Source organism: Melanerpes formicivorus, unplaced genomic scaffold, assembly GCF_026170545.1.
Source record: "Melanerpes formicivorus ecotype bairdi unplaced genomic scaffold, bMelFor1.0.p_v2 SCAF_11, whole genome shotgun sequence".
NCBI classification, from domain to species: domain Eukaryota; kingdom Metazoa; phylum Chordata; class Aves; order Piciformes; family Picidae; genus Melanerpes; species Melanerpes formicivorus.
In genome coordinates, this window is record NW_027142363.1 from 12526966 (window position 1) to 12592085 (window position 65120).

Below are 65120 nucleotides of genomic sequence, written 5' to 3' on the forward strand. Positions count from 1 at the left end.
TCATTGTAAAGAGCTTGCATCACACATGTGTTTCAAAACAGCTATATTCAAAGGGATCAGTGACAAGGAACACCATACTTTCACAATCTTTTCTTTTCCATTGCAACTGGAGCATTAGCTGGAAACGGAGTTTTCACTCAGCAAGATGCAATCACATTGCTTGATATTTAGCTCCACCTATGGGCACCTCCATGTACCTCTTTCAATTCACTGAAATTAACCAATTTAGTTACTCTTTAAGGCTCTAACTACACGTGTCCCCTACCTCCACTCTCAAAGAAAAAAAGCAGGTGCACAATTCTGTTGCAAACTGCACTGAAGCTAGGATGCAAGTTACCATTCAAATCACACAAATTGCTTAATGGAAAGGAGAAGGAATGAAGGGAGAAAAAAGAGAGGGAAGAAAAGAAAAATCAACCCAGACAATTGCATCTTAGAAGTGAAACAAAATGATTTAGGATCTCTTTTTAGAGAATACACAAGATTACTTCCTTATTTTCCAGAGCATTCCTATTGATTGAGCCCTTTAAAGTCATGAGAAAGGCAGACTATTTAATTTTCCCAAGAAGAGACAGACACTGGAAGGAAGCAACACTAAGATGACTTCACCAAAATCTATTTAAAAGCCTGTCAGGCTTTTAAAGCTTTAGAAGAAGCATTACAGAAAACGCTGGAAATAAAAATCTTAGGCATCAGGAGGCATAAGTTTATGACATAAGGAAGGGGGAAGTCACAATAGGAGTTTGGCAGAGGCATGGCAGCACAGACCTTCAACCACTGAAAGGCACAGAGGCAGAGAACTTGGAGGGCAGCACCAGAAGATGCCTAAACCTATGAGCATCCCTAGGCATCCCAAAAAGCACAACACATTCCTACAAAGGAAATTTCAATCAGACAATGGCAATGTCCACCTGAATGACACTAAAATGACTTCTTTAGGTTTTTTTTCCACTTTAGTGCTTTTATAGGCCTGATACTGGGTTTAACTCCAAATTTTCATTCAAGAGACATAATGCTCAGTGCAGAGAAAGACAATGTCTTTTCTCTCTCCAGATTTCTGCAGTACCGCGGTAGGCCTCATGTTGTAAAAGTTTTAACCTAAGTAGAGAGGCTCCAGCTACAAAACTGAACAAAATCTCTTTGCAAAACTGTAGTTGTGAGGGAAAACTCTGGCTGCCCACTGAAACCCTCAGTATCAAATGTAAATACTCTGAGAAGAGAGGAGTCCATGCTGACTAACAAGCCTAAGCAACACAAGATTGAAGACTACTGAAAATTTTCCCCTTGGTGCTCTCCCTGTGCTGTGCTACCCTTTGCAAAACCTTTGTAAAGCCTGTAACAAAGCTCTGAAACACTGAGCTGTGCCTATCCTTGGATAAAAGTGATTTCAGCAAGACCGAGGACGTGCTTGTAAACCTCAGAGGCTCTCAGTCGTTTGGAAATATGGAATAACACCTTGCAGAAGAAGGGCACAGGGTGGGAGCAGGAAGCAGAACTGGAGCTCCTAGAGCTGGTGCTCTTTGAGAGGCAGGAAGTTCAAACCAGTATGGGCAACATGATTAACAGAAGTGATAAAGTGCCAGCTGGAGCCTCCATCTCTTCTTTCAACAGTTCAGCCTTTCATGCTTAACCTCCCATCATTTTATTTCCACAGGTGGAGTGTACCACAGTAAATGACAACAGTGACAGTTACTAAGGGGGGTGGGGAAATGCAAGATGATAGAGATGCTGTAATTTCAGATATATAAACACACACCAAGAAAGTGACAAAAAAGTTTCAAGTGTGATAAGTCACTAATTTATCAATAGAAATTTCAGCAGCGAAGATAAATTCAGTTCTGCCAGATTGATCCTACTTGATGGAGTCACCTTTGTGGCCTTGCTTTATTCACTGTGATGTGCAGTATCTTGAAGGATGTCTTTGTTATTATTGGTTGTTTTGTTGCATAGTTTTGACACTTAAATATGAATCATGTAAAGCCTCAAGTGGATATAGTTTTCTACAAAATGTTTCTCAAATGTGTTGGGCAGACCAGAATAAAAGCAAACATGATGATAGAGGAATAACTGAATCCAAGACCTAGTGAGTGAGTTTCTGAACTTAGCCTATGCTTAGAGTGTATTTGGTTTGGCCGAGCTGGAGTTAATTCTCCCCAGAGCATCCTTCTAATGCTGTGTTTTGCAGAGCTGCAGATGGGTGTTGGTAACACAGCAGTGTTTTGGCTACTGCTGTGCCAGCCTGTGCTTTTCCAGCATTCTCCTCCAACAGGAGGCTGAACAATGGGCCAGATCCTGGGATGGGTCACAGCTGGGCCAGTTGACCCAAAGTGACCAAAGGGGTATTCCGTGCCATATGACATCAACTCAGATAGAAAAGCTAAGGGAAAGAAGGAAGTGAAGGGGCAGTCATTGATTGCATCTGTCCTCCAGCGCAGCCACCACATGTATTGAAGCCTTGCTTCCTGGGAAGTGACCATGTCCTTGTTTAATCTTGCTTCCATGTGTGGCCTTTGCTTTTGCTTTGCATTCTATTAAATTGCTTCTATTTTGATTCACAAGCCTTTTGTTATATCTTCCCCTTTCCCCTGTCCATCTAAGAAGGGGAGTGATAGAGTGGCTTTGGTGGGCATGCAGCCCCCAGCCAGGGCCAAACCACCACACTAGAGGAAAGGTATAATTTTGTACGTTTGGAGGTGGGAGAGGGTTTGGGACATACCATGACACACAAGCAAGCAAGCTTTATAGATACAAATCACAATTTAAGGTTAATGAACTTGTCTTCCCCAAGACATTCTTTCTAGTGCAACAAAGCAAAACTTGACTAGGCAGGTGATTATGCCCAGGGCAAAACCCATGTTGTAACTGTTAAAATGGTATGAGAGTTGCTGGAGTTCCTTCCCCACCCTTGACAAGTTTGGACTACACCAGAACAACTACTACACTTGTCCAGTATTTCAAATATCAAAGTTACTACACTTGTTGCTGCTCAAACCCAAACCAAACCCAAACCCCCCAAACCCAACCCTGATTAGAAAAACAAAGCAAACTTTACACTTGCAGGGTTTTTGAATTCACCTTGGTCAAGAGCAAAGTCCCTGATGCAGTAAATACAAGCACAAATGCATAATCCAGTGACAGGAATGTGTATCACTATGCTGACAAGTCTCACAAAGTGACAAATGCTAGGCATCTTATGGATTTATGAAGATTGTGTGCACTATCCTTATGCAGAGGGCAAATAATAACACATGAGCTATACTTCCAACAGGAAAAATGAGGTCTTCTCCCTCAGGCATGGCTCAGTTGCATTTGCTGCTTAGCTCTCTATTTTCTGCTGGTTCACTTAAGGACCAAGTTATTTCTGTTATGCTGTGCAGCAATGCTCCTGGATGGGCATGAGAGGTAGCAGCACTTCATTTCAGACCACTTCTATGTGCAGAACAGTTTCTTACAAACATCAATACTTCCCAGTCATTAGAGAAGAATGATGGGCATTGATGTCAATAACTCCTTTCTGCTGTGAGAGAACTATCCATATTGAGAGTGAAAGCTTCAACACATTTTTGCCTAACATGTTTTGAAACACAAAGAATATTCCAAGAGCTTCTGAAATAATTCATTTTGTGGAACAGAATAGAATAGAATTAACCAGGTTGGAAAAGACCTTTGAGATCATCAAGTCCAACCTATCATCCAGCACTTTGTTGATAGGTTGGACTCGATGATCCTCGAGGTCCTTTCCAACCTTACTTATACTGTGATACTATCTAATCAACTAAATCATGGCACCAAGTGCCCCATCCAGTCTCTTCCTAAACACCCCCAGTGATGGTGACTCCACCACTTCCCTGGGCAGCCCATTCCAATGGCCAATCACTCTTTCTGTGAAGAACTTCTTCCTAACATCCAGCCTAAAGAAACCGGAAGAAAACTTGTAAGGATATTATGAATGCACAGGAGTTATTGTAGAATAGTAAGATGCTGATACTTTTATTAAGAAGCATGGCAACTTCAGGCACAGAAGATTCAGTTTTTAACTGGAATATTCTGGACAGTATTTTACTCTGTAACAGATTCTCATAGTTAATTGAGATATGCAAGTGCCTTGGCTTGAGGGAGCAGACAGATGCTCTTTTACCCCTCCCCAAAGGAGTAAAAGAAAACACTCCACACAGGATTGGAAATTTAAGGGGAATTCACAAATATATACACAAATACAAAATACACAAATCCATAGTCAAACTCAGCCCAGTTCTTCAATCGGGGCTTACCAGAGAGCCTCATTAAGCCAAAGCTTTCCACAACCTCCCCCCGAACCAGGCCAAAATTCCAGCCTCAAATGCCCCCGGAGCCCACTCCCTCCCTACCCAGGCCAGGCAGGCACAGCAAGAAAATCAGCTTGCCTGCACCAGGGCCCACGTACCCCGCTGCAAGTACCAAAGAGGTAAGAGTCTATGCTGGGAGGAGAGAGAGGGAAAAGGGCAGAACAGATAGAAATGCTCATTTATAAAGGGCTTGCACAATTATGGGAATGGAATAACAAAGATTACACTTTTCTGGTGTCCACTTCCTGGGCGATCTAGCCCCTTCTGGAGGGCCTTAAGGAACTGTATAGGTCTTAAACCTACAACGGCAACTCTTTGAAGTAGAAGACTTGAAAGCTTTTCTCTGATGAATTCATTTGGTTGGTAAGAATGTGGCCTGGGACAATATTCTTACCTTTTTTGAAATCAGAGTTGTTTGGAAGCTGAAAGTCCAGCTTTTGGTGCGAAACCTTCAAGCAGTTTCAGGCATAAATACCACGACATTTACAAGAAGACAACAAAATATTTTAATTAAATATGCCCCATACTATACAGCTATATAAAATACCAACTAAGCATTCAGTTGAACATGAAAAAAAACAAAGAAAGAAAGAAAGAAAAGGAAGAATCCCACCCAAACAGGAAAAGCAAGCAATACACTGTAGTAATGATAACAGAAGGTGGCACAAGCCAGGATATACAACCAGAAACACAGGCAAGTTACCCTCTCGACCTGTTTACAATTACCATCAGAATGGGAAATACACTGTAACCATCCCAGGACTTCCATCTTCCTAGTGCCCATCTTAGTAGGCAGATGTCAGCATACTAAACATGACAAACACCATATTGATACTTAACATTCTGTTCTTTTTAGCTGAAAGGTAGCACTGCTTTCTGAGGATTGCTAGGAAAAATAGAAGAGCAGCTGCCTTGGTTTCTAATGCAAAAATAATGCTTTGATTGGTAATCATGGAAGAGATGGAAAAAAGGACAGAACAAAATGATTCCATCAACTTTGAAATGGAATGAAGTGAAACACTAAGTCCAGCAGTAATTGGAGACATGGGGGAAAAAAGGCTTGGAAAGGCTTAAAGATAATTGTGGCAAACCTACAAAGCTTCCATCCCTTTAACTTATGTTGTGTGTTAATCAGCAGTCCATGTATCCAGCTGACTGGTTACCTCAGTAACACAAATAACTGTATGCACTCCCCCGTCCATAAAACACAGCTCCAGCAATACATGGCATTAGCTCTTAACACTGTTAAGATGGAGAGAGTGCCACTTGTGCTAGGTCCAAGACAGATGGAAAGTACCAGTGTTTGTTTCGATTCACAGAGCATGCCAATCACAAAACAAGGTGGTTAACTGTGAGTATTACTGAAGTTCAATATGTTCCTGTTCTCTGCAGTGACAGGACATCAATTTCTATTTTGCTTCATACAATGACAGGCCTTCAGTAACACTGTGTTTACATTGCATCACACCTTGGAATCGGCTTCATTACAGACCTCACTTTTTCAACAGATACTATTTAATGAGAAACACCCATATGTGAACCTGTCAATGTTTGCTTCAAATGGCACAGAATGGATTTCTTTATACTACCTCCATCTACAAAACTCATTTTCAGACCAAGTGTGGCAGAAGCAAACCAAGGGAGAATCACGTTTTGCTTTTTAAAAACGTGGAGAGGCTTCAAATCTCCCCTTCCTAAAACTGGGATGTTTTCCCACAGAGAGTAGCATCTCTCAAAAAGGAAAATACTGAAGCTTATTTCAAAGTGAGGATCTCCATTTTCAAGGTCAATTAATAAAAAATACACTTCTGTCATCTTTATTCTTCTCAACTTGCATGCCAGAAGCTACTGCCTTTAAATACTAACATATAAAAACCCCCTAAAGTTTCCCCCACACACACCCATTTCTTAAATACGCATCATTAGCTGGCATTAAACATTTCTAAATGCCTGCTTGATTTGGAAGCAAAGCTAAGAAAGGTTATTTTTATGGACATACAAAGCCAGTAGAAAAAAAAGAAAGATACAAGTGTGCACCTTGTAGAACAGTTCAGGTTAGGAACGAAGGAGGAAAAGGCACTCCAGCTCTCTTCGCTGCTCTACACACTGCGTGCAACTGTTCCATCGCTGTTAAAACCTCTGCTCACAACAATGCAGATTCACATACCGAGTAGTCTGTCTGCCTATCATATCACCTTTTCTCAGTGAGAAATTACATTGCTGTGAACATGCAGAATTATCTTTTAGTCATGCATGTCAAAGTGGTTTGGGTTGGTTTTCTTTTTGGTTCTGCCTTTTTTTTGTTGTTGTTTCTTTTTCAAATGAGAAAGTCAAAACTACTGAACGAGTGTTATGGAAAGATATAAATTATTTCAGCTTCAATAATTTAAAAATCAACTCAACTTTCCTATTGCACATTATTTTCCTCCATTACTTTGCCAGATAAAACCCTATATAGGCATTTAAAAGGTTAAAATTGTTAAAAGCACAAGTTGCATGGCACCGAAAGAAGGTGCCAACGAAAGTGTATGCCTGCTGGACAATGAGTGCCAATAAAAACCAGATATAAATATATATATACATCTAGTAGTAATTCCAGGATGCTGAGATAATAAATACTTTAAACAATCTCCCAGATTCCCAGAAACATGTGAGAAACTATAGAAAATAATGCAGTTACTTGAGAAGACCAAGAATACACATGCACAAAATCTGTTATAAGAAAGAGGTTTACAGTTCCCATACTTGAATCTTTTAAACCACCTCTGTTATCACTATGTATTCCACAAAATGACTAACCTATGAGCTCGAGGATTTATGACAGTCAGAACAAAGAAAACCTCCCCCAGCTGCTGTATAAGAGAACGGCCTACAACACCCCCCCCAAAAATAAACCTAGCTTGTCCTGTTTTGTCTCAAAATGTTTTCTTCTGCCTATCTTTCATTCCCAGCGATCAGGGAATGCACTCATGACATCCATCAACCCGCAGCATCAAAAATAAGGATGAAGCTTCCTCTTATTTCTGAGCTAACGTGTACTGGAGTTTCTCTGACTTCTAACTGCTGCTGTTGCCACAAAACCTGTGACCCGCTGTTTCCACAGTAAATGTTTCCCTTGCATAGGTCTGCTTGTTACGTTGGAAAAACAACAGCAGTTCAACTTAAGTGGGCAGGAGTATAATCCGGCCTTCTCGTCTGGATAATTTTTGGTTTGGGTTTCTTTGTCTCTTCTTCAAGGTCGTTTTCCTGGTCGCTCTCGCATACATGGACGACAACGCTAGGTGTAGTGTCAGTTGCAGCATGTAGCTCATACTTTTCTCCTGAAAAATGAAAATATTAAGCAAAACTGGTTTAAAAGGATCCATTCCACAGAAAATAAGGGGAAAAAAATACTTAAAAGAAAGGGATACGTAAAAATGAATAAGCAATACACCGCTAACAAAAGCCTCCTAACACAATTCATTAGCTAGTGCAGGCAGGTGCACTGTCAGCAGTCCCATTTACACCATGCAGAAATATTTAAGCTCTGTTTCCAAATCAACAGAGCTCAGCTGCTCTCTTAAAAGCAAGTTTAAGTAAATTACCCTAGGCATTCAAAAAAGCCTTCTACACGAGCAGTCATAAGCCTTCTTGGTGGGTTTCAGTCATTTTAAACCATACAATCTCTCTCTCTCCTCTAACACATTCAGGAAGACTTTGTTTGGGTGTTTTGTTTTGTTTTTTAATAAAAGCAAAACCACAGGCTCTTTCTTCCCCCTAAAAGCTTTCAGTGTTAAGAAAGCTGGATGCAGCTCTTCCCACCTCACACACAGGCGCTTTACCACTGTTCTGGCATTCTGCAGAGCCATACAGCAGGCTCCATGCACATACACTGTGAAATGCTGATGTAATACAGCCTGTGTGTACAAGTGCTAAGATACATATATTATTGACCATTCATCTGTAACTCATTTTCTTTCCATAACAGAGAATTGCTTTAAAATCTAACCAGCTGCTAAATAATTTAAATCTTACATTAGATCATGGAAAGAGTAAACTCTTTATTTTCACTATTTCCCTGATGAATTCTCTAATTTCTCTTCTTATATGCATTGCTTCTCGGTGGAGGGTACAGTCTCCATTAAGATCATTATACCGATCTCCAAAGTGGTCTCTGCTGTTTCCTTGAGACCTTTAGGAAAGTGAGCTGGCACAAAGAGCAGTTCCACAGAGTAAAAGGCTCTTGCCTCAGAAACATACAGGCCATTTTGCTAGAGTAAGCCCTGCTTAGTCCATGTTACAATAAACATTACCCTCTCTTGAGCTTTACAGCTCTCAATACACATGATAAATGGAGAGGGGTCGCAGATCTGCCAAGTGAGCTGACTTTACTGCAGGGCATCTCAGTAACAGAACTTTCAGGGGAAAATGGACCAACTTCTACTGTTTAGTAAGCCTTTAAGTATTTCTTTTAAGGCCTACAGGTTTCTTTGTGCTACTGCTAAAACTTAAAAGGAAAGCTTGCAGTAAAATAGAAAGACTGTGGCACCCATGGAGCAAGCTCTGAACTCTAGTAAAATCAGCAAGCTGTAACATTATTTATTCATTCAAAGTGTTTCACCAAAAGCAACTTTCATTTTGACAAGCAGTCTTATGGGACTTGTATTTCAAAAATTAATTTCAGGGAAACAGAAATTCCCAATTCCCAAAGAGAATCTTTGACAAAAAAGTTTAGTATGTCAGCAGTGTTATTGATAGATGGTCTTAAAAGACCTCTGTGCAGGCTCATCTGTTCAGTTTACATGTTTCTGGATAAACAAATGATTTGTGACAGCATTTTATACCTCCACTTCTACCTGCTACATCTTTCCCATACACTGTTCTGGGCATTATAATTCATATGCCATGTAAAAGAGAGTACTTACTATAAACTTCTAATTATCTACCCTAATTTTTACGCCAGCATAAACATGAATTTTCTCTCTGTGTGTGTCCTCCCTAAAAGGTAAAGAGCTGGATTTTCACAGGTAAGAATTCCCTAGTGGCTTGTGAGATGCACATAATTTTCATTAGAGTTTTTGGCTCTCACCAACATACCATCAGCCATAAACTACTACACAGATAACTGATGCATGAAGAACTAGAAGTTCTGCCCTAACCTCTTTTCTACCCCTTAATATTGATGTGTTCCCTGAACTGGTAGGTAAACAGATGTATAAAAATACTTCAGTAAAATGATTCAGACCGCCGTTTCTCTGAGACTGCAAATAAATGTGGCCATTTCCCCCTCACACCTAAACTTAGCACGGTTGCAAACAAGTTAAATCAGACTTGCACATCTGAGGAAATACCATTTACATCAATCTGCATTAAGGAGGTTGTCTTAGGTGTAAAATTACATCAAAGGATGTGATCATTAATCACTGAAAACCCAGAACCACACTAAGTTCAATTTAGTGAAACTTTACATCTATTTCCCAAAGTAGAATTTGGTTTAAAACACAGCTAGCAAGTAGAGCTCTTTCTCTCACCTGTGGTACTGTTTTTCATAAGTAGCCCTGCAAACAGCATGGTCAGCTCAAATGACAGAAAGCCTATGGAATAGCACTAGGGCAAAGGGGGAAGTGTACATTCTTGGCATCTTCTTTAGTTCAAACAGTAGGGAAAACAGAGGAATCTGATAGAAACTTCTTTCCTTTCCAGGGTGAAGCTATCTCAGTTTTCACTAAAGGAATAAATTGCAGCAGATGAAAAGTAGAAGGAGCGACAGGTGGCAAAAAACTTTTAACTCCAGAAGAAAATTAGTTGCTACTGATAGTAGTATGCGTAGGAGGGAAACTAGATCTCAGCTGCAGAGATAATTCCAGCGCACAGTTACACAGCTGTTAACTGATTCGCTGTCTTAGTCTGAAACAGGACTTTGCCATCCCTTCAGAAGAAATTCAAGCACATAACTGTCTCTTATGGTTTTTTTGGAGGCTGCTTCTTGCATATTGTGATGAACCTGCTAATATATTATTGAAGCAATGTTCATACTCTCTTTGAATCACAGTTTCACAGAATACCAGGTTGGAAGGGACCTCAAAGATCATCTAGTCTAATCTTTAAATCACAAAAGCTCTACTTTGTGGAGGGCCCTCCAAGTGATCCTGTCAACTGATTATGTAAAGAAACCACTATTGATACTTTGTCTGATATTATGAATTTAATAAGTAGAGAGGAAATCATTTGAAAAAATCCAGAAATACAAGAAGTTTAAAAGGGGCTTTATTCCATGGAAATTCTTGCATTGTTAGTCCCTCTTACCTGGTCCTAACTTGGAGATAGCATATAAAAGGTCATAGTTAATCACTGGAGTAGCATCTTCTACTTGCTTCCAATCAACAGGCGGCGAGGCAGGAGGTGAAATCAAAAACTGTTTGTCTGGATTTGGTGGTGCCAAATGTGAGCTTCCAATGTGCAAAGTCTGAAAAAGTAATGAAAGCCACAGCTGTTTCACTACCATCAACCATTCCACCATGCATGAGGAATTTTAAGGTTTGGATAGATGTTATGTTGTAACAGACACTCAAGGTGGCAGCATGTAACTGTATCATTGAAGAGAGCTACATGAAAGACCCAATATACAATATACAGACGAGCCACCACATTGATTAACTCTGATGAAACATGCAATGAAGTATGCACATCTGCACCTTCTCATTATGGACTTTGACAAAAATTTCACCAGAAAAGTATCTGTCTTTGAAATACTGAAGTAGGAGGAAGCTGGATATGGGCTTTAAAGCCTAATGACAAATGGTGTTGAAACTCATTACCACAAGTGAGAGTGGTGAGAATTCTAGAAGGTATATAAATAAACTGGCTCCTTCAGGACTGTCCCTAGGGACATCTGAAACAGACACACATAGATTAATTCTCCCATTAAATTTGTGGAGGAAAATACAAAACAGATACTAAAAAGCACCCAGATTACCAGAACCTGTGAGTTTCACATCTTTAGCAGCAGATGCTAGCCTGCTACAGGGCTGCACAGGTGGCAGTCTCCAAGTACAAATATGTGCTAAATGAACAATTTACAGCAGTGAGAGCAGGACCAGCAGGTAAAACCCTGAATATACAGCTCTATGCTTTGGATCTCCTCAGTTACTAGTGTGTGCATGTGTGCAGTTGGAAGAGCACTCTTGGCTTCCCCCACCCTGTTAAAACTCTGTCTTGGACTGTGCTGATTACTATCATCTGCTCCCTTTCCCCAAGGTTATCAAAACAATACAGAGGGAAACATGAATCCATATATGCAACAGCCTTCAAATACTTGTAGCTTTGGAATAACCTGTATCTCTAGTCAAACTGAAAAGATTAGCAGTGTTCATTAACGGGACTGATAACCTACGGAAGCTCATCATGAGTAAGTTATGCTTCAGTAACTTGCTAGGATAACCATAAAGAGACTTACCTGAGCAAAATACAGTTTTATCTCCTTTCCAAGGAACTCTGTCTTATGCAACTGGATTCTAGCATCTGCTGCAGATAAAGGGTTACTGAAATTTATTCGTACTCTTTTGAAGCTCTTAAAATACTGGAAGGTGATATCTCTGTCGTACGTTCTGAACAGTGATTCAAATTTGGCCTGAAAAGAAAGGACCAGAGAAGAAAGTGAATAAGCAGCACTCTACCTTTTCTCTAAAGAAACAGAGAAATAACTTGCAGTTACTAGTAGGGGCATTCTACCACTCCTGAATACTGATGAATTTGTATCACCTGAGAATCAGTTTTCTTTCCCTCTCTTTTCTAGAATGCATTTTTCTAACCTATCATTTCTTTCCTCTGTAGCAGCTTCTGTTCCTTATTAAAAAATAGATTATCATCATTAATAAGCATTGGACATAATACTCTGATTTAGTGATGTAATAGTAGTACTGGTATGATACTGAAAAGAAAAGCTTGTCTTATAAAATTAGTATGCAAAGGCCTTGAAAAAAGTCTATCAAGCATGTCTCTGTCTAAATGAGCACTTTTCAGGGAAATGAACAAAACAGTACTAACAGGGAAAAAAAAAACAACACCAAAACCTCCAAAGATATTTGCAAGCTAAATGTGATTTTGTTCAATGACTCAGCAGGCATAGCAAAGTTCATGAACATCTCCTGTTTTAATAGCTGTGACTCTCATTGTAGAAAATGCACATACTCTTACTGACCTCTACTTGAGCAGCATCTTCTATTTCTGGAACCAAATTCTAGAAAGACTCTTGCTACCTTTCCTAAGAAGTCTTAAGTATTAACCATGGAGCTCCTGAAGGGCTTCTGGCACACTCTTTTGATGGCATAGCAAGAATAGGAACTGGACCAAACCAGCTTATCTTCACAGGTCCGCAGCTGAGTTACTTTGCTTTCCTACCTGCATGCAAAGACTGAAACATCTTTACCAACTTCAGGTTTCTGTTCCTAAGGCATCTAGGCAAACCTGACTTGGCTATTTTTCATATTATTTACATGGAGAGTGCTTCCACTCTCACTTCAGTATGTCAGACCAAAGGAGGGAAAAAACCCAAGAGGTTCTGAAGCTGCCATGCTCTTGCAAAATGTTTCAGGCTCATACCGAGAACACAGTAACCAACCACAAGCCTTATTTCAGGGATGGCAAGAGATCAAGCATTCAGATTTCAGCTATTTTCAGACATTTCTTCCTCATAAAAGCTTACTAGAAGTTCAAGACAAAGCCAAAATAAACAAGTATGTAAAAATCACATTGCCTCTTTTTTTACAGATACATTTTTGAATTAGAAGGGGAAAAAGCAGCAAAGATTATGTAAGAAGGGTGCAATTACTTCAAAATTTCATTTTCCTTCCTGAAAAGCTCTGCTCCACAAACTCTCCACAGCCGCATGGAGATATTTTAAAATCAGAACTGTCCTGCTTCTTGCTGAGCCACACTTAAGATTCCTCAAAATGAGTTCTGAAACAAGACCAGGACCCTCCACACACAAAGCCTGTGTATGTTAGCCTCCTGTTCTCCAGAGAGCTGGATGTAACCAGGAAAAGCAATCCAAACCCATGCTAACCTGCACCTTGAAGTTCACATTCAACATTTTAACTCAAGAGTACATGTAAGATTTGTGCTATATATATAGTCTTTCAAAACTGTGTTGTTATAGAGGTCATAAATACCATGCCAGCAATACTACACTAAACGATGTTATTTTTGTCTTTAAGGTAACTTAGTCAACAATTCACTGTAAAAGGACTAAATTACTTACATCAATTCTAATCAGTTAAAAATAAACCTGAGAGGACTACTTATAGTTTTAACTTTATGCTCTTAACTACAGCACCAGCCAGAAAAAAATCCCATGAAAAGGGTACTATAAATGATGTTAACCTTACTACTTAGATTATAACCTAAACATTTGCTGAAAATGCACATGCAAGTGAAGAATACATGACACAGAGAGCCAAGAAAATCTGTAAGCAAACTTCTGATCATATACAAACACACACATCTTAAGAATCTCCAGAGTCATTCACATCAGGGCAGACTGTTGCAGATTTCCCAGACCCTCACAAGCAAACTAAGTTTCCTTACAAGTCAAAAAAGCTCTTAGGGCACCCATCCGTACTTTAAACAATCAGAAACAGCGCCGACGTACTTTAGCAACCCAAGCAGCTCGCAGAAATCAACCACAAAAGATAAAGCATACCCTCGTTTCTGCTTGATTGAAGACATCACTATTTGCCACACAGGCAATCAGAGAGCTAAAACTGTAGTTAAAATTTCTAAAATGCATTTTGTGCTCTGCCAAAGTGACACTTGCTGTTCCACAGAAACCAATGACTTAAGGAAGCCGCAGGTCCCACAGGCAGCGTTTATAAGGGAGACAAGTCCAGCCCCTCCAGAGGAGAGGAAAAAAAAAAAGGAAAGAAAAAAAAAAAGAGGTTTCAGAGCATCCTGTATGTGACAGCAAATTCCTGAACAAAGTCCTGCATGCTTTGAGGCAGTCAGGAACAAAATGTAAGCTGCGACTGGAAAGAGGTGACGTCAGCACATTAGTCAGCTTCCCTATGCTAATTACCAGCATTCGGGAGGATGGAAAAAACAGCTGAGGTTTGCACAGCAGCTGCTTTATCAAGCCTCTTGCAGCATAGTTTCCACTGGTAGTAATTCCATTCAGCGCTTCAGACAACATGCTCTTCACTGGAATGGGACAGCCCATCTTAAGATGGAAAATGTTACTGCTAAAGGACCAAAGTCTAGAGTAATAGGCTGTAATTAGCCAGGAGGAAAATTTCAAGACTCCGGAATGGAAAACAAATCCCTCAGGTCAATAGCTTTTGGTGGTTTTGTGGAAAAAAATAATAATGCATGGGCTGAAGTTTAGAGATTAGGAGGAACTGATTTGGGAAAAATACTTTTTCCCCTCATTAGTGTGAGAAATTATTTTGAAGCTTTCTTCAAAGCAACTCTGTGGACTAATTACCACGCTCACTTTATGAAACAACTCGGACTAAGCCTCATGAGCAGTTGAATTTTTTGTTTTGTTTGGGATGGTTGGGGGCTGTTTGGTTTTTAAGGGGTCTTTTTGTTCTGTTTTTCTGGGTTTGAGTTGGGGTTTTGGTTTTGGTTGGTTGGGTTTGGGGGGGTGGGGTGGTAGTTGCTTTTAACAGCAACTTCATCAGCAAGCTGCTGGCAGGGTTTTGAGAGACAACCTGAACTATCAATAGCAGTGATGAGGTATGAAACCTACATTTCTGATTATTTTTTCTGGTTTAATTGTATCCCAGTTTCAGAACATTCCTCAAAAAGTAGCACAAGACAGATTTTTTTTTTTGGATGCAATTTTGGGGTGGGTTGGCTGGTTTGTCCTTGGGGTGGGTTGGGTTTCTTTTTTTGGGTTATGCTTTTGGGGTCTTTTGCTTGGTGGTTTTAGTGAAAAATAAGAACCATTAGAAAAAATAATTAGCATTTCAAGTAATTCATTAAGTTTAAGCTGTAGTTTTTGCAAGCCATTCAGACATCTCCTGTGCAGCTTTAGATCAAAATCTGTAAGGAAGTCAAAATTGTTAGTGTGTTTAACTCATTTTACTGTAACATGGGGCTATGACACAAGCACTGAATTGTATGTAATACCTGCAAACCACAGACTATCATCAGTTTAAAACCTTATTTAATAAATATTTAATTATGTATAATTCTTCACATGAATAGCCTTCTGTATTTCCACAGGCTCCACTTGCTTAAAGGGGGATTATTGTGCCAGAGGACAAAATCCCCATTTAGTAATCAAACCCTCTGCCATTGTAAAGCTACCTTAGCGTGAAAGACTACTCAGACCTGCTTCCTAGCATGTTTCCTTAGAAACCCTCACTTAAAAATGGCTCAGCTCAGGAAAAGGTGCTTTGAAGGACAACTCAGCAACTGGTGCAGATGCTGTCAGCAAACTCAACTCTGAAAGAAAGTAGAAATTTACAAGCCTCCAGTAGCCCCTAACATACTGTGTGTCTGAAAGACAGAAATAGCAGCTCCTTCCCTATCCCCAAGCTCAGAAACAGTGTGTCCAGAAAGAGCCAGTGTGTCCAGATCATGCCCCTGTACTCCACACTGGTGAGGCTGCTCCTTGAACACTGGGCTGCTCACCCCAAGAAAGACACTGAAGTGCTGAAGTGTCCAGAGAAGGGCAATGAAGCTGATGAAGGGTCTGGAGAACAGGTTTAATAAGGAGCAACTGGGGCAACTGTGATTGTTTAATCTGCAGAAGAGATGGCTGAGTGAAGACTTCATATGCTCTCTACAACTGTCTGAAGCTGTTGGACCTTGTAGTGAAGTGGGGGTCAGTCTCTTCTCCCTAGTATCAAGTGATAGAATGAGAAGAAATAACCTCAAGTTGCACTAGGAGAGGTTTAGGTTGGATATTAGGAAAAAATTGTTTACTGGAAGGGTGGTCAGCCATTGGAACAGGTTGCCCAGGGAAGTGGTTGAATCACCATTCCTGGAGGTGTTTGAAAAACCTGTAGGCATGGCCCTTCAGGATGTGGTTTAATGGCCATGGTGGTGTTAGGTTGACAGCTGGACTCAATGATCTTCTCCAAACAAAGCAATTCTCTGATTTTATGGCATACAGAGGCTATCCAGCCACTTAACACTGATGGGATCTGGACTGGACACGTGTACAGTGAGAATAGGTCTAAGTTCCCAAGCTCATGCCCCTTACCCAGAAGTGCAAGTAATTAAGAACAGGATCCTTAAACAGCCAAGCAGTGAACCACCTCAGCTCACACAAAATCATGTCAAGTATGTCTTGAATCCTGCCCCTGCCTTGGAATTAGGTCTTCAAGTGTCTTAAAGACTTTGGAAGTGCAAGCACCAAGCATGACTCCATAGACCAGTGGTCAGGATGCTCACCTGGAAAATATGGCTATGAATCACCTGAGCACAAAAGGAAAACAGGCTTTCCACATCCTAAGTGAATACTATAGCTACTGATAAGAAAGTAAAGAAGGTCCCCCTTTAACTTATTACTGAGTCAGAGCTATTTGGCATACTCTGAAACTACTAAGGTGATTGCATCTTTGTGTGGGACAGGTGGAAAGAATGTTTCTTTTGTAGAGCCTCACAGGCCCTACACAAGAGGCAGTTTGAGCTGCCCAACAGAATGGAACTTTTTGGCAACCTAGCTGCAGACCTTTATATAGCTAAGCATGTCAAAGCTTCCTAGCAGTCCAGTGATTGTGAACATCTCCAAAAGCCCTATTTTGGGCTTCACACTTTAAAGTAGGACAGGTAGATTCTAGGCACTTGCATCCCTTTGTTAGTCTAGACTGACATTTTTATGCCCAGATGCCATGAAGAGCAAGATATTAAACATACCTCTGACTGCTATCCTCAATGCTACCTACATGTTACTGAGACCCAAGGAAAATGGCTTTGCAAGTCTCAGTATAGTATCATAGTATCAGTCAGGGTTGGAAGAGACCACAAGGATCATCTAGTTCCAACCCCCCTGCCCTGGGCAAGGACACCCCACTCTAGATCAGGCTGGCCAAAGCCTCATCCAGTCTGGTCTTGCTACAACCATGAGAGTGGTGAAGCCCTGGAATGGGTTGTCCAGGGAGGTGGTTGAGGCCCCGTCCCTGGAGGTGTTCAAGACCAGGCTGGACGAGGCTCTGGCCAGCCTGATCTAGTGTGAGGTGTCCCTGCCCATGGCAGGGAGGTTGGAACTAGATGATCCTTGTGGTCCCTTCCAACCCTGACTGATACTATGATACTATGATTTTTCAAAGATAACTGTCATCTAAAACAAGACTAAAACCTGCTGTATTAATGTCTTCTCAAGACTTAAGACCTCCCATTGTGTTCTCCAGAGAAAACAGAGCCTTCCACTGATGCACACTAGCTTTTACACTTTGCCTGTTTAAAAGGACAAATAAAAGAACCCAGCCCTAGTCTGCTTCACATTATTGTTACAATCACTATTTTTTTGGTGAGGCTGTCTCAGCAGTCAGTCTTAAGAAAACAGTTCTAGGTGCTGCATACTAACACCATTCACAACAAAGAATAAACCAAGTAGTAGTATGCTCAGGGCAAAGGCATAGGGGAAAAAGAAAAAAGATTAAGGAAAAATCATCCCTTTGAAGTGTTCCTAATATCCTTATTGCTGTGGTTAATAGAACAAAGATGCAGTCTCCAACGTGGTGATTAGCAGATTAAATAAACTACCTCAAAGTATTAAAAAGCTAACAGAAGGCCTTATTTTATCAAAATCCATCAAAAAAAATATTCACTGCCCTCTGCTTCCTTTAATGAAGTGGTAAGGCAGCAACAGCATGTTGAGAGCCCTGACATACATTGTAGAAACCAAGAGCCAAAGTTACAAAACCACCATTACAAAATCCTGCCCGTGTTGCAATGTTTATTCTGCACTGTTCAGGTTCTGTAACATTTGTTAACCACATGCTAACAAACTGTCTGGAACAAGAACACAGCAAGGCTATCAGAACTTCTGGATTTCATGTTCTGATGCTATCAATGTGGGGTTTTTATTCTCCCTTGTCATCAGAGAGTTTTCTGCCGTCCTCTCTTTGAGACTCCTTAGTGACCTACAGAAAGAGAACAAGGCCAAGGAGATCACTGGCTTAAACGTGTATGATGTCGTCCACATACTAAATAATATCTGACACTGAAGGACACAAACTTCATCAGTGCAATGGGATGTTGCTGTACTTTGGGCAACAAGAATCAGGGAAATCAAACAAACAGATAAGGATAATACCACACGACCAGGCAGACAGTCCTGGGTTATCAGGTTTCGGTTTGCCATTGAAAGGCACAGATTCTGAGGCTCAGATTTTAAAAGTTGAGTTCCCAAAATTGCAGGCAAGATACTCAATGGAAATCTAGACTACTCCCTAACATCAACAGCACCCAACACATCCTCTGCTAGCAGCAATTCCCAGGCAGAGAAATTTAAGAGAGACCATTTTTTAATTAGTTTTGGGAGAGAAAGGAAAAACCAGAAGTTGAATGAGCAGAGTGGGAACACAAAATGACTGAATGCTGTAAGGTGTTCTGTAATTTAATCCTGACATGCAGCAAAACAGGTAAGGCACAGAAGAGGGAACGAGAACACAGAAGTAGAGGAATAAAGGCAAGTCTAAAAATGACTCTTCATTGTTAATAACTACATTAGCAAAGCTAATGATCTGAGGAAAAAAATCAATATGAAAATGATGTTTCTGTATGCTAATAAAATGATCACCTATGAGGTATTAATCAGAACAATAGAGTCCATTCTCATCCCTTTTACTACAGCCCTTGGATGGTGCTCCATGTAATCCCTGTATACCAACTGTGTATACTTCCTGATCTTATGTTATCAACATATAGTTTCTATTCCTGTCTTCATGCTAATTATCTTGTCTTAGTCCTTATGAGAGGGATAAACATCTTGAAATTATCTAGAATGAATAACCATACTTACTGGTTTCATTTTCCTAGTGGTTGGGAAAGGGGAGGGAGGGGCAGACAGTAAAGTATAAACAGCTTCCAGAGTTATTCATGCATGTCTAGGGTCAGTAAGCTCTGCTCCCTGTGCAGCAGCCCTCACCTGAATTCAGGTGACTTTGTAACCCGTGCTGTCCATCAGTGCAGGACCAGGGGCACTATGTGTCCACAAGGGAATGGCATGATGAAGGAGACAATGGGAAGAGCAAATACATGTTCCTTTCTAGAGCTTAATGCTTATCTAGAGCATGGCTTCAGCATGCATCCAGGCAAAAGTAAAAAACTCCACAGAACTCAGACCCATTGAAAAAGTAACAAAACTTAACACAAGAAAAGCGAATAAGCACATCTCCTTGACAGGGTGTTTTTCTCTACTGCCTTTAAGGGTGCCCTGCAAACCAACATTGCCATCAGGAAACAGTAACACTCTCCATCACTGGAAAACTTTTTTCCCCTGCCCTTGGGATTTTAAGAAGTGGTCTGGTTTTATGTGATGGTGTGTGTCGTGCGGTTTGGTTCGGTTTGCTTTGAAACTTGACTTGATCAGCAAGAGAAGTCACAACAGTGCCAGCTGGCTCAACTAAAGAGCTAGGACTGAGGGCAGTGGGTTAAGTCACTTGCCTTAAAATGCCTGCAGTTCTTTCTCTCATTTTAGTAGCCAAAAATTAATCAATACCACCACTACCATCATATCCCCTCCAAGAAAAAAATTCCCACCCGCCCAACAAAGATAGTGGAAAGAAAATTGAACAGGATTTGGGTTTGAAAGTCTGATTTAAGGATTTAAGAAGTAAAATTAACTGGCAGAGCTGTAACAGTTGAGTTTAGTTTTCTCCTCAAAATCCTTACAACAGCCTGACCACAGAGACAGGCAACCTTGATGGCTAATCCAGAACACTGGGATGGCTATACACCTACTCCTGCAGTCAGACAATCACACATAAGGTAGCTGTACACAGTCCTCCTGTGCCAGGCAAACCTAGATCAGAAACATAGGGAGTCAGAATTATCCCAATTGAAAATGTTAATGGATGGGTTCTTCTGCTTTCTGGTTATGAAAAACCTTAAGTTTTTCCAAAGTTGTATACTTGTTGGTTTTATCTTCTATGTATCCATTAGATCTTCAGAGAGTACTGGGCCCCTCAGTTTAAGTAGGACATTGAGACACTTGAACGTGTCCAGAGAAGGGCAACAAGGCTGGGGAGAGGCCTTGAGCACAAGCCCTATGAGGAGAGGCTGAGGGAGCTGGGATTGTTTAGCCTGGAGAAGAGGAGGCTCAGGGGTGACCTCATTGCTCTCTACAACTACCTGAAGGGTGGTTGTAGCCAGGAAGGGGTTGGTCTCTTCTCTCTAGCAACCAGCACCAGAACAAGGGGACACAGTCTCAAGCTGTGCCAGGGGAAGTTTAGGCTCAAGGTGAGGAGGACGTTCTTCACGGAGAGAGTCATTCATCATTGGAATGGGCTGCCCAGGGAGGTGGTGGAGTCACCATCCCTGGAGGTGTTCAAGAGGGGATTGGAAGTGGCACTTGGTGCCATGGTCTAGTCATGAGGTCTGTGGTGACAGGTCAGACTCGCTCTTTGAGGTCTCTCCCAACCTTAGTGATACTGTGATACACGATAAATAAATATATACACTGAGTTAGAAAAAAATCAGAGAAACAACCTGCAACAAAACACCTTTCTAACAACCTAAAATAAAACCCAAACCCCAAACCACCCAAATTCCAGTATTATGGAATGAACTGCACACATCCTATCTGCAAATTCATTTACCAGAAAGAAATCACATGGGGAACAGCAACACAAGTACACAAACTGGTTTTCCAAATTAAACAGAGCTACGTGCAGGGCATTAAGGTAACGCCTACACAATGACAAAATGGAAAAAGGGGCACTAAACATGGATTTAAGACTCATCATCAGCTCCTCTCATTAACTTTGTTTATAATGTGGAATAGCAAGCACATGACCCTTTACTGTATCATATGCTTACAAGTATTTTAATCACTGAATTTCCAGTCGCAGAGACAAAATGCAGCGCAGGTTAAAAACTTAAGCATCTGGTTCCAAATAATAGGGTACCCAAAATAAAAGCTTATCTGTCTGTACTACACCAAGTTATGTGAAAGTACTGTACAGGAGTGCCATTTGGGGGGGGTGGGAGAGGGGAAAGTATTCAATGGCTGTAAATTAAGCTATTGGACAATATTTTTTGTATCAACAAAAAGGGAACTTCCCAGCAATAAAGCTTGAATACTTGTCAGTAGTATTTATCAGAGCACTAGTTCAGCACAATCATCGCTACCATACTTTGCATGCTGGCACAGATGCTTATTGCAGACAGATACAGCTAGACTGAGTGGACAGTAAAAATTAATCCAGAGGGTGATGCCACCTCTATTTAAACTTCTAACAGTTCCAGTAAAACTTTTTCCTCTTCTAAACAGAAAGCCAAGCAGAGTGAACATTTTCTGAGATACCAGGCAAAACACGTAAAAGCAAGCAGAAAAGCTATGAAGATTCTGCACCTTTCCTAAGATGGTATAGATGTTTAAGACGACACTCAAATACTTTGGCATTTAGCCTTCCATAATTTCAGGCATGTAAATCAGAAGTCTTTCCCAAAAACCTTTACTTCCTTCTCCTTTATATAAATTGATTCACTCTATAAAATTATCTACAGGTAATGTATTTACAGTAGGAAGAGGATATCATGAAAGACTAAGCCTTCTTGCAGCAATTGGCTAGGGGGGACTGAAAAAGAGAAGGAGAAAGTTCTTGTAAGGTCAGATGTAAACATTCCCCTCGCCCACACCACAGATAGAGAATTTGGTTTAGAATAATCAAAACAACCTTAAAAAGCATCTGATCTTGAAAAGGATTTGAAAGCACCTGGAAAAGATTGTCCAGCTATACTAACAGCTCAATCCATTACATGTTAGGGGACTAGGGGTAGGGCAGCAAGAAAAAAAATATCCACAAAACTAAAAGCCAAAGACCGAGATGACAATCTTTATGCAAGACAAATGTAAACAAGATCACTCCCATGGCCAGATGCAGTTGCAGTGCAGGATTATTTATTTCTATTTAAGGCAGAAAGGAGAAAGAAAAGGTGATGGGGACAATAGCAGAGTCTATAACTCAGCACGGAAGCGGTGTACACGCCACACAAGAAAAGGCTAACTATGGAATGGGAAGGGCAGGAAATCCTTAAACAACTCAACTCTTCTAACCTAAACTTGTTAAAGGGCTTCTATAAATATAGATATCTATATAAATCCTTTCCTCAGAGTGGAGATTAAAAAGGGGAAAGAGAGGAAAATTCTCCAAAGATCATCTATATTTATTATGAACTAAAAAAGAACAAGGGCTTTGAAACCAAAATGTGTTAATAGGCCATTTTTTACAGATAGTTTTTCTCGAGCATGAAAACTATTTACAGCAGAATGGAAGGAAGCTATTTGTTAAAACCTTTTTCCACATCCCCCAAGATATAAAATAATCTCTCATGAGCACTGCATAAATATGAAATAAAGGAAGCATGAGGTATTCTTCCTACCACCATAATTTGGGGGGGGAGGGGGGGGGGGGGAATATCAGCAGCAGACTGACTTTTTCAAGGTTATTTATTTGAATGCCAGCATGGGGAAAAAATTAAAAATCTAGACAGTAAACAGAAGACAGGTGGGTTTGCAAGATAAAACAATTTCAGAAAGAAGGGACATACTATACACAACATCTTCTAAACCAGAAACAGTCCTTCACATAATTATTTCTTGAGTGAGGGGGCACCTTCTGAAGATGAAGAACACTGTTTTGTAAAGAAGGAAGAGCTGTACTGTTAAGTTAGATTCAGCAGAGGGCAAGGTGCAGGGGGTAAGACATGCTTAGAGTTGGATTCATGCACATCATACATGTTGTGACATTAGTACAGCTGGAGCACTGCAATCCTGTGCTGCCTGTGCACATTGCCCACTCCTTTGTGTGAAATAAGGGGCATTAAGGAAACATTGGTGCTGGGCTTGTACACTGGTATCTAAAAGATATCATGTTTGAAGACTGAACAGGGACCAAATTTCAGAGAAATGGGCCTTTAGTGTTATTTAAATATTGACAGTGATGCAAGTAAAACTATCCTCTGCTGCCAAAACAAGAAGCATTGAGGAATGGAAGTTCTTGCATAAAGATAATCATCATGTCGAGACAACAGTAGAACGATGTAGGGTTAAAGACAGAAAGTAAGTTCCCCAAATCTCTCTCGAGGCAAGAGGGAAAAAGACTGTAGTAAGTGATTGCACAGCGTATCACAAGCCAGTCCAACAACTGAGAATATTTCCTATCAAACTGAAGGCAGTGTGGTCAAAGCTCCCCAATATCCAGATGGTCCAGTAGCAAGCAGACACCTTCGAAATGCCTGCATTCCTCTCTGGAGCTTGAAGCAGCAGCCACAAGGCAAATGAAAAATACTAACCCAACACTGAACCTGCTTTATGACTTAAAAAGTCTCAAGCCAATAAGCCATGATCTGTTTTGAGTTTTATATATATATATATATATATATAAAAGTACAGAGATGAGAATATGATAACTTTTACAAAACATTTTTAAAAACTAGATTTTTAGAGGCTTGGGCAACATTCTCAGCCAGATTCAGATATTAAAGATGGCCTTCTAAATACACATATATGTCATGTTAGCCACAGAAAAAGCTTGATGTCTGCATCCTGGTCTTGAATAATGCCCGAGGAAACAACCCCCCAATATTTGGCCAGCTCTCTGGCTTTATGAAGCACACACTTATAATGGCAGGATTAAGAGGCAGGTGGCATTTTTGGTTCACTATGCTTCCACAGGCATTGAAACTTCTCTGAAAAGACCAAGAAAGTCAAGATATTTTTATCTCACTTTGTACATTCTGGATAATGAAGGAGACAATAATAAAAAGGTCAGTACAGAGGACAAAAAGCAGAAGGAATGAATCTGTGTCAGCTTGTCTTTATTCTCCACTCAACATTTAAATCAAGAATTACCCTTATAAAGCATGAATCATTGCATATTAAAGCTGCAGATAAACCAATTGAAGAAGCCTAACTACTTTTTGAGCAATCAAGATTTTGTTTTCTGTCTGAAACAGTCTATCAGTAACAGAGGGTATTTTGGTGGTTTCCAGACCTATGACCAAGGATCTCTGCTGGGCATTTCAGATCAATTAGTTAGACAAGGAGTTCCAAAGTTCTTTAATGCCAGAAAACTCTGAAGCCAGGGGTCCTTTTTACTGATGATTTTGGAAGCTGTAAGGGCACACCACCAACCTGTGCTTTGGTATGACTTGCACCATTACCTCTACTCTATTACAAAAGTCCTCTGCAATATGACATATCTACACTGTGTTCAATGAAAATTAAAAAGAAGTAAGTGACATCTGATGGTGGAAAAACAAAACTCAGTCTCTCCTATCTGATTGTACTCAGACAGAACCAGAGCTGCAATGAATCTTCCATGATCACATTTGGGAAATTAAATCAGTTCGCTATGGCAACTTAAACAAAACAATGGTTAAGTAGGGAAAGATGCAGCAGTATTCACTCCTCAGTTCCACCTGTATTTTTTAACTTCACAATTTCAAGACCTTCCAGCCTGGAATTTCACCAGAGCAGATACATACTCCTCAAGGCTAATGAAAATTTGATTGAAAAAAAAAGGCCATCTTGGGTCATCACTGCAATAAACATTAAAACACTATTTACTCCCTCAACATAAGAGCAAGGTGCTTGCTTTATTCAAACCAGCAGTCTTGGTGGTCCATACTCCCAAAAGCTGTTTCTCAGCATTACCCAGGTAGAATTTGGGTAGCCTTACATCTGAAGATAACACACAGGTATCATTCTGTGGACAACTTGTCCTAACATATAGAGCAGAGCTGAATTTTATATCTTCACAAGCTATTATTACTCTTTGATGACATTTGCTGAAGTAGCAAGTAGCTGGTTTGCCTGCAGTCTGATTAATTCACAGCAACTTTGGAACATTTTCTTTTAAAGAAAAAAAAAACCCTCAAACACCAAAAAAACCACAACAAAACACAAAAAAAAGTTGTGGCTAAAAGCTGACTGACTGTTCCAAACCATTCTCACAGGATCTCCAAAACACAAGACAATTTTGTTCACCTTGTAATCAGTGGTTCTTGAAAGTTACAACTTTATTTCCTCTCCCTTCACTTCAAATTCTCATCTGTTAAAGACACACAAATTGCAATCCTGGCTTGTTCCAATGAATGCCAGTTAACTTCCTAATTTTCTTGATCTTCATTTAAGGGGTATTCATATGGCAGAAGTGAAACTAAACAACACAAACAAAACCCCCCACCCACACAAACAATAAAACGCCACCACCCACGGGCGACAACAAAAAAAACCAACACTGAAACCAAAACCAACCCAAACCCCACCCCCAGAAAGTTTCCTGTATCTATTTACTATTCTTTCAAAAAGAAAAAATAAGGAAGAATTCCTACTCAAATTAGTTCTTAATGCAATTACAAACATTCACTTGAAGTCCAAAAACTACAGACTGTACCCTGAAGCTGTGTCTTTTCGGCAGACGGCCACAATGCTCAGGGAGCCAGAGTTTTGACCACAGAAGTCTGCATCACCTACGGACGTAAGCAAGGCTTCTGTGAAGCCATTCCTCTGCACACAGAAGCTATCCACAACTACTCTACTGAGGGATTAAAAAAAAAGATTCAAATAACTCCCTGATTTATGTTTTTTTTCTTAAACACAGATTCCAAAAGCACTGCCAAGAAGGAAAGTAGCTGTTTCTACTGAATAGGCTCTTACAAGGCTTCTTTTTAATAGGAGCTTAAAATATATGAACTGTTGTCATGCTTGCATTATGTAGCCTACATATGTTCAAACAGAATATAAAAAGCTGTGCTCTATCACAGGAGAGCTATTTACAGATTCAATGTGTGACAGTTTTCCAGCCAACCAGTTGAAAAATAAATACCTACACTGTGCTTATTCCTTCCTTGGAAAAATCCATGACTTACACTTCCATTTCCAAGCATTAAACACTAAATTCCTGTTCCCTGACTGGTAACATAAAAGTGTTAATTTGGAAATTCCACTACAGAATATTTGAGTAACCAACTGGACTCATTTAGAAAAACGCTTTAATATGGCCAATATATTCCAAAATGTAAAGTCTTTTTTCAGCATGTTTCCACTCCTGCAAAGAATTCACTCAAATGACCCACAGTAAATGGATGACAAATTTGCCCTCGTTCAAGTGTTCTGGAAGAAAATAGTTTTCTGTACAGTACATTTACTGGTAACTATTTTTTTTTCAGTAGTATGAAAAACGCTATTCCACCTAGAAAGGCGAGTTCTCTGTGCTATAAACTAGTAAGGAACCCAGAGTGGGGCAACAGCAGGACCCCAGGCCCCAGAGCATCTCTCAGTCTCCCCCAGATCCTCCTGCCCACCAGGGTCTCTAAGGGACATCAGCTGTGATGTGAGTCTGGGAACTCCCCAGCCTGCTGGGGGTCAGTTGTGTGCAGGAGGTAGTTTTTGGGGTTGGGATGTGGAGGGTGGTGGAAGAAGGTTGGAGGTGGTTTTGTGTTCCTTGGTCAGTGCTGCTGCCTCCATTGCATGAGCCAGGAAAGATCAATTGACAGGGCCTGGGCCAGGAATAGAATAAACCAAACCAAACCAGGTTGGAAGAGACCTTCAAGATCATTGCGTCCAACCCATCAACCAATCCAACCCACCTAAACAACTAACCCATGGCACCAAGCACCCCATCAAGCCTCCTCCTGAACACCTCCAATGACGGCGACTCCACCACCTCCTTGGGCAGCCCATTCCAATGGGCAATCACTCTCTCTGTATAGAACTTCTTCCTAACATCCAACCTGAACGTCCCCTGGTGCAGCCTGAGACTGTGTCCTCTTGTTCTGGTACTGGCTGCCTGGGAGAAGAGACCATATCTCCCTTCCTGGGAGAAGGAACCACCCTGCCAATGCTGCCAGGCTCGAGGAGAGTGGGACAGGACCACTTGTAAGCCCCAGGGTACCTCAGGCCATCCTAAACTTTTCCAAATGACAGTGACCTATTTAACTGATTAAAAAAAACCAACAGTACTGTAGGATTTTTTTTTTATGCTCAGAGCATTTTAGAAGAAATAAGCAACTTGTTTAATTAGGTTTGTTTCCTTGAGAAGAATATTCTAATGCTAGGCAAAACCAGAACAACTAAACAAGAACTGCACAGCATTCTGTCAGCCTGCATGGACAGATTATTTAAGCAGAGGCTATTTAAATACTCTAACACTTGTGCAAATCAGCTTCTTGATCATGAACAAGCCTGCTGAGGAAAGGACAGAACCCTCCACAGAAAACTCTAAGAAATCTCTCCACTTTTTTCAAGAGGGGACATTTTGGAACAAAGTTGTTCACCTGAACTGAGCAACCACAACACTTTGTTACCACCAATTCATGTAATGCCACCTGAAAGCCTCATCAGCTCTAGAACTCCCTCCTGATACCTCAAAACCACCCTGCACTTCAGAGCTGCAAGCCATCCAGTCCAGAGTAGCTGGTATCTCTTTGGAAAAACCAAGAATACAACAAAGAATATTTATGACTGCTGTACACCTAGGAATTATGTGAAAGCCTGTAAGTTTGTTTTCACTTAGGGGAAAAAAAAAGGAACAGAGTCACTAACAAACAGCATCTTAAAAGGTTAGGAATTTCTGAGGAGGACTCTTCCTTCACTTGGAGGATTACAAAGAGCCTATAACACTATATTCACACATCACTCAGAGATAATCTCCTCAAGACATTACTTAATCCTTTAAAGAATGATCTGGGGGGGGAAAAAAAAGGCATTGTTTATTGTGTTTTACTTCCAAAGAGCTCCTTCATAGGAGTTTAAATCCAAAGAGGAAAAAATGTCCCTTAAAGTGAGAGAGAGAATTTTCTCAAAGTCATCAGACAGCAAGCAAAAAATGGACTTATGTGAGCCTCTTGGCAAATGCCAATCAAATATGATACCAGAAGAAAGGTTTAAGGGGCAGATTTTGTGATGAAGAGTTGTGTGGGACTAAAAGGCAGCATACAAAACTCAGCTGTCAGCTATCTTGCTTGGCAGAAACAACTTATGTGGGTCACCAGACAAGCCAGAACAGGTATCAGCATACACTGCAGGATGTAAAGAAGGGAGAATCTGAACTTTGTAGAAGGTAATGGCCAAGGACACAAATGCAAAGATAGACATTTGTTCCATAGCCTGTGGAACGTGCTGAGTGTCCCAAGGAATTAAGTAAGGCCTCAAAGCTTGCAAATCTGCACACTATAATAAGATTGCAAAAATAAAAAGCCCTAACATTGCCTTAAGGGGAAAAAAAAAAAAAAAGCTTTGTGTTTTCCAGGAATTTTCCGGATTCAGAATGAGTGAAGGCTAAGAGTAATTTAGAAGGCCCACCTCCTAACTTGCACATTAAGACTGAAGTGCATACTGATGCAATTCTGAAAAGCATACTTGGCACAGTATGGATGCTTTTGGTTTAAAAAATGAGAGCACAAAGATCAGAAGTGACAGAAAGAATTATTTGTGGCTATCTGGGGCATGGTACATTGGATACAAATTAAGGAGAGAATATAATCCATATCACAGAATTGCTTGGCTGGAAAGACCTCCAAGATCATTGAGTCCAATCACCAAACCAATAGCACAGTGGCCATTAAACCATACCCCAAAGTGCCATGTTTATGCTTCTTGAACACCTCCAGGGATGGTGACTCCACCACCTCCCTAGACAGCTTACTCCAATGCCTGATCACTTCAGTAAGTGAAGTTTTCTTAACAGCCAATTTAAACATCCCCTGACACAATTTGATGCCATTTCCTCTAATTCTATCACTTGATACTAGGGAGAAGACACCATGTGGATGGAGAAGTGCAGTGACAGGTCCAAGCTTGGTTCTATATATATAATCAGAATCAGAAATCATTTTGGTTGGAAGAGACATTTAAGACCATTTGGTCAAACCATTACCTAACTCTACCAAATCTGGTGCTAAACCATGCCACTTAGCACCACAACTGTGTGTCTTTCATACACCACCAGAGATGGTGTTTCAACCCTAGGGAGTCTAAGCCAGTCTCTGACAACCCTTTTGGTGAAGGAGTTTCTCCCAAGATCCAATCTAAACCTGCTCTGGTACAGCTTGAGGCAATTTCTCCTCGTCCTAGCACTTGTTACTGGTGAGAAGAAACCAATAACCACCTTGATACAACCTTCTTTTGGAAAGTTGTATGGAGCAAAAAGTTCTTCCCTCAACCTCCTTTTTCTCCAGCCTGAGCCGCTCCTCGTAGGCTCTAGGCCCTTCAGCAGCTTTGTTGCCCTCATCCAGAACCTCTTTCTTGTAGTAAGGGCCTCAAAACTGAACACAGTACTCAAGGTGTTGCCTCGCCAGTGCTGAGTACAGGGGAACAATCGCTTACCTGGTCCTGCTTGTCACACTGTTTCTAATACAGGACAGGATGCTGTTGACCTTCTTAGCCACCTGGGCACATACTGGCTTATATTCAACCATCTGTCAATCGACACCCCCAGGGTTTTTTCCCTGCTGGGCAATCTTCCAGCCACTCTTTCCCAAGCCTGTAGCATTGCATGTGGTAGTTGTGATGGAAGTGCAGGTTCCAGCACCTGGCCTCATTTCATCATATACAACCAGGCTCAGCTCTTCAATCCAGCTTGTCCAGTTTCCTCTTTAGAGTCTTCCTACTCTCAAGCAGATCAACACTCCTGCACAACTTGGCATCATCTGCAAACTTACTGATGGTGCACTTGACAGAACAGGGTAGGACACTGTTTAGCTCTTGAATGGCTAAGAATTAACTTCGGAAAGCCCTTTCTTGCCATTAAATTTCTTCAGATGTATTTGACTGGAAATGAGACACCCATGCACTTTCCAACGAAACTCAAAGTTAAAGTTGCCTAAGCACCACTTGTTTACATTGGCACTACTTTGAAAACTAGCCCCCTAAGTTAGCAAGAGACAGTTCAGTACAGCTGAACTGCAAAAGGGAATGCAGCAGCTTTCCCTTACCAAATAGCAACATATTTAACCTATTCCACTAGACCTAACAGGTCTAATAAAGAATATATCCATGCACAAGCTGTTGGCTACAAAAAAAAAACCCCAAACACAACACAAACCAAACCAACAATCCCCACCCCTCCCCCAAAAAAAACCCAAACAACAAAAAAACCAAACAAAACCCAAAAAACCCCACAAAAAAAATCAAACACCCCACAATCACCAAATTAGAAGAAAACCAAAACATAAACCAGCTTCCTATGTAGTCCCCTAAAAGGGCTTGGATGCCATTCTTTGGCAGAGCCAGCCCTTATCATGAAAAAGGAAGCAGAAAAAAAGTAAGAATTCTCAGTAATCCAGTATTCACAGCTTCATATCTATGAAAGGATCCAGTGAAGTCCAAGCAACTCCCTTCCAAACACTGACAGCTCCCCTAGGCTTTTAGATTAACAGCCCATGCCACGAAAAATACTGCAAGATTCACTCCAAGACTGAAAGCTGTACTCCCTCATCCCACACACTTTTTCCCCCTGGCATTTCTGATATATCCTTTCAGTCTTGTAATGTCATCATCATTAACAACATTCAGATGACACTTGCCAGTGCAAAAAGCATTAAAGTTCACACACAGCAATTCATTTGCATAGTTGTGAAATACACAACAGATTGTAGAACTTGGCTGATAAATTACACTGATAATATGAAAAAAAATATATTCATTACCATCCAGTAAATATTTAGCCAATTTACTAAATATGAAGACACCATTTTCAGTCAGTTCTCTGAACAGCAGTAATCAATACTGCAGTGTACATACATCATCAAATACGTAAGGTGTAGGGTACCAGTGCAGAAGCCTTAATTTCTATAGTGAAGTTGTTTCAGTTGTGCAGTCTTTGACTTCAAGTTTCAACCTTGAAAGTAAAAGCCTGACATTCAAAGGAGAGAAGACAATTGTTTGAGAAGCGAGAATGAAAACACCGCTCACCCCTCTTTCAAGTTATCCCAGCAGGAAAACACATGTACAAGATGCAAGCTCAGGGAAGAAAGTAGATGCATTTCCTCAGCATCTTAAGCCTGAAGATTTCTGCTGGAGCACCCACATCTTTGATAGTAAAGTTCATATTTATTTCATAGTATCATAGTATCATTCAGGGTTGGAAGGACCACAAGGATCATCTAGTTCCAACCCCCCTGCCATGGGCAGGGACACCCCACACTACATCAGGCTGGCCACAGCCTCATCCAGCCTGGGCTTAAACACCTCCAGGGACGGGACCTCGACCACCTCCCTGGACAACCCATTCCAGGGTTTCACCACTCTCATGGGGAAGAACCTCCTCCTCACACCCAGCCTGAATCTCCCCACCTCCAGCTTCATTCCATTCCCCCTAGTCCTATCACTACCTGAGATCCTGAGAAGTCCTTCCCCAGCCTTCCTGTAGGCCCCCTTCAGATACTGGAAGGCCACAATTAGGTCACCTCGGAGCCTTCTCTTCTGCAGACTGAACAGCCCCAACTCCTTCAGTCTGTCCTCACAGGAGAGGTGCTCCAGCCCTCTGATCATCCTCCTGGCCCTTCTCTGGACACCTTCCAGCACCTCCACATCCCTCTTGTAATAGGGGCTCCAGAACTGGACACAGTACTCCAGGTGGGGTCTCACCAGGGCTGAGTAGAGGGGGAGGATCACCTCCCTTGACCTGCTAAGCCACACTTCTCCTGATGCAGCCCAGGATCTGATTGGCTTTGTGGGCTGCAAGTGCACACTGAGAGATCATGCTGAGCTTTTTGTCCACCAAATTATTTCCAAATAAGCATTTTTAGAAAGCTGTGAGAAAGACCAAGAGCTAGTCTAACTACAGCTTTTCTTATGCCACATGACTTGTACAAAATCATGGAAAGCTGCATTATTTCCTGATAGCAGAATGCAAAGGATGGGCACTGAAGTATTACTTTGACTAATTCATTCCACTGAGTTTTCCATAAGTGATTCATGGCTGTACTCAACTTTCCTGGAAAACATTTCACAAAGTCTGCACAGCATGGAAAGCAGTAGATTCTCATTGTCCAGCTTCTAGTTGTGAATCTTTGACACTCTTTAAAAGCAAACAGCATGTTTCAGCAACTTCATTCTATCAAAAAGTGATTTTAACTCAAGCACTCCTATAGCCTAAATAGCTGCCAGCACAGCAAACATGAGCACACTTATTTCCTTAAACAAGTTACTCCAGGCTTCACACAGTTCTACTTCAACATGTAACTAGACTTAGTACACCCTTTAATAGTGCATTTTATCCTCTCTTGCCTATCCTGAACCTGACATCACTATTTCATGTCTTGATGTGTTCCCAGTTAATGCCATAACATTACCACTTTTCTAAATGAAAGGAGGATCAAGTCCTTATCTGTAAGCTCCTCTAAGAAGGGATTTGTCACCATTTAGATGTTGCTGCCAAATGATACAACAGAACCTCCAGAACTATCAATAAATAACAGAGTTACTTGGTTGAAGTTACGTTCAAGAAGGTAAAACTATGAAGACAGGTTACAACAAATTTGACTTTATGGCAACCCCAAAAGCCAGAGGCTGTTAAGCTTTAGTGAAAACAGAACCAGTTCCTGAAAAAGAAGCCTCAAAGAGCAGAACTGTCAGCAGATCTAATGCCCTTTCCACTAACCCAGAAAGGCCCAGTATGTTTAAACAGCAGGATGCTTATCCTCTATCAAATGTGTATATGGGAAGAGAAAAGGAACAGTCAAGTATGTACCTTTGAATCCTGTATCTATAGACACAGTCATAAACTGATTTAGATGTTCCCAAACAATTCTATTTGCTTCTTTATAGAATGGCTTAATTAAAGAGTTAGGAGAAACTGATGGTCCAAATGGCAAGATATTTACTCAGCCTCTTAAGAGAAGCATCTCTGAAGAAACCTCTGCCAAATCCTCTGAGATGGAAGTCTCAAGAAAGTGGGAAAGAAGGTAGGTGGGGATAATTTTCAAAGAATTTTGAAACAAAATCTAGGGGTTTGTTCCAATGTTTATTCTCCCCTCAAATTGCAAAACAAACCATATGCATAGTTTTAAGTCCATTCTCCACACATCCTCATTTACTAGTGCTCCAGCCTCAGGAAGCAGGATTTGTTGTTGTTGTTTTTCCTTTGTTTGGTTTGGGTATTTTTGGTAAGAAAACATAGAAAGGCTCTCTCTGAATACTTTCATCTTCTATTAAAAGTTTGTTCTTTTCTTGGAAGTCGCAAGACTACAAAGAGTTTGTTTACATAGAAGGACTGCAGAATAATTACCAGTTCCCTGAAACTACTTGCCTGACTAGTTTCTAAAATCCCTTGTGGCATCAGCTCAACACAGCACACACCACTTAGGCTGACATCAGTACTTGAACGAAGTTCTGGTTACCCTCTGATCAAGGCCAAGTCAGGAGGGTACTACTTACACAAATTAGTCTTCAAAGTCGTTCCCAGGACCCTCATTTCCTCCTGTTTTCGTTAAGAAATTTAAGGGAATCTAATTCTGTTTAGTATGCAGATAAGCTCTGGCTTATAGCAAAACTATATATAACACCATTTGACATTATTTATATCTGGGTTGCTGCCTCTGTGCAACTCCAAGGGTAACAGGTTGAATTCTTTCACCATTGTTTCCTGCTTAAAAAGGCAAACACAATTCCTCCCTTCCCAGACAGTCTGACAAAGCACTGCTGACATTTCTCATGGTTTGAATATGACTTACATATTTTATTTTGATGAGAGCTTTCTAATCCTTGCTTCAGGGAAGATCTGCTGGACTTCTATTAAACCCACATTTGAAGCTACTTAGTGTTTACACTCTGTGTCATATTCATTTTTGCCAGTTTTAGAAACAGGTTATCGCACATATAAGCAAGACAGTGCTTTCAAAATAGGTTTCCAACGTTCCTATTTCCCAGTGAAGGTTAAAGAAAGAAATGTCAGTGGGATATTAAACACGGATGTAATTTCTCAGGTTTCCCTAGTGCTTTCAAATTTATTTACTTGCTCTTGTAGTCCCCCAAACCCTGTTTTGGAATACACAAACATGAAGCCTTTTCTCCAGTCAAGGAAGAAAGGCAGACAGATCGCTTCCGGGCATTGCCCCTGAGCTATTCTTAGTCTGTTTGCTATTAATGCCACTCTCCAAGGTATTTCTGAAGAACTTCATTAAGTTACTGCAACAATAATGTCCCAGTCAAAGGTAAGACTACTACTGTATACTTAGCCTTTAAGCAGACACATCTTTTGCATGTGAACAGTTAAGGCTTATCTTTTTTATATTCCAGATGAATTTGGGTTTGACTGCAATGCTTCTGCAAAAAGCTTGTAGATAAGAGTATTTTATTTCACAAATTTGGCTATGAGGAAAACACAGTAATGTGCTCAGATGTTCTTCATAAAAACAGGTTGTGCATGATTAACAGATACTCTTTTAGAAGTCAGAGCTCCATAAACTGTATTTTTAACAACCACAGACTGGTCAAGTCTTCTCAAAGTGACTTGATTCTGAAAGCCTCTGAGAAAAGCAATACCCTGGCTGTTCCTAAAGTCAGCTCAGAAAATTTTAGCTGACATTTCAAACCTGCCAAGCAGAGCAAAGAAGAGCTTACAACAAGCATTTCCAGTTCTGCATTATGCAACCTAAATGTTACAACAAAGGTTTTGCAGATTTAAATGCAAAAGAATTGCAGAGTATTCAAGAAAGTCAATATCCAATGCAAAGAATTAACCAGAACAGTCAGGGGGAAAAAAAACCACAACAATAAAAAAAAAACCAAAAAAGAATATTTACAACAAGCAGGGGTGAGAAGAGGTGTGCAAAGACATGAAAAGATTAAGAGTGTTGGGGAAAAAAGAAGTGTCTGTGCAGGAGGAAATAACTAAAAGAAACCAGGTCTTGTGAATTGGCACACGAAGCTACATTGTCAACTACCACAAAAGGTCATCTGCCCAGTTTGAAGCTTAGAAACTATCAGTTCCCCTAAAGATAAATCAGTTTGCAATAACAAAACTTCCCAGGGTATGATCTTCCTCATAGGGGAAAGGACATAATCTCCATCAAACCGCCCTACACCGCTGAACTAAATTGCATTACTGCACACACTTGTCTGCAGTTAAATGCAACTGCAGGATGTAGCAATTACAGTAATTTCTTTTCTGTCTGATATAGATAAGGCAGTAATACACTCTAAATGCAACCAGATGTTGCTGTTCAGTACTAAACTCTGGTGTCCCACAGCCAATCTATTTAAAAAACAAACACTAGTCACTTCAATATTTAAGATGACTTTTCAGCACTTATTTGGTTATGGTCATCCTTGGGTTTTAGATTTATAGGTCCAGATGGGTTTCTCCCCAAAACCTCATAGTCTGTCACACAGCTAACTTTTCAATCTTCCCAGCCTTTACTCTGACTATATATGTCCAACTTCACAAAGAACATGGCTGACCTACTAAGCTAACACCATCACTCAACTGTTCCAAGCACTATGCCAATTGCTCCATGCCACAAGTGGCAGGTTCTCCTGCCAGTGAAGTGCCCTACTACACAGGAGCCTGAAAGGGACCTCAGCTCCTCTGCTGACACTACCTCAGCTTTTGGACTACGCTAGCACAAACTGCTGATAGCTTATCTGTAAGTGGCTGTATTGCATTGCAGTTCTGAAGCACTGAAGTGCTGTAGCTGGCTTTTCTCCTACTACATGGCTTTCAGAGCATTCCTATGAGGAGAGGCTGAGTGAGGTGGGATTGCTTAGCCTGGAGAAGAGGAGGCTCAGGGGAGACCTTATTGCTCTCTACAACTACCTGAAGGGAGGTTGTAGCCAGGTGGGGGTGGGTCTCTTTTCCCAGGCAACCAGAACAAGAGGACACAGTCTCAAGCTGCGCCACAGGAGGTTTAGGCTGGATGTTAGGAAGAAGTTCTTCATAGAAAGAGTGATGGGCCATTGGAATGGGCTGCCTGGGGAAGTGGCAGAGTCACCATCACTGAAGGTGTTTAGGAAGAGACTGGATGGGGTGCTTGGTGCCATGGTTGAGTTGATTAGACAGTGTTGGATGATCGGTTGGACTCAATCTCAAAGGCCTCTTCCAAACTGGTTAATTCTATTCTATTCTTTTCTTTACCACATACTTAAAGCTTATACTTAGACAATTTTTATGGATAACTGCCCTCCTAATAATTATGGTTTAACTAGAGGTCCCTAACACTGAGCTGAAAGAATTTAAACCAAGTTTTGCCTTAGTAAGGGAAACATGGAAGCAAAGAAGGCAAAGATTTAAGTAGCTATTACTTTCCAGTTAATGATGAGCCATTAAGTGATGAGAATTTAATTCTTAGAATTCCATTTGGTTCTGTTATAATCTAGAATTTTAGGCTACTTTTTAAAGCATCACATGCCTTCTATTTCAAAACTCAATCATAGCATTTTAAAACAATGGATCTATTACAAATAATGTTAACAGCTGATTACTGTGGAGCACACTTCAAAAAATAGACACCATTGTCATCATCCATTTCCCTGACCAAAGGACTCTAAATAGCATCAACTGAAGTCCCAGATATGTCATACAAGACTCTTTGTCATCACCCCTGTATTGCAAATTACAACAGGGCTTGGCTGTTCAGTGTTTTGTTTACTTTCTGCACTGACTTCTACAGGAATCTATCAGGAGAGAGTCTCCAAAATAGTCTTAATTTGATGAAAGCCTGGTATTAAATAAAAAATCTGTTCAGAACACTTTCAGAGATAAAAGCTTCAATATGGGCATGGTGTTCTTTCACACCTGAACTTCTCTGCATTATGGAGGGAGGAAAAAACAACAGTGCCCTAAGAATTTAGCAGATACATATCATTTTATACTGGTTAATTCACTTTGACTAGCAAACACTTTGTACATCTTTTAGGCTTCAAACACCTTCAGGACTGCATTAACTATGGCATCAGAGATTTATTATAGTAGGTCATATACTAGGTATTATTCATTTCAGCTTGCAAAGTGAAGTTTTCTGTCATTTACAGTACCTGTAAGACAACTCTTGAGAGATTCCCAAGAAGCTGACAGTTTCAATTTCGTTCCCCTTGAACGTGCACAGGTCTCAGAACAGTCATCAACATTAAGAGTATGCTTGGCATTTTCCAAAGAGAAGGAACAAACCTAAGAGGCAAAGGGGCAAAGCTCTCACACAAATCCACTTTGTTCAGGCCAGCCTGTGATAACAGTTTGAGAACACTGGACAAGCTTTTGCCTACATATAACCTAATGCCAGGAACGTTGCAAAATGTGATGACAATTCCAAGGCGTGTTTCTTAGAAACCATGACCCTCACAACTCACAACCTGCAGCACCCACCCAGCTGAAGCCCTGTTATCTACTTATTGCATTTCAGAGCCTTCAAAAGCCATGAAATTTCCTGCCTTAGTGATAAGGGCACTAGAATGCAGGGCAGCTGCTCGGAAAGAATGGCCTCTTTCAAGATTGCAAGGCCGTGTTGCCAGGATGCGTCTGCAACAGCACACATCACCACTTCCCTCATCACATGACAATAGTAACCTCCTCCTCTCACTTTCAGTTCTGCTCCTTCTGGTTTCTAAAAGCAAAGTGGGAGCTTGAGGCAATTCTGCTGTGTACAACTAACTGAAGGGAGGTTGTAGCCAGGTGGGGGTTGGTCATTTCTCCCAGGCAACCAGGACCAGAACAAGAGGACACAGTCTCAAGCTGCACCAGGGGAGGTTTAGGCTGGATGTTAGGAAGAAGTTCTTCATAGAGTGACTGGCCATTGGGATGTGCTGCCCAGGGAGGTGGTGGAGTCACCATCACTGGAGGTGTTTAGGAAGAGACTGGATGGGGTGCTTGGTGCCATGGTTTAGTTGATTAGATAGTGTTGGATGATAGGTTGGACTCAATGATCTCAAACCTGGTCTCTTCCAACCTGGTTTATTCTATTCTATATGCTTTGCTGCAGGTTGTCACCTATCACTCTTGTGCATTTACTACAGATATTCTAAAATTCAGTCTTCTTATATGTGCCAAATTTTACCTAAAATACCTGGTGTATCCTTTAAATGATCAAGATGATTAACAGGAGAAATGAAATCTAGATTATTTTTTTTTAACCTTGCTCTCCCTTTTTTTTTTCCCTAAAACTTGCAGCAGGAATGTATATTTTAGAGGTTTCTTTTTTACTCCAAAAAAGCAAGGCTGAAATTGAATGGGTGGTTTATCAGCTATGACAAGTACATGAGTACATGAGGACAGACTGAAGGAGTTGGGGCTGTACAGTCTGCAGAAGAGAAGGCTCCGAGGAGACCTAATTGTCGCCTTCCAGTATCTGAAGGGGGCCTACAGGAAGGCTGGGGAAGGACTTCTCAGGATCTCAGGTAGTGATAGGACTAGGGGGAATGGAATGAAGCTGGAGGTGGGGAGATTCAGGCTAGATGTGAGGAGGAGGTTCTTCACCATGAGAGTGGTGAAACCCTGGAATGGGTTGTCCAGGGAGGTGGTCGAGGCCCCGACCCTGGGGGTGTTTAAGAGCAGGCTGGATGAGGCTCTGTCCAGCCTGATCTAGTGTGGGGTGTCCCTGCCCATGGCAGGGGGGTTGGAACTAGATGATCCTTGTGGTCCCTTCCAACCCTGAATGAAACTATGAAGCCGTCATGTTGCCTCAAGATAAGACCATAATCCTGATTAAATTTAATGAAAAATACTTCTGCAATTAAATATCTACTATCATTTTTAAAACCTGAGAAAGTGCAAAGTTCCAAGGAAGATGAGGACTAGACTGTATGCAAACACTATGTTTTGGGGCTCTCTAGGGTGTGACAACTTAATTTTTTTAAGTCCAAAAGAGACTATCATAGGCAAGTAAAAGTTAGTGTTCATTTTCTGAACACTCTTCTGATACATTCTTTTGACCAAGGGGAAAAAAAGAAACTTCAAGGAAAAAAAAAATCATCCTGTAACATAGAAGTCTTTAGAAAAACCACAGAAGTTGTTTCAAAGCAGGCTGGTATTTTTGTGAGCTCTAAAGAATGGCATTTTCCCCCTGGAGTCAGGGAAAGGAAGAATGAAAGATCGTTACAAAATGTTTCTGAAGAATGTTCTGGGTGGGTAGCAGAAGAACAATGCAACTGCAGTGAGTTATTGTATTTCTAAGAATATACAAAGCGCACCTAGACATTTCCAAAGCATGTAATAATATACTAATAAATATAACAGAAAGAGCTATGTAAGCGCCTGAAATTTATCCAAATCCCATGCATTTTTGGTAAAGGCAATGTCTACCATATATCTACTTTCTCAGGCATGTTAAGTTAGCTACACTAGACATTGTGATAAATTACAAGAGCAATATTTGCAAACATAGTGCAGTTACAGCTTTTAACAGTCAAAGAGCCCATCTGTGAAGCTTGTGAAGATTCTTACGTAACTAACCCTTTCATCGCAGTAGCCACACAACAGCAACACAAAGGCTGACTTACATCAATGGCTAGTGGAAATATCTTGGCATTAAGAAAACACCCAGCAAAAGAGACCTATGAGCATCGGACCTAATCAGAGGTGCCTCAGGGAAATTTGGCTGTTGAAGCTCTACTGGTAATAAAACCCACTGGCATTTAAAGCTTTGGAGGTACTTAACAGTAGATCTTTCAGGTTTTATTTACTTTCTCTTTATCTGACAAGAACACATCTGTTTTGGTTGAATGGGAAAGAAATAATTCAGCATCAGAAAAAATAACTCCTGAAACCACTATAATTTCTTGAACATTCAAGGCAATGTTGTTCATGAATTTACACTCCAACTAATATATGGCTGAAAAGCCTTGCTTGTATTTATTTCTATCTTCTGCTTTCTCCATCCCTCCTATGAAATTTTTGGGTTCCACCTTTTTTTTTCCCCTTCCAGCAGCAGAGTAAAAAACTTCATCATTGCAATCCAATATTTCTAAGAACATAGCTTTATATTGGCAACTTACAAAGGAAGAAACAAGAGACAGAGCTGTACCTCAAGCAGTTAATTAAGGAACAATCCCTCCTGAAATCACCTCTTGTGAGGAATTACTGCACATAATCTGCTATGGGTTACGTTACTAAAACTGCTTTTAACGTCTGCTTGCTGTATAGCAAAGCACAAAACTTTAAACCTGTTGAAAATTATTATACATCTCAGGCAAATGACCTTCTCCCCCTGTTCCCTTCTCAAGGGAAAAATATCTGACTCCTGACATGTAGGATTTATCAGTTCATGCCTAATAGGTGAGCTCTATTTAGCATCCTTAAATTATATGCTGTAATGAGGCGTGAACATGTGGGCTCATAATGTTTTTAACAGAAGTCACAATCATTTAACCTAGTCTCTGATTCGATTATTCTTTTGGTTATACAACCCCAGGCAAGAGTTATTCATACTTTCCACTGCCTGCAACAGCAGCTGTTTCACTATCACTCTGAAGCCTCAGGAAAATTCAAGCCCTTAATCACTGTTTCCATTAGCCAACTGATCTCTGCTCTCAACTTGATGAGATATGGCCAAAGTGCCAAGTAGCCTAACTACAGGAAAAACAACAAAAATCCATCCTTCAAAGAAGCATCCACATACCTCAGAAGATGGGACAAATACCACTCAAGAATTCCCACAAGGAACATACATGAGCTTTCTCCACAAGTATGTATGTTTTTCTTACCACAAGAAAATACCTCTTATTATTTAATATCACAACCAGTCATAAAAACCGTTAAATTGTAGGCAAAAGAAGATAAGAATTAAATTCTCCACCTAACTGTGCAAACCAGTCTGCAAGATGCATATCCCCACTTCTAGGCAAAAAAGGAGGACTAAAAGTAGCCTCAGCTTTATATAGTAATGGACATATTGGTACTGCAGCTTTCTAGCAAAGCCACCAGCCAAGATTATCAAAATTCTACAAAGACATCTCAGAGATGGGAGCTGTTCTTAACACAGTTCACAAAATATATTATCTACTTGGGATACACTCTCCAATTCATATTTTCAGTAGAAGCCCACTGACTTGTTTTCCTTACATACATGGAAATCTTTATGAAAAGCTTATTCATCTACAAAAAGAGTGGAAAGAGTTAAAAACCCAATTTATTATAACAATACAGCTCGCATCTTCTGGCAGTCTACCAGCTTGGTTTCCTGTCTCCATGGAGAAAGGAAACAGCACATCTAGGAAAAAAGAGGAACAATTCTCCATGGTTTTCAGCCAGTTTTTATTTGGAAAGCATCCTTATTTATGAAGCCTTTTCATCCAGACAGTCCTTGTTTTGAAAGCAGGCCTAAACCTTCAGGGAAGTTTCCAGAATGGAAGAAAGAAAAGGAAACAAAACAAACAAACAAACAAAAAGCGATTTTGACTCTTAGATGCTGTATAGGCAAGTAAATGAAGGATGGCTTTTTGTTTTGTTTTTTTTCCTAGGATGACAAGATTTTTTTTTCAAGAGTGTGATACAGACAGAGATAGGTATCAACCTATTTATTAAACAATCATACCATAATCTCCACTAAAAGCCAACATGCAATCCATCATATCTACAGCTAAAAGACTGAACATACGCCTGTTACAGCATTAAGTTTTTGCAGTTTCTCCATATGCCTCAAGAAAGCTCTCTGCAGCTCCTCAACAGGACAACAACTAGCTTGCAGGAAAGAAGTGCCCAAAGCCCTCCTTGCCAGTTGCCTGTCAAATGACTCAAACTTATCCCATCAAACATCCTAAAGCCAGGCTGAATACAGTCAGGAAAAAAATCAACTTAATCGCACTACTTTCAGCTCAGTCCTACTTCAGTCTCCTAATAGGGCAGTCCAGTCACATTTGCCACTCCTAAACTCACTGTTGCATCAAAGAGCTACACTGTCTCACAGTCAAGGTGGGGAGAAGGGGGGGTTGCATTTCGTAATACCTTTTGTCCTCCATGAACAAGAAGAAACTAAAATCCAACTCATTAGGTTTATAATGTACCCTTGTGCTCTCAGCTCAATAGCTACGATTGCATTTTCCTTCCAGGAAGTCAGCCAACATCAAAATAACTCCTAAAAAGATAAAACCTTGCAAAGAAAAAGCTATTCAAATCCAACTATTAACTTCTGAACTGTATCTGAAAATCTGGAAAGTGAAGAGGAAAGTTTATCTTGGACAACAAGGCTACCTTTCAATTAATGACATTCATTGCACAAACTGGATTGATAGCTCTGCTTTTATGAGTGGAGTCAGTAATAAATGATGGCTCACAGAGTTAATAAAAACAATCAAAGTCACTCCAGTTATCTCTGGCAGTAACAAATACTTGAAGGAAGAGATAAAAAGGTATAAAGCCAGGGGTGCAGACTACTCTTCTCCCATCCAAACCTGGCAGTAGCACTTCAAAAACTAAGTATAAAAGGTATATCATAAGCATGGTGCTTGATAGCTACCACTCACGAATCAGTTCTGCCCTTTTTTAATATTATGCTGCCAGACTCCCAAATATTCCAGGACAACGACTCCCACATTTTAGTTATGCATTGCACACATAAATAAAGAAAAACAAAATCATTTCAGACCTCCATCCCAACCTGGGGAAGGACTTCTCAGGATCTCAGGTAGTGATAGGACTAGGGGGAATGGAATGAAGCTGGAGGTGGGGAGATTCAGGCTGGACGTGAGGAGGAGGTTCTTCACCATGAGAGTGGTGAAGCCCTGGAATGGGTTGTCCAGGGAGGTGGTTGGGGCCCCGTCCCTGGAGGTGTTCAAGACCAGGCTGGACGAGGCTCTGTCCAGCCTGATCTAGTGTGGGGTGTCCCTGCCCATGGCAGGGGGGTTGGAACTAGATGATCCTTGTGGTCCCTTCCAACCCTGACTGATACTATGATTTCAGCTTCACTAACACATTTCTTCACGGAAAGGGTGATTGGCCATTGGAAGGTGCTGCCCAGGGAGGTGGTGGAGTCACCATGACTGGAGGTGTTTAGAAAGAGACTGAATGGTTGGTGCCATGGTTTAGTTCATTAGATAGTGTTGGATGATAGGTTGGACTTGATGATCTCAAAGGTCTTTTCCAACCTGGTTAATTCTGCTCTATTCCAGCATATTCTTGTAGTCTAAGAGAAAACTAAGAGTACAAACATTCCATACAGAGGCTCACTTCCACATCTACCCTTCTTACTGAAATGAAAATCCTTCACATTTCAAAGGGTTTTTTGGTAGAATTTGATGGAGCCCAAGTACTTATCCTTTTGGTTTGGTTGGGTTTTGTGTTGTTTTCATTGTTGTTGTTTGGATTGGGTGGTTTTTTTAGTTTATTTGAATAACAATCCTTTTATTTTATGAAAACTTTTTATAAATGCCAAGTTACAAACATTCCTATTGCATAAATGGTCTCTTCAAACTTAAATGACAGTTTCCTTTAGTAAATACAGAAAAATTCTGGTTATCAAAATGGAAAATAATTATAATTATAAAGTCATTCCTAGTTGCTTTTAAGCCACATCTAGAAATGTCTCATCATAAAGTGAAGTCCTTACAGTACTGACAAGATTCCCATTTGGGTTCATTCTTCAGGTACTTCTATAGTCAGCTGCATCAAGTCTTGAGGGGAAAAAAAACCCAACACCTCAAAACCCCACCCAGTCTCCATGTCACGGGCACAGGACTTCAGTTTCACCAAGCTGAAGTCTCGGTAAAAAGCAAGGTTTCTGAATTCTCTTGCATGCTTTATAAATTAGCTTACAGAAAACATGATCTAGCTTCACTAACCCTTCTTCTGTGTTCAGTTTTACCTGCCACTTTGGTGGCAAACAGGCCTTGTGTTATTTATCAGAAAACACAGCAACAATAAGAACAAAACAGAAGCATCTCTCTGAAAAGCCTGAAGTATATAACCATGCGTTAGACCTGGTCATACTTGAAGCAAGAGAGAAAATCCCACACCGACACCAATTAAAACTACCCAACATCTCAGTTGAGGAAGGTGGCACATCTTTATTAGAATACCATTAAAAACAACACTGAAATAAGTATTTCACCATTTTCTCCTGACCTAGGGAACCTATAAATGGATCAAAAGTGCTACAGACCTGAGCTTGCTCTCAAATAACTCCTTTTAAAAATACCAATGTACCCAAAGCTGCAGCACCTTATTTTATCAAGGCTTCAACTGGCTGTGAAGCACTCTAAAATGCTGAGCACAATGAAGAGCTACAGAAATCAAAATAATTCTCCCTCCCCTTATGAGGGAGGATTTCTACTAGTTTTGTGGCATTATCTGTACTTTCATAAGTATATAATTAACGTGGACAACAGTTAAAGGAAGCCACCTAAATCGCTACTGAATGCCTCAGAGTCCAACTACATAAAAAAAGCCATCAGATACTGCTTGACCAAAACCTTCTGCACCAGCTGAAAACAGAGTATTCAACTCAAACCTCATTTAAAACAGTCTTGTGGTTTGAATTTTATTGAAATATTAGAAATTTGTTCAGGTCACCTCATAGCATTCCACATGAGAACTGGAGCAACTAGAAAACCTACTCTGGGCTCACAGGCCAAAAAAAGCTACTCAGGTGAGAAAACTCAAGGCACCATCCTTAAGCTAAGCAGATACACTGAAAATGTAACACCCATTTAATAATACATAGAACAGTATCCATATTTTAATTCCATTTTCTTATGAAGGCATAGGACAGAAAGAATGCACTGGAAAAACCCCAACAGGTCAGCACTACCACCAAGCAAAGCATTAAAATCTCTGTTTTGTATGAGTATAGGTTATTAGCTTTTGTTTTCAAAGTGAGGAATACCACCACTTCACTCTGCCTGGAGTATTTCACAGTATTCACAGTACAGTGTCAGAACTCTTCATGCACCCTATTTTTAGACACCAAAAAAAAATAAACAATGATTTTTTCCAAAGACCCTCAGAAGCTGAAGTTAGACACTGCCATGATTCTCAGGAGTTCACATTTGTCCTCAGATGTAGAGATAAATTATTATGTCAGTCACAGCATTATACTTATATGATTTCCAGGCTTCAAGTCACCCAAAAGTCTGCCCTACAGACAGCCTTGCTGCAGAACAAGTCTGCATCATCTGAAAATTACAGAAGCTAAATATATGCATAAGTTATATTGCATAAATTTCTGTGCAGTGTAAAAAGCAGGTTATGATTGTTAACAAAAGCAATAATAGAACTATAAACACTGACACCAAAAACAGAAAAAGAGAAACACTGGCAGAGAAAGAATGAAAACCTTAAGGATAAGCAGAAATGTAGAGATGGCATTAAGTGACTTTTACATTCCCATTTGGGAATCTTTCTCCAAGCACAGAGAAACACACAAAAACGTTCACCCTTTTGAAGGGTGATCTAAGAGGATCAACAAACTTTAAGTAAAAGGATTAATGAGGCATGCGACCAAGACAGGAAGAGATTACCAGAAAACCCAAGCACTATTTTGTAAAGAAAGACTTGCAAATACTCCTGAGACATTTGACAAGCTTCCTGTAAAGTAGAAGTAATTCTCTAAGTATTTCAAAAGCATTACATACATTCAACATCTTGTGATTATCCGACTAGGCTGTAAGGCAAGTAACAATTTCTTGAAGCATTGCTCATTTAACAACAGCTTTATTTTTAGATCAGTCAACAAACAAGTTTTTCCATACTGAAACTATATAAAGCTAAAGGAATAATAGCATTTTAAAGCTATTATAATCATTAACAAGATTACAGTACACCTGGCATTACTGCTGGCTTTCTTGGTTGTACTACTGCAGAGATTTCTGACCTTATTCAGGCCTTATCCTCAAACATAATATTTCTCCTCTTAAAAAAAACAACAACCACAGACACTGTTTCACAGCCATTTCTACTTTTGCATGCCACTGGAGGTTATGTGAGGACAGAGACTACTGTAGGAGGCTGACTCAATCCTACTTTTAGTGCATCTAAAAGCAATCACACCAAAGTTCTTTTAAAATCCAGCTTTCAGTGAAGTTTTCCCTAGCAAGCTCCAGAGAAATCCTATTACTGTGATATAACAGCCTGTTTCCAAGAGTTATCTACAAATGCAAGCTTTTGCAATTGTTGGAAATCTTCTGCTACATTCATTACTTTGCAGTAATTTGCAAGATTTAGTAGATTAAGGCAATTAAAAATATTTTAAAGTGATTTAAGGAACTCAAAACTGTTCTAAGGAAAATTAGCTGTATTAAAAAAAAAACCCAACCAAACTTTCATCTCAGCCCTAAAAACCAATTCTTCTCAGTAGTCCAAAGCTGAATTCTTTCCAGACACCCTTTATGTTCCTCTTACTCTTCACAAATTAAATGAGTGATACTTGCCTACAATTACGTTGAAATGGAAACATGTCAGTTAGAACAGACCTAAGTAACCTACTTAGCATAAATGAAGTTATTTAGCCCCCATGTGGCTGTACTCAGAACTTCAAAGTCATCAGTGAAGGAAGTATGCCACATCCCTTCAGGATTACAAGATACAAGCAAGCATATTACCTACTGGACTAACCATTTTACAGTACAAGTTCTATAAAAAAAAAACCAAGTGTCCTCTACTGACATAAAAAAGGCTCTTAAAAATTGAACACCAGTAGGGGAGAATGGAAATATGCAAAAGCATAATTACTGCCTCTGGTAATTAGCTACTGACACCTTTTATTCTCTCCTCTTCTTTTTTCCTAAAGTACATAGAAATACAATATGCAGATGAGTTAAACCTGTTGTAACTGTATGAAGAAATACTGCTTTGCTCCAAGGAAGAATTACAATTCTTCAAGCATAGAGTCAATATTAAAGCTACCAAAAAGCTGGGAATTAGAAGTAGAAAGCACTTCAAGAAGACAGCGCAGCATTTTCCCAAGGTAATTAGCCAGTCTGAAGAACAGACAAAGGGTTTTCATTGAAGAGAATTTCTTGTACTTAGAATCATAGAATGGTTTGGGTTGGAAGGGACCTCCACAGGTCATCTAGTTCAACCCCCCTGCAGGTGAGCAGGGACATCCTCCACTAGATCAGGCTGCTCAGAGCCTTGTCAAGCCTGAACTTCAATATACCCAGAGACAGGGCCTCAATTACCTCCCTGGGCAAGCAGGGAGGGCTCCAGTATTCCATCACTCTCATGGTAAAGAACTTGTTCCTAACATCCAATCTAAACCTACTCTTCTCTAAATGAAAACCATTGCCCCTCACCCTATCACTTCAATGTAAACAAAAGAGGATGCAGAATCTACAGGTATTTCTCCAACTGTACTTACTCTAAAGATTTTATAAAGCCTTCAAGCACTCCCTGGAAGATTTTGAAAATGACACTGAAAAACTAGTCATGAGTTATTTAAGCAACTGAGATTCTTACAAGAATAAAGGAGTGAATAAATTGCAACTTACTAGAAGTATTACCATACTTGACAGAATGGTCTATTTCTAAGACACTGATCACTAGCCCAACAAAGCTGCTTCAGATTTCTCAAGTGTGACATTAACACTTCCACTAAAAAACAAAAAAGAGAGAGAGAGAGAAAACAAGAATACACAAGCAGCATCTGAAGAGTAAGTCACTGTTTGGGAAAGAGGAGGGTAAAATAGAAATAGCTCCTGCCAGCCATTGCCTAGCTGTCCTATCTCACCTTTGATTGGATCAACCCTTCTCAAATAGGGCAATCCAGGATTATTAAGGGGCCCACTGAAGAGAAAAAAAAGCACTAGCTATGTAGACAAGGTATTTTAGGAGCGTTACAAACACTGGAAAAATATGAAGTCCACAAAGCAGAAGAAAACATGTTGCACACACAATATTCATTGAATATTTGTAAAATGCTGGTGATGTTTTATATATATATATATCACAGAAAGAAAGTTCAACACTACTATTACATTTACTCACAAATGAAGTTTGATTTTCCTGTATGCACCCTGTAGCAGACTTACTGAATCCTCTTAACTCCCTAGCGAAGTGTGGTCTTTCAAAATTATTACCTTGGAATAACTTTCAGATGCTAAGCTGTCACTCTAGACCATCCATTTTCCTGGGTGCCAGAATCAGTAAATGCAAAGCAAAACTGGATGCATGCATGGAAGACTGTAATCTTTTCCCCACATTTAATACAACCTTGTTCTTTTCATCAGCAGTATACTGATGCCACTTTTCACAGCCCGAGATTCAGCCTTTGTGCACCAGCCACTTTTTCCTCTTTGCCTTATATGACCATATTAAAACTATATCAAATTCACAGATCTGCTGTTTTCCTACGTAGCAGTCATGCATTTCCAGTTTTAACGAGTTAGCTCTTGCCATCTCTGACTGTATTAACTAAATTCTGTATTTTGATGGCTAAGATCGTTAGCAAAAACCTAAGCTCTTGTTTCAGCCTACTATGTCTGTGTATGACTACATTTTTAAGACACCAGATCTCAAGCCCCTCAACATGTCTGGGTTTTTCTTTAGTCTTGTGTAATTTGTAAAACTTTTGAGAAAGACTTTTTCTTCCTTCCTAAAGATACACACATTCCTTCAAGTTCAAGATAATTCTTCCATTTTTTGCCTTAGGAATTTAAAAGGAACAGAGATGCTGCAACCAAACCGTGTATGCTGTCATGGATGGTTAAGATAATGCAGTTTATGCTGAGATAACCTCACATTTGTTATAATTTTAAGTAATCTGCATTCCTTCCTGCTGCAGCTCTTGGCAAGGGGAAAAAAATGAAAAGAAAGTAGCTAAACCAACTTTTTTTTTGGGTCATGTTCAGGTGCTGTTCCCATCACATCTACCAGTGCCCAAAGTGTACAAAAGTACGTTGCCATTAAAAGTTATATAACTGTAGAAAGTAACTGGAGTACAACAGAGCCGCATCTCCTATTTCCTCCTCATTTTTAATGCATTATAGGTGTTAGCAGGGTTGATCTGTCGGACTACTACAACAATGACAACAACCCTAAACTGTTTTTCACAGAGAGACAGCCAATTATTTTAATAGGATCTTCAAGCAGTGCAATTATTGCCTTATTTTCCATTTTCATTTCAGTCTGTTAAAAAAAAATAAATAAATACCTCCTTCAGTATCACGATCATGAGAAAAATAAAGAGTGTGGTAGCAAGACCAATTATAAAAAGCAAGAGAGAAGTTAGCTTCGTGCAGCCTTTAAATTTGACCAGACAAGGATGAAAAGTTAAGACTGGTGAGAATTTCTTCCTCATCAAATAGGCCACAGATGCAATATAACCATTCATTACACCTAGTGCTGCAGATAACTTCGGGCAGTTTGTAGTATTTCTCCGACTGCTGCTGTTACATTTTGCACCTCTGGAACAATGGCTGATGATTTTGATTATTTTTAAAACACAGTGATGCTCAGCTCAGACAAGCGCTACAGATCTGTGTGTGACACCTGGCTCCCTTTGCCGGTGGGCAGGCTGTGTCCACTCGGACCACTGTCTACCACCTGCCACCCTCCCAGGTCTTAAAACGCTGCCTTCTTCCTCGTGTCTCTCCAAACACTTTCAAGCGCATCAACAAACTGCTGCTCCTTGCTAAACCACAACCGCTACCCTTTGAACAGAGCGCTTGCGGGCAGTTTCTTTCCTTTCTGCTCTATGCACCTCTTCGCCCTGACCTATGGTTCAGGTCGGCGGATCCGCCGGACTGAGCCTTTGGGTCAGACCCTAGGATAGGATCCGAGGTAAGACTTTAACACAGCCGCGCCGGCGGAGCGGCCGCCCAGCCGAGGCAGAGTCACCGCACCTTCCGACACTCGCTCCACTTGTCAGGAGAGCAGGCGGGGATGCAGAGCCGCAGCCTCACTCCCCTCCCCCCTCCCTGCCCCCCCTCCTTTGAGGGAGGGGGTGGCCACGGAGACCCCGGCGGAGGCGGGCCGCCCCCTGCCTCTCTCTCATCTCCTCGCCGCCGCACAACGCCAGCCCGCAGCGATCGCCCCCGCCGCAGGCCGCCTCTTCCCAGAGGAGCAGCCACTGGCGGCGGCGGTGGCCCTGGCGGACGGGAGCCGACCGAGCCGAGCGGAAGCGGCGGTGGCTCCTGGCCGGCAGAGGGAGCCGGCCCGCGGCCCTACCCGCGGTTCCCCGGCGTGGGGCGGGCCTGCCCGCCGCGCTCACCCGGCACGGGCCGTCCTGAAAAACGCGCGGGTCTAGGTTGCAGGCGATAGTGGCGGTGGGCAGGTCCCGCAGCGCCACCGCCTCCATCTCGCCGTCAACGAAGCTCCAGTCCGTCTCGGCCTCGGGCGACGACAGCAGCAACGCCGCCTCCTCCTCCTCCCCTGCTTCTCCGGGCGGCAGTGGCTGCTGGAGCGGCAGCTCCTCCTGCCCCGCCGGGCCCCTCCCGCCGCCACCGCTCTCCATAGCCGGGGGCGAGTGGAGCCCCCGTAGGGCGGGGCACAGCGACCGCCGAGCGTCTTCGAGCGCCTCCCGCCGGCGACGGTTTTACCCCGCGCCTGCTCCCCTCTTGGCGCGCGCACACACACACAAAACTTACACACCCCCCACAGCCCCGGCTCAACCGGCGACTCTCTGCCGCCCCCGCTTGCCCCTCACAGGGTGCACGGCGCCGGGCGAGCCAATAGGAAGCCACCTCCGCAGCAACAGGTGGCCTGCCTGAGCTCGGCGCTGCTTCCGCCATCTTGACTGAGGGCAGCGGGTGGCTTGGGGGGCGTGAGGGCGTCCGCGGAGCGTAGGGCGGCAGCTCATGGGGCAAGCGCTCATGGGCGGTGGCTGGGCCGTCAGGACGGGGCGCGAAGCGGAGCAAGGTGACCCAGCGGCTGAGGTTGGGCACATGCCTGGTGAGCATGGGTGCCCGGTTAGGAATAATCGCAGCAATCAAGGGCCAAGGTGACTGGTGAAGGTCTTCTGCGGTGCCCTCTGTGTTTCGCAGCAAGTCTGGAGAACAAAACAACACTATGCAACAAGAGATGAATTGTTAAAAGCCTTTAAATACTTACAGGTTAGCCACAAGTCGTCATTGTGTACGTCAGTTCTCTTACCTGCCTTGAAAAGAAGCCAACCTGTTGTAGATGTTCTGCAAGAAGCTCACAGAATTGACCCACAGAAAAGAAGCTTAGAAAAAGTCTCTCTAAAAGGCAGTTTCATCTCTTGCTGATGCAGCTCACCTTTGTCAATCCTTTCTACTTTTTCTCCAAAGCATCTTCCTGCTGGTCAAAGACCAATAGTGCTTTGACTTCAAAATCTGTGAAAGATGGCACATAAAGCTGTGGCTAAGTCCTTTTCTCCTTGTTTTGGAAGTGAAGGAGATGTTTGCTTAAAGCCTTTCTTTTTGACTCGTCAGTAAAGGCTATAAAGGACAACAGCGCCCTCTCTGGCTGCACTCAGGGAGCTGCTTCTGTCAGGTGTGCCTACACAGGAAAATAAAGTTTGCCTAATGAACTTTGCTGGCTAGTCTGATGTAACTGACCCAGACAAACACTCTTCTTAGGTATGTATACATAACATCACTTTCCAGGGGAAGGTCCAAAAGTGAGCTTCAGAGGTCACAGTTTTCTTATAAAGTTACTGTGACATTCATATATCTAACTCAAAAGTTCTGTATCAGTACAAGAGTGTAATGCAGAACAGTAAAAGGCAAAAAGGACTAAAAAGATGCTGGGCAGTACTTGGCAAAGTACTAATCTAGTATCCTTCCTTTCAGGACTGGATAAGAAAGAATGACATCTGAAAAGTGGAAGAACCACCAGAAACCTGTTTTCTCACCTGAGACCTGTTCAATACCAAAATCCATGTCTATTAGCAAAACATACTTGAGTTCCTGTCAAGAACACGAACTGGTTACAAGGTATGGGAGTTCCTTCTTATAATGAGAAAGCATCTGGGGAGCTAATCCTATTCTTATTTTCAGTTACAAGAAACTCCTCAGATACATGAAGAGTGAAAGTGTTAACATGTATACTGCAGATCATAGTTCCAGAGCTTACTTATAAAGCAATATTTCATTCCACATAATGATCTTGTCATCCCATGTCATCTATCCAGAAACCACCCCCCCCCAATTCATTTTATAGTGACTGATATTCTAACTCACAGATTTTTGACCATATTTTTGTAGCTAGCACATGTTAGTGCACACTTGGAAAACATTACTTTGACAAATACAGAGCCAGATTTTGTAACCAGATTGTACACATACCAGTGCAGGCTATGACAGGTCCTTTCTTCTGGTACAGCAAGTATTTTCAAAGTGAAACATTCTTACATCTCTTTTCTTTGAAAATGCATCAAGATGAAAAACTAAACTAGGTGAAAAACTAATTTTGACAGTTGTGAGTGTGTAGGAGTTCTAGGCTATGCCTTTAAAATCTTTCACAGATCTTGAACAGAAAAGTAGTAACATGTAAATAAATCACTATTGGGTGTAAAAAAGGAACTTAAAGGTAATTCTAAACAATCCCAATGGAAGAGATAAGGGACTAAAACTAGTTGTACCAAAACAGGTTTCCTCTCTCTTCTTGCTGCTTTGCTCTGGGAGAGATGTTAGCAGATGTTGCTTCTGCTTGACCTTGGCTCTATTGTTTTGGCTAAGTCTAATGTCCCTCTGCTCCTTTCTCTTCTCCCTTTTGTACAGAGGGGTAAGGGAGGGCAGAGAGGAAGAAGCTAGTAGCATCCCCTGGTCAAAGACCAGGGGGGTTCTTGTGCTGTTTATTAATTGTAAGTATCTGTAAATATTGTACATACTGTATATTTTGTACATATTCATAGTTTCATAGTTTCATTCAGGGTTGGAAGGGACCACAAGGATCATCTAGTTCCAACCCCCCTGCCATGGGCAGGGACACCCTACACTAGATCAGGCTGGACAGAGCCTCATCCAGCCTGCTCTTAAACTCCCCCAGGGACGGGGCCTCAACCACCTCCCTGGACAACACATTCCAGGGTTTCACCACTCTCATGGGGAAGAACCTCCTCCTCACATCCAGCCTGAATCTCCCCACCTCCAGCTTCATTCCATTCCCCCTAGTCCTATCACTACCTGATATCCTGATAAGTCCTTCCCCAGCCTTCCTGTAGGCCCCCTTCAGATACTGGAAGGCCACAATGAGGTCACCTCGGAGCCTTCTCTTCTGCAGACTGAACAGCCCCAACTCCTTCAGTCTGTCCTCATAGGAGAGGTGCTCCAGCCCTCTGATCATCCTTGTGGCCCTTCTCTGGACACGTTCCAGCACCTCCACATCCCTCTTGTAATAGGGGCTCCATTGTAGATTGTAGTTTTGCTTGTAAATAACAGCTTTCATTTGCTTCCACCTGAGCTGGTCTGGCAAATGTAATGTTGGGGGGGAAATTTCCACCCACTACAGGGTGCTATACCACCTACTGCACTGTGCGAAGTTGACAGCAGAGGCAGCTGCCCCACTCCTTGAGACACCACTGTTATCCTGTCTTATGTTAGCACTGCTGACCTTTTTTCCCCAACAGATCAAAGACTTTAAACTACTCTCAGTTTTAATGAGATCTTGCAGGATACATCATGAAGGAGAAAAATACCATGTGAAGAGATAATCATTTCCCTTTTCCCTCCTCTTCTGTTAGAAGTTTCTTCAGAATCTCTAATCTGTTTTTCACCATTTAAGCCCTTTCTGAGAGATATGCTCTCATCTTGGATGCATTTTTATGCTAAGTGACATAAGTCTGTGTGTTCTCATGCCAGCTTTCACCAAAATTCAGACAAATCATATCTTAAAAGAAAATTCATGTATATGATCAAGCTGAAGCTTTTTAATGCTAAAATGCCTTTAAAACATCCAGACAAGCTAATACCATTTTTAACATTATTCTTTGATCTCGGAGTTGTTTTCTGACAGGACTGATGGCACTTGCCTCTTTGAGAAGAAACTCTGCTCTTTGCTTCAAGAGCTCTAGCTCCCCTACAGGAATCCCACCTGAGGAACCTGAATAGAAATTTGCTGTGACATGTATCTAAAAAATTCAAGAAGCAAAACCTGCTGGCAACAAATTCCTGTAATTGCAGTCAAAATACCAATTTACCAAACTATTTAGTGGTTGAATGGCATAAGACACCTCCCAGCTGGTTATTACAACTCAAGTGTCAGATGTGTGGGTGACAATAAGTTATTAATTATATTTGTATCATAAAACCACCTAAAGCTCAGTTGAGATCATTATCATCACATTCTACCAAGTGCTGCAGTACTCCACAGCCAAAGGACCTAACTTCTCTTGAGACCTTAAAAGTTCAAACAGCAAGCATTGCTTTCTCTGAATTCCACCCACTGGCACTAATGCATTCATAGGATTCAGAAGGAAAATTAAACCTCAGTCTCCATAATCTTAGGGTTTAACAGCAGATTCATCTCTTCTTGTTACATATGAAGGGAATGCAACGTACACTTTTGCCTGGAATCACGGGTAAACCAAACTTCACTCCGATGTTCAGCTTTGGAGACAGAGTAAATCTTTCAATGTAAGTGGTAATGATTAACGATAATGATTTCTTACCCGGGAAACACAAGACTCCTAGGGGTAAATCTCTAAATGCACCTGAGAACGGTGCCGTTCAAATGTTTCAAGCAGCGCACACTACCATCTAGTGGTAGAAAGTATTCAGTATTCAGTATTCAGTATTCCTAAGATTGGAAGAGACCTCAAAGATCATCGAGTCCAAAGCACGAAGGCTCGCAAAAGAGCTACTTGCATCTGCAACAAACCCCCTCACTTCTCAAATGAAAAGTAGCTAACCAGAATGAAAAATAAACTAAACAAACAAACAAACAAACCGTGCAGAACTTGTTTGTAACTAAATGGAAAACGTTTGGAGAAAGACCAAACGTGGCCCTATTAGCATCCTTAATTCCTAAAGATTGATTTAACCACTGACTTGTTTAATAGATTTTCATTGCACCTATTAAATGGCTACACATAGGCAGATATAGATAACAGTTTAAACACCTGGCATTGGTATCAGTGACAACACTTCAGAGGACTTTGTGGGGTTTTCCTGCATAAAAGCCTATTCACAAGGCAGTACTGCAACCCTGTTGTCCAGGGAGGTGGTCGAGGCCCCGTCCCTGGGGGTGTTTAAGAGCAGGCTGGATGAGGCTCTGGCCAGCCTGATGTAGTGTGGGGTGTCCCTGCCCATGGCAGGGGGGTTGGAACTAGATGATCCTTGTGGTCCCTTCCAACCCTGAATGAAACTATGAAACCATTCCTTGGCTGCAGACTTTAAGAGTACACATATCTGAAGTATGCATATATCATTATTGAAGATTAACTGTGGCTATCAGTAATGGTTTTGGTTTTATTAAAATAAATGCAATATCCTGCAAGCACAAAAGCACATCTTCAGTTGCTTCCCTGTGTTGACATTGAAATATTTGTACCATCAGTTATTTGTATGCATAACAGAAAATCTTGATTTCTTAAACCTCAACTAAACAACCACCTAAATTTACAATAATGTGTCCACCACATTCACAGGCTTGAAAGCTCAAAGCAATCCTAATGCCCAGCTGAATTTAAAAGATGATCAAAAGGACTTGACCCATACTCATAATTTCCCCACAGTCACACATGGCAAACCAGCTTGTAATATGGCTTTTTAAATATTTTATTAGAATAAACCTTTATTAGAATAAACCAAACCAGGTTGGAAGAGACCTTCAAGATCATCGTGTCCAACCCATCAACCAATCCAACCCACCCAAACAGCTAACCCATGGCACCAAGCACCCCATCAAGTCTCCTCCTGAACACCTTCAATGACGGCGACTCCACCACCTCCCCGGGCAGCCCATTCCAATGGGCAATCACTCTTTCTGTATAGAACTTCTTCCTAACATCCAACCTGAACCTCCCCTGGCGCAGCCTGAGACTGTGTCCTCTTGTTCTGGTACTGGCTGCCTGGGAGAAGAGACCATCATCAGCCTGTCTACAACCTCCCTTCAGGTAGTTGTAGAGAGTGATAAGGTCACCCCTGAGTCTCCTCTTCTCCAGGCTAAGCAGCTCCAGCTCCCTCAGCCTCTCCTCATAGGGCTTGTGTTCCAAACCCCTCACCAACTTTGTTGCTCTTCTCTGGACTCGTTCCAGCAAGTCAACATCCTTCCTAAACTGAGGGGCCCAGAACTGGACACAGTACTCGAGGTGTGGCCTAACCAGTGCAGTGTACAGGGGCAGAATGACCTCCCTGCTCCTGCTGGCCACACTGTTCTTGATGCAGGCCAGGATGCCATTGGCCCTCTTGGCTGCCTGGGCACACTGCAGGCTCACGTTAAGCCTACCATCAACCAGCACCCCCAGGTCCCTCTCTGCCTGGCTGCTCTCTAGCCACTCTGACCCCAGCCTGTAGCTCTGCATGGGGTTGTTGTGGCCAATGTGCAGAACCCGGCATTTGGATGTGTTAAATCTCATGCCGTTGGATTCTGCCCATCTGTCCAGCCTGTCGAGGTCTCTCTGCAGAGCCTCTCTACCCTCCAGCAAATCAACTCTTGCCCCCAGCTTGGTGTCGTCAGCAAATTTACTGATGATGGACTCAATGCCCTCATCCAGATCATCAATAAAGATGTTAAAGAGCATGGGGCCCAGCACTGATCCTTGGGGCACACCACTAGTGACTGGCTGCCAGCTGGATGTGGCACCATTCACCACCACTCTCTGGGCTCGGCCCTCCAGCCAGTTCCTAACCCATCGCAGTGTGCTCCCGTCCAAGCCATGGGCTGACAGCTTGGCCAGCAGTTTGCTATGGGGGACGGTGTCAAAGGCCTTGCTGAGGTCCAGGTAGACTACATCAGGTAGACTACATCAGGTAGACTACATCATTTACTTCATTTCTCTTCTTAGATTGCACAAACTTTGCAAAAGCCTGACTAGTTTCAACAACAATGATTCGTGGAGGCCTTCTTGATTAACAAGTTTTGAGGAAGTGGTCCTCAAACTCCTGTGTGTCAGTCACTGGAGCCTGGAGAAGAGGAGGCTCAAGGGTGACCTCGTTGCCCTCTACAACTACCTGAAAGGTGGTTGTAGCCAGGAAGGGGTTGGCCTCTTCTCCCAGGCAACCAGCACCAGAACAAGGGGACACAGTCTCAAGCTGCGCCAGGGGAGGTTTAGACTCAAGGTGAGGAGGAAGTTCTTCACTGAGCGAGTCATTAGTCATTGGAATGGGTTGCCCAGGGAGGTGGTTGAGTCATCGACCCTGGAGGCATTCAAGGGGAGATTGGACGTGGCACTTGGTGCCATGGTCTAGTCATGGGGTCTGTGTTGATAGGTTGGACTCGATGATCCTCGAGGTCCTTTCCAACCTAAGTGATACTGTGATACTGTGATACTTTTCAATCCTGTCCTTTTGTTGGAGGGGAAATGCCCATCCTTGATCCTTCCAAGAGCCAGAGGGACCTTTCCCAACAGTGGTAGCTCCTTCACAGGCTACTCAAAGACCTTTTACCTCCTACATTTCCCATAGCCATCCTGAAGGCTTTGCTTTCCAGAAGGTTTCACTAAAAATCCTACTCAGTAAACAGTTCAATTTACCTCTTTCAAGTGCTTAATATGTGTCAAGCATCCCCTCTGGATTAATTTATCACAGATAGACTTGTTCCCCTTAAAACAGCTTCTCATAGACTTAGAGAGCTCTTGCTCTTTCAAGTGGTCCAGTTTTCTTGAAGTGAATATATAAAGTACACAACATCTCACTGCTTTTACTCTGAACTCCATTTGAGCAAAGCACATGCTCCCAAAAGAAAATAGATCTAAAGAATATCCCCAGCCTTATTTAACAGTTTGCTCTGATGGTAAATGTTGTTAAAGTTATACTGGAGTCCCTTCTCACTATTCTTTTTGTTCAGCTGAGCAGATCCAGTCCTGCAAATCTCTCTTAGAGCTGCTGAAAGTGGTTTCATACCTAGTCCATACTTAATCCCATCGTGTTCCATTTCCTTCCCTTGACATGGAAGGGATTCTCTTTTCAGAGTATTATCACTTTCACCCTTTGAGGTTCTGGATGCTATCCAGTGGTGCTTGCCAATCTCCTGCTGCACTTCTGGAGCATCATGCACCAAACCCCTGCCTTTTGTCTTGGATGCCTGCGGTCTTCACAGCTGCTTGCTTAGCTTGGTCTCTGTCTACCAATATCTGCAGCAACCACAGTAACCAGATGTCCTGATTGCACTTACTACAGTTTGACAACTTTTCCCCAAGCAAACATACATCTTAAAACACTGTTACTACAGGTTTGATTTTTTTTGTTTGCTTAGAACAATTCACATAGATCATTTTTCTATATGTTTCTTGGTCTCTGTAGCCAACAACATTCAAGGAATTATTATAGCCTGTAGCATATCAACCATCTACATTAGCTATTTCTAGCTTTATTGACTGAAAATATCTCATGACTCTGTCTTTCCTAGCAAAACACCTTTAACAGCACAGCAGAGGGTTATTTCTCATAGCAGTTTGGTGCACTGCACTTGCCAGTACAGTTTGCCATCTTTCTTCTTTAACTTGTGCAGACCAGTCCTCTCTCTCTCAAAAACACAGTAGTGAGAACAAGAAAGCAGAGTGATGGCCATTGTGTCCCATATTGTGTAGACTGGCCTCTTGTAAAAGGATCTGGCAACAACAGGAGAGGTAGGATTACCTTGGGTGCTTTTTAGAACTACTAGTATTTGGAAGAGTAGTTGTTGTCCAGGGGCAGAGAAGAAAGATACAAGTAGAATGATGTTAAATAAAATAAATACAACAAAGCTGAAGTTTCATTACCTTGGCATTGCTAGGAGGCTAAAAAAAGAAGTCTTGAGGTGCAGAAGCTAAGGCTTATTAAAGAGTCTTTAAAGTGGTATGTACTGTACAAAGCTCATATAACTGATTCAGATCAGCTGCTTTGTTAAATGTCTTTCAGCACAATCTCTTTTATACATATCACCCCTTTCTCCCATGCTTCACTGTGCTCCTTCCCTGCTGCTGTTCTGTGTTAGATGGTAAGTAGGTCTGGAATGCGTCTTCCTATATTTGCATTGTGCCTGGCAGGGTAGGACTCCCAAGGTCACTGCCACCTTTGGATGCCACCCCAAGATCTCACGATACACTTTCCATTACAGTGACACAGCAGGTTACCGTGTACCTCTTACTGCTTTTTAAATTACACTCTGAAATGTCAGATCCTAAATTAGGGAGAAAAAAAAAGCAGTGCATAGTAGAGGTAAAAGAGCCATTTGTTTCAGGGGCAATCAGTAATAAGCCTGGTTACTTATTTACAAGTACTGTAGAACAAATGCGGCCTGTTGGTAAGAGCTTCTGAAAAGGAACAACAAAAACTATGTCAAAGCTGTTAATAGATAGAGTAAAGTGGGGTTCCTGATCTTGGGGAAAAGAAAAAAGTAGAAAAGAAGAAAAAAAAAAAAGAAAAAAAATTAACAGGAAAAAATTAAAAGGAAAAAAGAAAGGGGGGAGGAGAGGAAAAAAGCCCCCACAAAATATGAAAACATAATGGGGAGGAAAGGAAAAAGATATTAAAGAAATAAAAAGAAATTGTGGCATAGCCTGCATGCAAATAAAATAAACATTAGTGATAAATGGATCTGAGCCTATACAGTATCACAGTATCACAGTATAACTAAGGTTCAAAGAGACCTCGAGGATCATCAAATCCAACCTGTCACCACAGACCTCATGACTAGACCATGGCACCAAGTGCCACGTCCAATCTCCTCTTGAACACCTCCAGGGATGGTGACTCCACCACCTCCCTGGGCAGCACATTCCAATGCCGAATGACTCTCTCGGTGAAGAACTTTCTCCTCACCTCGAGCCTAAACTTCCCCTGGTGCAGCTTGAGACTGTGTCCCCTTGTTCTGGTGCTGGTTGCCTGGGAGAAGAGGCCAACCCCTTCCTGGCTACAACCACCTTTCAGGTAGTTGTAGAGGGCAATTAAGTCACTCCTGAGCCTCCTCTTCTCCAGGCCAAAATACAAAACAAACTGTGTGATTCTACCCCAAGGCAGATGGTACTTGCCTTTTTTTATATGGTTTCCTACCCCTTATCATGACTTCTAGAGCATTATGCACCGAGACCAGCTTCATTAAATAACCCCTCAAAAACAAGAAGAAAACCCCAACCAAATAAAATTCCACATGCAAATTAAGGAAAAGCAAACAGGGCTGATGAGACCTCTGGAGATCACCTCCCTCGCACTGTAAGGCTGCAAACCCATTGATTTCTTTAATGATGATAGGAAAAGCTGTTTTCAAGGCTATTATTACATTGTATAACATATTTCAGAGAAGTCTGTGGAAATGAAATCTATATACTAGTTTGTAGGGAGCTACATAATGATGTGATCTGTTTTTCTAATGAACTGAATTAATTTAACAGTTAGTGTAACAATCAAGCTGCAAACACTGCAGTATTGGTAATAAAAGACAACTTATCCCTGTACTTCTTGATGGCAATTTACTTTTATATCATCTAGGTATTAACACCAATAATATTACAGCTATTTTGTAATATACTAAGTTTTATCCCTCAAATCTATAATTGTTTTATCTCTCAGTTTGCAAAGAAGACTTGTGTTAAAAACCAAGTTCAAAAGGAAATCTTTACAGAGAGGGAATGGTCTGCCCAGGGCAGTGGTGCAATCCCTGGAGGTGTTTTAAGCAGCATGTGGACCTGGTGCTTAGGGACATGGTTTAGTATTGACCCTTCAGTGCTGGGGCAAATGTTGTACTGAATGATCTTTGAGGTCCCTTCCAACCAGATGTTTTCTGTGATTCTCTGATTCTGTGAATGGTACAGCCTATGTCTATTTTACCCAGGAAAACAAAGCAGTTAAGATCTATGAGGAGTAAACAAATTTAAAACACAAGCAAGAGTATGAAAAGCTCAAATGAATGGCATTTAAGGAAAGCATTTAAAGAAACTATTTCAAGATACAACAGGCACAGCAAAATTAGAAACTACCAGAATAAATGACAGTTTAATGTAATAAGAATGAAAATAATAGAAAGTGTAGACACTTACTAAAAGTCTCTTGGACCTCAGAAAAAGCTTTGAGTTATTTCCAGGTTCCACAGTAAAATGCTCTGATGGACCTAATTAGAACTTCCTATGCAACTTTGTAAACCAAGTCAATGTGGAAAAGCATCATTTATAACACAGATAACATAGGAACACTGTATGTAGTTTATCCATTTAGTTTTGAACATACATATGTCCTGGGAACTTTGCAAAACATGTTCCCCAAAAAGCTTATATTTTAAGGACCAGTTTGCAGATGCCTAAAGCAGATGCAATTCAGCTGAAGCTGGAGCAGTTTGTCACTTTTAAAAGCTCACACCCCAAGTGCAATGCCACTGCATGTGTCAGAAAATAGAGGGAGGAACGATGAGGATGACAATAATGAAATCACAGTTACTTAAGAAGACCCAGATCCTTGCAAAGACTCTTAGCTTTAAACATATCAGTAATCCTATTGAATCATGTGCAAATCAAGATGGTCCTTTAAATAGTGTTGTGTGCACACCCTTCCCTTAGCAATGGTGCACAAGGTAGGGGACAGGAATGGTTGAAAGGCATTTGAAAGTGATGGGGGAGGGGGAGGGGAGGGGGAGTTCAGTGAAGTACATTTGACAAGGATTACCCAAGCAGAATCCAAATCCTGGGCTGAAGTACTTAAAAATGAGAGCAGGTCCAGAGTTTAAGCTGGACATACTGTGCAGTGAGTGCTGAGGTAGCCTTATTTTAGCTAGAAAATAACATAATACGAGGTTCCAGGACAGTCAGCAGACTGGGGCATATTCAAAGTCAATTCCAAACCACTCTTTTATTGAACTAGATACAGTATTTGACAGTAGAAGTCTACATATATGGCTGATTTGTTATCTTGCCTGTGGCACATCAAGGGTATTATTTCTTAATTAAAATAATACTGCGTAGCAAAAAGAGAGGTAAAAAGTTAGAACAGGAAAGTGAAAGGCTCTTTTGGAGAATGAGGAGATTTTAAGTTAAAAATAGCAAGCATTACAGAGTTTATTTTGTTGGGTTTACTACTGACATTCTTTTCTTAACACACCACAGAATGGTTGATTCAGAATTTAAGTACAGACTACTTTGGTGCCTGCGGCTTTGTGGGATGCTGGAATTTGGGCAACTGAGTAACAAAGAGAGGGAAGAGGGGAGCTGGGGCTATCTGGCTAGAAGATGTACTTATTCTTTCTCTCTGCTTTTCCAGCCTTGGCTAGAGGTAGCTTGGCTTTCTGTGCTTCCTAGCCTAGCAACCAGGATTTTCCCCCTCTTGCATATCTACATCCCTACCTTCTTCCCAAGCAGACTGCCTATAAGCAGCTGGAAAGGGAGCCGATTGCCCCTAATCAGCTTAATACTGGGTAGCTCAGAACACTAAATCCAGATGGCATCAGCCCCCCAGTATGCAGCATGCCACTACGATTTTCAACAAGGCATCCCTCCCCCTCTTAATTTTGTTAGGGTGGACCAAACACTCTTTCAACCACAAAGCAGCAGAATGCCACACCAACTTCTTGACAGAAGTTTAAAGGGCCAAAGATAGAGAATATACATATGTTTTGAAAATTATAGTCCTCCAATAGCATTTTTTTTTCACTTATAACTTCATGTGCTCTATAGAATACAGAACTGGCTTAGATATAAATGTTAATATAGTTTTGGGTTGCTTGTTTTCCATCACACGGGGCTAGGTACTCATATTCTTATTTGAGATAATGTTATATACCACCAGTAATTTGTGGAAAGTCCAGTTAAACCACCAGCTACAATAAATATAATGCTGAAAAAGTAATTAGGCTTTGGCCCACATTTTGCTGACTGTCCATTTGCAAATTTCAGTCTGCAAGGGAATCAGCTGGGAGAGGATTCATCTCATGTGAGTTTAGACGTGTCCAGTGGAGACATCTTCCTCTGAGCCTCTCACCCTCAAATTCTTCAACAGTCAGTGTAGAAGAATAAGCACTTTTCTGTCAAGGACTCTCTGGTCTGCTTTAGACATCTATGGTGGGATGAGAAGAGTCATTTCATTGACTAGCTACGAGATCTCTGTTGGCTGTAGGGTCTTCAGACATGCAGTTTGCACCTCTCTGTTTCCTCTGATAAATCCCTCCTCCATCACAGTGGGGAACTCTGGAGGCTCTGTTCAACACTGTTTCCTGATGAGTTCAGTGCAAAATAGTTACTCAGCAGTTACTCAGAACCAAGCAGAATTCAAGCCATGTGCAGGCATCTTTTGGCCTGGGGATATGTAACTTGTGAATTGTAACAGACCCTGGGAAGAGCAGATGCACAGGCTTGATGAAACAGCACCACTTCAGCAACAGCACGCACAAGGGAATAGGCAGAGCAGGCTTCTGTGGGAGGCAGCAGCCTGCACAGAGAGGCTAAAAAGTCCAATTGACTGTTAGCCCAGTTTGCTTAAGACAAAACATTAAACATTTGGCACCTGTGTATTTGACACTGCACAGGACTGTGAACTGGGGTTGCAGGTACATGAACAAATACCCTGGTCTGCTTCCTTCACAGGGGGACAACTTGTCCCAGTAGTTAGGCATGCCAATGAGGAGTGCTCTCTCTGAGGCCCTTGTAATGCAAGAGGCATTTTTTCCTTACTTCAGGCAGCAAAAAATACAATCTCAATCTGCAATTCCTTGTACAATCAGGGAAGGAAAAGAAGTTACAATAATCCAGGCAAGTCCAGCCTAATTGATAACCCCAAGGGATATAACTTGTTCACTAACAGACTATAAAGGGATCTTCATGATGTCCTCTAATGTCTAACATCTGTGATATTTAATTACCTGCACTCATCTTTTAAATGAAGGTGTGCAGTAATCCTTACTGAAGCCAAGCTGAGAAAATAATATTTATTAGCTGAGGGCCTCTTTTAGAAACAGATGGGGTGTAAAGAGCTTGAAAGTAGTATAGAGGAGGAGCGTGAAGCAGGAGAGATTAAGTAAGTAATTGAGATAGATGGGAAGTGTTGAATGCAGAGAATGCAGATACCCAAAGCTCAAGGATTTTACTGGACAGATCTCATTTTAATGGTATTTTTCCAAAGCTAGCTTTGTGAAGCCATGATGCTGAAGAGAGACAGAAAGTAATATCAGGCCAAATGGCAAGCTCTTGCCTGAGCTCTGCCCACCCCATCCCTCTTTACCCAGTCTCCCAGCTCCCTACTTCGTCTCTCTTGCTTTCATGGAGACCTCATGGCCTAAGCACTAGCAGGGTGACCTCCTAGAGCAGCAACATTAACCCAGTGCCTGCACATGTCATTGCTAGGTCTCAGCTCCAGCAGAATTAGAAAATACCTGTTCCTATACTTGAGGAAAGCCACAGCAAGATCTGTTACAAACTATCCAATCATACTCCATAAATATATATATATATATATATATATATATATATATATATACACACACACCTTCAACTTTTCTCTATCCTACAAAGATAATTAACTTGATTATATCAACTGTTAGTCCTTTTCTGCTCCGCTTTTGTCAGACTTGGGTAGGGCTAATCTTTCCTTACACTTAAACATTGGCTAATGTTCATTATCAGGCAGTGCTTATACCTGAAAGGGTTTTGATTTTGGCTTGGGTTTTTTTGTTGTTGGTGGTGGTTCATTGGTTGTTTTGTGGTTTTGTTTGGGTTGTTGTTGGTTTTGGTTTTGCCAGCCTTAAAATCCTC

At 41.4% G+C, this 65120-nt stretch overlaps 1 protein-coding gene across 2 annotated transcripts; it reads right to left on the reverse strand.

Annotated features, from left to right (window-relative positions):
• Positions 1-4807: 4807 nt before the first annotated feature.
• On the reverse strand, positions 4808-50954 carry RCAN1 (regulator of calcineurin 1). 2 transcript variants are annotated; one of them, XM_068144572.1, is made up of 4 exons: positions 50559-50954; positions 11761-11934; positions 10611-10770; positions 4808-7645 (listed from the first exon to the last, which is right to left on the reverse strand). In XM_068144572.1, exons 1-4 carry the CDS (start codon positions 50799-50801, stop codon positions 7482-7484), a joined length of 741 nt encoding a protein of 246 aa, XP_068000673.1. In that variant the 5' UTR covers positions 50802-50954; the 3' UTR covers positions 4808-7481. The 2 variants fall into 2 exon arrangements, with proteins under 2 accessions (XP_068000673.1, XP_068000674.1); XM_068144573.1 differs by lacking the exon at positions 50559-50954 and adding an exon at positions 14005-14305.
• Between the last annotated feature and the right edge of the window lie 14166 nt (positions 50955-65120).

Bases quoted from the DNA above. Each gene is read 5' to 3' on its own strand.
- RCAN1 (XM_068144572.1), bottom strand. From the start codon at position 50,801: ATGGAGAGCGGTGGCGGCGGGAGGGGCCCGGCGGGGCAGGAGGAGCTG. The intron at 11,935-50,558 runs GTGAGCGCGGCG...CTTTCTTTTCAG, and splicing joins TTCAGGACGGCCCGTGCCGG to GCCAAATTTGAATCACTGTT. The intron at 10,771-11,760 runs GTAAGTCTCTTT...TTACTTTTTCAG, and splicing joins TAAAACTGTATTTTGCTCAG to ACTTTGCACATTGGAAGCTC.